This window comes from Megascapheus bottae, chromosome 18 (assembly GCF_031878675.1).
Source record: "Megascapheus bottae isolate mThoBot1 chromosome 18, mThoBot2.hap1, whole genome shotgun sequence".
NCBI classification, from domain to species: Eukaryota; Metazoa; Chordata; class Mammalia; order Rodentia; family Geomyidae; genus Megascapheus; species Megascapheus bottae.
The window spans coordinates 33335688-33399748 of NC_143526.1; the positions used below are offsets into that span (position 1 = coordinate 33335688).

Genomic DNA, 64061 nt, shown 5'->3' on the forward strand with positions numbered 1-64061 from the left:
CTGTACTGGGCATCAGAGAGTATGAGCTCCCCAGGACTCTCCCTCCTCCTCCTCTGACCTTGCAGAGGGCAAGCCAACCCACCATCTGTTCCTCTGGGGTGCAGTGATTGGTCCAGCAATGAACATGTGATCAAGTCTGGCCAATCAGGATACTTCCTTGAGATTTTTGTTGCAATCTGCAGTTGCTTGGGAAGGATTCACTCTCCTTTTCAAAGCAGGGAGTAGTTCTACAGCTTCTTTGGACCCAGTCTTTGGGAAACCTGGCCTGGAACAATGCTGCCAGCAAACAGAGAGATAGAACTGGGTTTCCAGGATTCAGGTCTGGTCGAACTAAAGGTTCTATTAGTTATAGCCAACAAGTCTTGTCTAACACATTTTCCTCTCCACATGGCTTTAGAAAGAGCAAATCTGAACATGTGCGTTTGAAGGGCTGTCTGTGTTGAGTGTGAGAGTCCTGATGCTTCCACAGCTCCAGGTGGGCTCTGCGACATTCCCTGCTGTTTCCATGGAAGCCTTTCTACTGTGGCAGCCTGCTGATGCCCATAGGGTCAGTTCCTGAGCAGGATTCTGGAGCCTGGGAGCTCCAAGGACACCTCTCTCTGGAAGCCTTCCTTCCTGCCCGTGGAAATGCGAATATCATTGACCCGTATGGGTCAGCAGCCCAAGAGCCAGTTGATCTTCTTGTCCCATTTAAGAGGCGACACCTCCCTTTGGGCACACAGCAGCCCTTGGGAAATCACCCCATATCTTCATGATACACCTAGCCTGCCTCCTTCTCTGCTGGCCTCCAGCCCAGCTCTCTTCTGAGAGCTTGTCCCTCACCCTGCACCCTCTCCACTTACACAGGCTGCTTCTCGAACTTGCTCACACAGGCGCTTGGCAGGGATCAGGAAATCCAGGAGGAAGCTTAGCCCATCCCCCCTGAAGTCAGAGTCCAGGAGCCTGAACACCTGACCCAGGACAGTAGGCGCTGTGGCCTCAAAAGGTGGGTAGAGACCTGCCAAGGCATGCTGGATGGCTGTGTCCAGGGATGGCGGGTCCTGTGGGGGGACAGGAGAGGATACAAAGTGATAGTCATTGCAATAAAAGGGTACTGACCATTTCCTGTGGCTTTAATTCTCCTTTAAGACACCTGGCATCAAGCCAGGGGCCTGTGGCTCATGCCTGTAATCCCAGCTACTCAGGAGACTGAGATCTGAGGATTGAGGTTCAAAGCCAGCCCAGGGTAAAAAAGTCCATGAGACTCTTATCTCCAACTAACCACAGAAAAGCTGGAAGTGGAGCTGTGGGTCAAATGGAAGAGTTCCAGCCATGAGTGGAAAAGGTAAGGAACAGCACCCACGCCTTGAGTTCAAGCCCCAGAACAAGTGTATGTGTGTGTACACACACACTTCAGTTATACAAAAACTCGCCAGTCCCTGAGAGCCTTTGTGTAAGGCTTTGCTAACTCTGATCCCCATTCTTACCCCTCCCCGCCACCTCCACCCACTGAACTTGAGAATGCCCCCATCTCCGGCCCCCAGACATCCACTGGGCACTGCCCCAGCCTCACCCCGACCTCCCTGACTTTTCTTTTTCCCCCAGGATGACAATGGTATCCTGTCACTCCCCACCAGCACCAGCCTTTGCCAAGGCCGTTCCTTCCTCCTCAATTCTCTCATTCTCTCCTCACCTGGCCAGCTTCTTGCTCTTCAGACCGGGGTCAGCCCTCACCTTTCCCAAGCTCTCTGCCATCTCACACCTGCCTTCCGTGGGCTCAGGTGTCCCCTCTCTCCCATTCTATAGTGCTCACACCTGCAGCAGCCCCCCCACCCCTAACAGCAGCTGTAGCCTGGGCGCCCGGCTCCCCCACTGCAGCCTGTGGGTGGGTTTCCCTCAGGCAGATGGGGATGGAGCTTGCAGACCACACACCAACCACAGGATCCCAGGTCTATTCTACTGGTAGTAACAATAATTATATAAAAAATAACATATAAATACATAAGAACATAGGATTTTTTTTGCAGTGCTGGGGACAGAATGAGGCCCTGCTTCCTTGCTTTCCCTCTTCCTTTCTCTTTTTGTTTCTCTTTCCTTCTCTTTCTCTTTCTCCCTTCTCCCTCCATCTCTTTCTTTTCTTCCTTGCTCCTTCCTTCTTTCCTTCCTTCCTTCCTCCCTCCCTCCCTCCCTCCCTTCTCATTTGTTCTCTTTCTTTTAAAAATTTTATTGTAGGGTTACAGTTACATTGGTCAGGTAGTGGGTGCATACTTCTCGCACATTGATATTCTTTCTCATGTTTTTGTCTGCCTTTCTTTCTTTCTTTCTTTTTTTCTTTCTTTCTTTCTTTCGTTCGTTCGTTTGTTCATTCTTTCTCTGCCAGTACTAGGGCTTGAACTCAGATCCTGAGTATCGTCCCTTAACATATTTGCTTACAAAGGCTGATGTTTGCAGGGCTTGATAGCTCTCACTTATAATCCTAGCTACTCAAGAGCCTGAGATCTGTGGATCGCACTTCAAAGGCAGCCCAAACACTAAAGACTGTGGGACTCTTATCTTCAATTAACCACTAGAAAACCAGAAGTGGTGCTGTGGTTCAATGGTTAAGGCAGTAGCCTTGAGCAAGATCTCAGGGACAGTGCCCAGGCCGAGTTCAACCCCATGACAAAAAAAAAAGAAAAAAAGAAAAAAAAAAGGTCTGGTCTTCTACCACTGGGCCACAGCTTTGCTTCTAGCTGTGTGTGTGTGTGTGTGTGTGTGTGTGTGTGTGTGTGTGTGTGTGTGTGTGTGTGTAACTGGAGATAAGAGTCTCACCAATTTTTCTGCCTGGGCTAGCACCAAACCTTGAACCTAGATCTCAACCTCCTGAGTAGTTAGGATTACAAGAGATACATATGCCCCATTTGGCAGGTACATATTTGTTTATTTTATTCTATTTTCTTTTTTTTTTTTTTTTTTTTGCCAGTCCTGGGCTTGAGCTCAGGACCTGAGCACTGTCCTTGGACTTTCTCAAGGCTAGAGCTCTACCACTAGAGCCTCAGCACCACTTCTGGCTTTTTCTATATATGTGGTACCGAGGAATCAAACCTGGGTCTTCGTGCATGCTAGGCAAGCACTATAACCACTAGGCCAAATTCCCGACCCCTATTCTATTTTCTTTTTGCCAGTCCTGGGGCTTGAACTCAGGGCCTGGGCACTGTCCTTAGGCTTTCTCAAGGCTCTCACTCTACCACTTGAGCCACAACACCACTTCCAGCTTTTTCTGTGTATGTGGTACTGAGAAATCAGACCCAGGGCTTCTTGCATGCTAGACAAGCACTCTACCACTAGGCCACACTCCCAGCCCCAGCAAGTACCTAGTTATTCAATAAAATACATTTTTACTGCTCTAATTTTATCTTAAAAATACTTTTTAAAGTATTTTAAGTAATACTTTTTAAAATACATTTAAAAAGTATTTTTATACTTTAGATTTTAGTGCCATTTGACCTTCTCTCGAAGGCTCAGTCAATCCCTTCCTTCCTCCCGAAGCCAGCCAGCCACCATCAGCAGTGCCTTAAAGATTTGTTTGTCAAAGAAGCTTTCTGTTCTCTGTAGAAGTTGCAAGAACTCTAAGGGGCAGACTCTGTCACACGTGGTTCTGTATCACTCACAATGCATCTAACATCCTCATATGGCTGCTTCCAACCACTAGGGAATGGTAAGCTGACCTCTCTTCCTCGATGCGCCTCAGTTTCCTCATCTGTAAATGGATTTCGAATTCCTGTCCTGCATGGAGAGGATCTTGAGAAAGGAGGAAATTCTTGTTGCTATTCTCATCCTTCATGGCATTTGCTCTTATTCAGCGGCCAGTGCGCAGGCCCAGCCCTGTGTGAAGACCCACCCACAGTGCCTTCCTGAGTCTCCTCACCCCTTCCCCCACCCCAGCAACATCACCCTCCAGGCAGCCTGCCTTGTGCCAGCCCTCCATTTGTTAGCCCACGTGAGGAAGCCGGGGCATCTCAATTTGCAGGGAGAGGAACAGAGGCTGACTTTACCCAGAGACATAGAGAAGAGAAAGACAGAGCTGGAATCAAACCCAGGTCAGCCCTCTCTCCCTGCCTCCTGCTGCCTGGGGGGGGGGGGGTCACCAGCCCGGGGGAGAGTGCTGTTCCTCTATTAGTACCCAAAAAAACTAGCCCTGAAAGAGCAGGCCTGGTGGGCTGAGACACCTGCCTTAGAGGGCTCTGTTCCACACACTGACCATTTAAGGAGCAGCTAATGTAATAGGAGTTTGGAGCAAGACGCCTCTGCTCTTGGCCTCGCTCCTGGCCTGCACAGTACCTGCTACAGGCCAGGGTCCCCCAGGGACTCCAGCTGTCAGGGCCCTGGCAGCTACAGAAAGAGCACTGGCCACTCGCTGTCCTGGCCTGGGACCACCGAACTGAGTGCCACTGTTGGCCAGACATGGACCCCTCAAATAATTTCTGTGAAACTTGATAGACCTGTTTCCATTCCCGCACAGCAGGCTGGGCTTTCAGGGATCCTGGGTCTGGGCCAGGCAGAGTGTGACACAGGAAAGGGGGGCAGGGGAGGCAAGCCAGAGCTGTCACCGTGCTCTGACCCCTTCCTCTGCAACCCAGGGCAGGCAATGCAGACCAGGCACCAGCCCAACCGGCCGCTGCAGGCTCTGCACAGGGCCCAAGGTCTGGGGTGACCAGGGACCCTTGTGTGGGGTCAGCGGTTATAGAGAACCAGCTTCTCCCTGCCATTGAGTCCGGGTGGAAGAGGCGCAGGACAAGAGCTTCTTTACAAGAAGTCTTAATGTTGTATTGTATTTATGTATTTAAATTTAAACTGTAGTGAAATGGTTAACATTGTACTGGATTTAAAATTGTATATGTGACTATATACACTAAAATATACATGCTAAACATACTTAAATATATATACTAAAATACAAATAATACTAAAATATTAATCATACTTATATATACTTATATAGTTTTCCCTCCCTCTCTCCCTCCCTCCTTCCCTCCCTCCCTCCCTTCTCCCCTCCCCTCCCCCCTCTCTCTGTGTGTCCTGGGGCTTGAACTCAGATCTTGGATGCTGTCCCTGAGCTGCTTTTGCTCAAGGCTAACATTCTACCATTTAAGCCAAAGCTCTACTATTGGCTTTTTTTTTTTTTTTTGTAGTTTAGTGGAGGTGAGTCTCACACTTTCCTACTAGAGGTGACCTTGAACTTCCATCCTCCATCTGAGCCTCCTGAGCAGTTAGGATTACAGGCCTGAGCCACCCCAGCCAGTCCTAAGTGTTATTTTTATCAAACAACAGCATCCCACTGAGAGGTTCCCCCTCCCAGACTACTACCTTACCCCAAACTCCACTCTGGCTGTGGAAGTACATTTAAAGATCATTTTCCATACATTAAGATCTATAGAACATGTGTAAGGCTCAAGTCTATGTGGGTCTCAAATACAATGTTAACTGCCAGTGCTCCCTACCCCCTACACCCCAGGCTGCACGCGCCAGGCTTCGTAGGGCAGTGGTTATTTTCTTTCTAATTTGCTGGATTTTCCAAATGTTGGGGAACTGGCTTGCAGAACTGTTATAATCAGAGGGAAACATAAAAGTGTGATTGTGTGTTTTTAAGGTTAGTTCCCTTTCCAAATGATCTTGCCAGATGTTACTAGCTGGGTCTCCGAGCTGTGGGCTGAACTTCCTTAAAGGTCTATATCTGTCCATTGACCTTAATGGGAGAAAATTCTGGGGAAGAGCAAAGACCAAGAGGGATTGGGGGTGTGGCTCAGTCGGCAGGATGCTAGCCAATGAGGGGAAATGGCCGGTATCAAGTTTGAGTTCCTATCTCAAAGAAAGAAAACAGAGAGAGAGAGAGAGAGAGAGAGAGAGAGAGAGAGAGAGAGAGAGAGAGAGGGAGGGAGGGAGGGAGGGAGGGAGGGAGGGAGGGAGGGAGGGAGGGAGGGAGGGAGGGAGGGAGGGACCATGAATAGCCTTTGACCCCTGTGGCTGAGACCCTGGGGAAGGCTGGGGGTAGAGCTTGGTAGAGTGCCTCCTAACTGTGCCAGGCCCTAGGTGCCACCTCCAGTACCACCCAGGAGAGGCAAGATTCTGCATCTTCTTCCCTGGGTGACCTTGGCCTGTAGAAGGAGCATATTGGCATATCTATCTTCAGGGGCCTTTCCAAGTGGGCATTGTAGAATTGCAGGTATAATCAAACTCAGGAAAGATCTGAGCTGGGATGTAGTTTCTAAATGGAGTTCTTTCCTCCTCCATGGGTAAGAAAGTTTCAAAGACCTGCCTCTGTCATTTTTCCTGTCCAGGGGCTCAGAGAGCACTTGAACAGGGAAGCACAGATACAAAGACCTCCAGTGACTTCCCAAGTGACATAGGAGACAGAAGTGTGAGACAGTGACTCCTCCAGCCCCTTGGCCTCAGGGAAGCAACAGGAAGTCATGCGCCTGACCCACCCCCATCCCAACACCAGCCTAATGGGATGAGGCTCAGAGCTGCCTGTCTGCTGACTCTTTTTTTTAGTAAAATCTCCTGATACTTTGAAGGTGGTCCAAACCAAATACATCTGTGAGCCAGATGCAGCCCAGCAGGTGTCAGCTTGTGACCTCCAGCCTCAACTACCTGGGACCCTTCCCCTTTGAACTTGTCTAGATTTTAAAGCCAGCATCCTGGCTGTCTAGAAGTTTCAAAGTTCTTGTTTGTGTCCAACTAAAACATCTTGAGTTCTAAGTTCTTTTTATTTGCATGTGGGTGGAGGACTGACTAAGAATTGGCTCTTCTTTGAAAAAAGAAATCATTCAAAACTGGAAAAACAGTCCAGATGCAATGAACAGAGAAACAAGTAGGCATCAAAAAGCCCATGTTAAAGTTTAAGACCAGCCTAACAGAGGGCAAGGGAAGGGTGGCATTGTCTGAAAAAAAAACATAGTCGTTACCTGACTTAGGTATATTACCTTTATAATAACAATTTAAAAAGAGGGAAAAAAAGAGTATTTGGTTCCCATTTTACAGGCTAAGAAAGTGAGGCCAAGACTATCTTGCTAGCCAATGGTCTAGCTAGGGTATGAACATAGGGCATCTACCTTGGCTTTGGCCATGCAATGGCCAGTCTCTCGTACATAGAGATGCATTGGCAAGGCCCTGCTGCTCAGCATCAGGTGGCTCTCTAGGACCTGAGCAACTTGTCCTGGCAGGCCCTTTGGGCCAGCCTAATTATTAGTCAGCTCTCAGCCTGCTTTTTCTACTTCTAAATATGCTTTACGCCCTAGCCCAAGGCTTCACAATCGTCTATATGCCCTGTGAGCCAGGTTTTCTTGTAATGGTCACATATCCAATTTCTTAGTTATATCATATTGTTTATGTAATATTGTGTTAAATTATTATTTACTTCATGTGTGTCTTTTAGGTTCATCCATTTTCATTTCTTTTTCTCCACCACTTGAACTATGTCCCCAACTTTTTGTTCTCATTTTTGTCTTTGGCACTGCATCACATAGCTACCTTGGCTTAAGCAAGCATCAAACTTGTGATTTTCCTGCCTCTTCCTCCTCCTGAGTAGCTGTGATTACAGGCTTGTACCACCATGCCTGACTGGTCATTCATCTTTCTTTCTTTTTCTCTCCCTTCCTTCTTCCTTTTTCTTCCTTTTTCCCTCTCGTGGTGGTATTAGGGATTGAATTTAAAGCCTTGGGCTTGGAAACCCAGTTCCCTTGGTAAATTTTCTAACATATATCAGCCTATGATATATATATCAGATCCTTTCTATTTATAGCAACAGACACTAAATTTCCATAGTGATGATATAAAACCTCCTATTCAAATATATTTTAAGTTTATGAAGTTGATTTAGGGAAAAACATTGTGCAAATAATAAGTAGATTTTCTATCCCTGTGATATTTTATCCAGTATGTGGATATATAAAAGCTGTTCCCCCAGATGTGAGAGCTCAAGCCTGTAATCCTAACTACTTGGGGGGTGGAGATCAGAGGATCGGGGTTTGCAGCCAGCCTAGGCCAAAACAAGGAAAGAAAAAGAAAGAAAGAAAGAAAGAAAGAAAAGTTTGCAATGTAGCAGATTCCTGTCATCTCAGCCACATGACAAGCATAAATAGGAGGATCTCATTCCAGACCAGGAATAAAGCAAGACCCTACCTCAAAACACACACACCCAGCCAGGCACAGTGGCCTACACTGTAATCCTAGCTACTTAGAGGATAAGATCTGAAGATCAGGGTGTTCAAAGCCAGCCCCGGCACTAAAAAGTCTGTAAGATTCTTATCTCCAATTAGCCACCAGAAAACAGGAAGTGGCATTGTGGCTCAAAGGATAGGGCAGTAGTAGCCTTGAGCTGAAGAGCTCAGGGACAGCCCAGAGTTCAAGTCGCATGACTGACAAAACACACGGGCACACACACACACACACACACACACACACACACACACACACACACACACACACACACAATAAAGAAAAAGTTATTCCAGCACTACTAAAATCTGGGAAATGTGGGAATAGGCCTTACACTGTTTCACTGTAAGATTCCCTCTAATAGAAGCATTAATCATCCCACAAAAATGAAGAGGGACACATGACATGCTAGTGCAAGACATGGGGATATGGAGGAGGTATTCTTGGGATGAAAATTTCCAGAATGGGCAAGAATGCCCCAGGTAAAGGCGTCACAACGTCCTGGCAGAACTAGCATAACCAATGGCTGTGTACTAGAAGAAGTACGCACACACTTGATACAGGCCACCGCTCTGGGTGACAAATGGCTGAGGGCACATTTGGGGTGAACCCTGCCCCACCGTGTACTTCCCGAGGGGGTGGCTTTGGGCAGTGGTTCAGCCTCCCCGAGCATCTGCCTGTGAGCTCGACATGAGCTGCTGTTACAGCACCCAGCACGGGACCCCGAGTGGAGGTGGCGGTGAGTCGCCATCAGCTAGTTACTCTCACGTAGCTCCAAGAGCAATCTGTGTGCCAATGTTTTGCCGGTGTGTGGACTTGGGCGCCTGGCTCTGCTCCACGCCTGTTGTGTCCATGTACAACCACACTCTGACAGTGAGGAAGAGCCGGTGGGCCAGGCTTGGGGGTGTGAGAAGGTTCATCCATGTAGGCTGGTGCAGGTGTGTGTGTGTGTGTGAGAGAGAGGGGGGGGAGGGAACCTCTGTGTCAAATTCTGCGTGTGGAGACACACGGAGTGAACCTCCACCCAGACCCAGTGTGCAGTCCAGTGGATCCCGGTCAAGGCGCTAAAGCCCTGGCCTGGCCTCCCCTCCTGGTTCCCAAATCCTGCGCTTTGATTTGCAGGCCTGCAAATCTGGGTGTGTGTGGAGCCGGGCTGGATCGGGGTAGAAAGGCCCGGAAAGCTCCCCAGGACGCAGCCCTGCCTTCCCAAGCACCAGTGCGGAAAGCCCAGGTTCTGAGGTAGTGGGGTACGCTGCCCTGCTTTCCCACCACACTCCTGGGGGAGCACCCCGCTGGCTGTAAGAGGCATGCCCGACATGCCAGCCCGGCCTCCCCCAGGCCCACACCCCATCCGAACCCCACGTGGACGGGACAATGCGCCTAGCTGACCCCCAGCCCCGAGTCTAAAAGGCAAAAGCACCCCAAGTTCTGCCCACAGTGGCAGGGTGGAAAGCGCAAAGTTTCCATTTGATCCCAGACCGGACGCACGCAGCCCGCAGCCCGGTGGGTCCTGTGCCCCTCCGACGCCCCCTCGCCCCCCGGGATGGGGACAGTCCAGCAGACCCGGGACGCAGGGTGGGGGGCTCCTCCCCGAAAAAGACCCCGCCCCCGCTGTCAGCGTTACCATGGCAACGGTGTGGCTGCCCCCTCCACTCGGGTCTGTGCATCCGCGAGGCCTTCTGTCCTGTCCCGCCGAGGCGGCCCCGCCTAGCCCTGCAGCAGCCACGGGGTGGCCTGGGGCGCAAGGTCCAGCTGCATCTCAGAGGGGATGAGGAGAGGCACCCGGGACCAGACCGCAGAGGGCGGATGGATGGGGTTCCCGGAGTCCCAGACGCCGAAAGAGGAGCCCAGGGCGGGGCGGGGCGGGGAGCCCGCTGGCCTCTCCCCACGTGAGGTGGGCCAGAGGGGGACAGCGGCCCCTTTGTGCGACGCCTGCCCCTCCCACTGCCCCCTTCTCCCCGCCCTGCCTGAAGTGATGAGAACCAGGCGCCCCTGCTGCCTGCTGCACGCCTAAACGGGGTTCCCCAGCCCAGCTCCAGTCCTCAGCCCAGCTCCGGGTCCCCAGAACAACTCCGGGTCCCCAGCCCAGCTCCGGGTCCCCAGAACAACTCCGGGTCCCCAGCCCAACTCCGGGTCCCCAGCCCAGCTCCGGGTCCCCAGCCCAGCTCCGGGTCCCCAGCCCAGCTCCAGTCCCCAATCCCAATCCCAGATCCCCAGTCCCAACCCCAGGTCCCCAACCCAGCTCCAGGTCCCCAGCCCAGCTCCAGTCCCCAATCCCAACCCCAGGTCCCCAGCCCAGCCCCAGGTCCCCAGCCCAGCCCCAGGTCCCCAGCCCAGCTCCAGGTCCCCAGCCCAGCTCCAGTCCCCAATCCCAACCTCAGGTCCCCAGCCCAGCCCCAGTCCCCAGCCCAGCCCCAGGTCCCCAGCCCAGCCCCAGGTCCCCAGCCCAGCTCCAGTCCCCAGCCCAGCTCCAGGTCCACAGGTGCCTGCAACAGCTGGGTGAGAGCTGGCTGCCCGTCCCTAAAGTGGACTCTCAGAAGGCTCGTTTTCCCCATCTTCCAGATGGGTAAGGAGGTGGAGATGACTCCGTAGCTGAGACAGCTTCTGTCCACACACAGGGGACAGCTCCTTCCGCACGCCCATCCTCCGCCAATCCTCCCTCCTCACGACCCCCGAGCTGAGGGAGCTGCCTGCGTGCTGGCTGTTGTGGGCTCAGCTCTGCTCTCTGACCATGACTAGCTGTGTGATCTCGGGTAAGCCCTGGTTCCCTCCGTTCTGAAGAGACACTGAGAAAGGACATGATGCTGTAGACCATCTGACGGTGAGCAGACCCCAGGGTAGTAGCCCCAGCCTGGGGTGATTAGCACAGCAAGGCAGAGCCCTCAGGAGCCTCAGACCCGCCGACCTCATGGGAAGGGCATGGAATGGAATAATGCTCAGACAGTGGAATGCCTTCCGCCCAGTGAGGAGTCACCAGGGAGGTGACATCTGTGAATGTGTAGAGGACCTGCAGCACACGCCCAGCCTGGGGGCCTGGAACTTGGACTTCTAGTCTGCAGAGCAGTGCCACGTGAGCTTCTCGGGTCTAAGAGTTCCCTGGCCTAATGTGCTTGCAGCAGTTCCGGGACTAAGATGGTTAAGGATTTGTCCACCTGCTTACCAAACACTCACCCAGTACTGAGCCAACACAGGACAAAGTGCCCTGATCCCAGTCAATATGGATCCCAGTGAGACCACAGACAAAGCAAACCCAAGAGGCTGAGACACTGCTAGAAAGGAAGACAAGCGATGCCGACAGTTAAGCTGGTGGTGCAGGATGGGGATGAAGCCCCTGGATCTGGTGGAGGGGGAGGAATTGAGTGAAGCACATAGGGGACATTGAGAATGGCAGAGGAAAAGTGTTCCAAGCAGTGGAACATGTGCAAAGGCACTGAGGTAGCTTTAAGCATAAAGAAATAGGAAGGGATGAAAAAGCTAATTTTATTTTCAAAGCCTTAACCATAGCCCCCCAGGTTAATCAGTCTGTAGCAGAGGGAATTGAGCTGAGGAACATCCTGGCTTGCTATATCGGTTCCTCCACATCCTTTAGGATGGAGCCCCAGTTGTTTAGCACTAATTTGGGGCTAATTATCTCCCAAATAGTTTCACAATCTACAGCACCCCAAAGATCCCCTTGGTGAAACAATAGACACTTCCCAACCTGCAAGGAGATAACTGGGGGCCCCTAAGGTCCTAGCACTGTTCCTAGCATGCAGCAGAATCAGTGTGAAAAATAGACCACACTGTCAAGCCCGATACCAGCACACAAAGACACAGAGACACTGAGAAATCACAGAATCCATCCCAATCTGCCGTTTGGTGGAGGGAAAAACATGGGGAATGATGTAGAAATAGGCTGTGGCTGCTTGTTTTTCTGGATATCTTGGGTGTATTTCACCCCTCTTGAGCCACAGTTTCCGCTGTCTGCAAAGGCTGGACAATCCCACCTTGTGAGAGAATCTGAGAATCCAGTGAAATGATGCACCAAAAAGGGCTGGAGGCAGTGTCTGGGCTGTTCCAGACCTTGCCCTGCAATGGCAGAATGAATGGAAGTTCTACCTGAGGTTTTTGAGATTCCTCTAACCTGGTACCAGGACATTACATCAGGGGACAGGCTCACTGGGGAGAAGGGAGTTGCCTAATTTGATTAGAATGTTGTAGGACTCAGAATTCGTTCCTCATTGTTTGTCTCTACTATAAGAAGGCCAAGTACTTGGCACACACGTAAGCATCCCTCCACGACCTATGACAGACATCACAAATCCATCCCAGAACTCCCCAGGGAGCCTAGAAGCAAGCTCAGGATCTTCCTCAATTCAGAGTGCTGCCACCAGTCAGTATGAGTTGTCATGGAGACAATGTTTATGTGTTGTCTGTGGTCTGAAATGTGTAAGGCCAGTTGAAATTGAAGTAGACACAGACTCCCGAGGCAAAAGTCTCTGGTCTGAGTCTTGCCTTAAAGCTCCCTGTGGAAGGTTCTGGTAATGAGCTGGAGCTGAGACTGTGTGTCAGCCATAGAGCCTCTCTCAAGACCGCCCAGCCAACGAGCTGTGGAAATCTTCAGCATATTCTTCAGAGTTTGAGATGGTGTATCCCCCAGAGAGATAGCTTGTGAACAAGCTGTCTTAGTCCTGCTTGTGCTGATGTAATAAAATACCTGAGACTGCACAGCTTATAAAGAGATTGATTCCACTGGAGGTTCTTGAGGCTGGCAAGTCCCAAGGTCAGGCAGCAGCATCTGGTGAGTCCTGCAGGTGTGTTTTGGTAGGGATGACCTACAAACAGACCACAGATGAAGGGCTCGTAGTTTCCATTGAATACAGAAGAATCTGCTTGGCAGAGCTGAACAGGGGCTCAGGGGCTCTTCTGAGGTTCCCCCCCTCTCCCCGCTAGAAAAACTAACAGTCTCCACTAAGGGCTGTCTGGTCACAAGTCAGAAACTCAATCTTGCTTAAGTAAAAAGGGACTTTAAGGGTCTTCTAAGTGAGAAGCGATGGGTCTGTGTGGTTAGTTCTTCCAATGGCTTCTTCCCTCTGGTAGAAGGACAATGTCTTGGCCTCTGAGGTCTCAGCTGGGAAACTCTAGTACAGAGACAACATCTTTTCCTGATGCCAAAATTCGAGGAACAACTTCAATTGGTCTTGCTTGGGTTACATGTCCATCGTGGCCCAATCACATTAGCCAGGGTCAGGATAATCTGATTGGCTGGAGTAGTTTCTATTTGTTGTTGTTGGTGGTGGTGGTGGTGGAAAAGGACTTGAATTCAGGGTTAGAGCATGAAGACCACATCTTTGTGTGATCTTGGATCAGTAGAGGTTTCTAGTCTTCATTAAGGATTGCCACAATGCAAGTTGTGATTTTTTTTTTATCAACTGCTATAGCTTTCTTGTATGTGTATATGTCTACACCAGTTCTGGGGCCTGAGTGTTGCCATGAGCTTTTGTGCTCAAGGCTAGCACTCTACCACTTGAGCCACAGCTCCATTTCCAGTTATTTTTGGTGGTTAATTGGAGATAACAGTCTCACGGACTTTCCAACCCAGGCTGGCTTTGAACCACAATCCTCAGCTCAGCCTCCTGACTAGCTAGGATTGTAGGCATGAGCCACTGGCACCTGCTGTAGCTTTTACAGCCAAGCTTCCTTACCCTAAGTGGAGAAGCATTCTGTACCCAGTGTCCTGAGGATTGAACTTGATGTTTGACATACTTAGTTAAGCCCCTCCAATCCAGGGGCAAGAAAATACACCACAACTCTGACATGACCCAATTTTATCTCTGTGAGATCACCAACTGAAAGGAAAGGAGATTGAAATGTCCACTAAAATCTTGTCCCCATAGAGATACATCCCAGTGAAATTCACTAAGTTCATGTATTAACAAGGCAACACAACTTCCCAATAGTGAACTTAAGTCAAGATTGGAAGCCTGGCTCAGTTGGTAAAGAGCTAGCCCATGAGCAAAAGTACAGGTACCTAAAGGGAAAAAGAAAACAAAAAGAAAAAAGAAAAAACTTAAGTGAGAATGAAGAGGAAGGACTATCAAATGACAAATTCAAAAACAAGTCAATGAAAAGAATGGACAAAGAAATTAAAGAGGTGCTATATAAACACTAGAACAAATTCAGAGAGGATACAAACAGCTAGCAAAGCTCAAAGAAAATTTAAACCAATGACAGAATGAAATGCAGGCAATGCAGGATATGAAAGAGGAATTTAATAAAGATACAGCTATCTTTTTCAAAAATCAAATTAAAATCTTGGATATGAAGAGCTCCATAAACCAAATAAAAAAAAAACTAGACCAAATTGAAAAGCCTAGCTCCTAGGACAGAATAAATTGAAACTAAGGCATTAGAGATCGAAGATAAAGCAAAAGAATAAGATCAATCAGTCAAAGACATTGAAAAAAAAACACTAAGAAAACATGAATGGAACCAGACACTGCTGGCTCACGCCTGTAATCCTAGCTACTCGGGGAGGCTGAGATCTGAGAATCCTGGTTCAAAGCCAGCCCAGGCAGGAAAGCCCATGAAACTCATCTCCAATTAACCACCAGGAAACTGGAAGTGGCACTGTGACTCAGCGCGCTAGAGCGCAATTTACCTTGTCAACTGTCCTGATCCATTGTATAATTCCATTGGAGAAGAGACACGCATGTCCGGCCGCCCTGGCTATATCCACAGACCCCCGCCTGCTAACCAACTCCAGGGAAGCCTTGGAGGTGTGCTTAAATTCTCTGGGCACTGAGACGCTTTCCTTTCATTTCTTCTTGGAGATCGGATATCTCTACACAGCTCGAACTGGCATCAAACTCACCATCCTCCCAGCTCAGCCTGCCATGTGCTGGGATTGCAGGAGTTCACTGCCACTCCTGGCATGAGATCGATTGTTGAGTGCCCACTCTGGCAGAGTATGCCCAGTACTGGGCTGTCAGAGTGGATGTTATGGTCTCAGAAGGAGTTGGATCTTAACAATAAATGCACCATACAAATTGTAGTAACATCTTAAAAGAGAGAAAGGAGCACAATGGGGTGCCCAGAAGGCTTAAGCTGCATTCAGAGACAGCAGAAGCATTGACTAATGACCCACACCAAGAGAAGCATGCCTGTCCTCAGGAACAGCACACGCAAAACGTCTGTAGCCAGAAATCAAGAGAGAAAGAGAAGGCCAGAGACCAGGACAACCAGGGGCAGGCGACGAGCAGGGCAAAGGCTCTTAAAAGGAAAATCTGAATTTTCCATTGAGAGCCATGTGAGGCCAGTGGAGGGAAGGAAAGAGGGGGTAACATGATCAGGTTAAATTCTCCTCACACACAAAAATTCCTCTGTGGGCTGGCTGGAGTGGGAGGGGCTGCAGGGAGCTCAACCAGCCAGGAGCAGCCGTGGGGCTGAGGAAGTGCTGGAAGCCAAGATTTAGAGCCCCAGAGAGGCTGGAGGCCTCGGTGCAAGGGGTTCTGTGTGCACCTGGTGGACCCCAGCCCATCCTCTGCCTCCACCCTGTGGGTCCAGGGCCCCTGGGCCCTTGGAGTTTCCCTTTTCCTCCCACACCAGCTCCATCCTGTTATTCTGGGCCAAGTTCCATCATGATTCATCAGGACTCAGCTTTCTTTTTCTGGGGTCCTCTCCCTGGCAGGCCTGGGGCTCCTGAGGCCTACGGGCCACACCCCTCATCATGGGGGAGCCAGTCACCAAGCCTGCCAGCTGGAGGAGGTCTGTGGAGAAGGAGCTGTGGATGGATGGATCCCACACCACCCACACTGTCCTGCCTCCGGGTCTCCTTACCCCCAGATCCCCACAATGCTCTGCACATCCTGTCCATTGCCTCCCTCTGGAAAGTCCTGTCCAGTGGCCTGAGATGGTCTTTCTCTCTCTACTCCTGTCTTGCGTCCACCCTTCAAGGTCCCACTTTCTGGGGAGGGGAAATAGTGGTGCATGGATGGAACTGTGGACATTAATACAATGGTAGACTAGAGGACAAAACCCAAGAGCATTCTGAGAGGTCAAGCCAGCGGTTTCCCAGAGAAAGGGACATTTGTGTTAGGGTTTTAAAAGGACACTAGGAGTTCACTATAGGATGAAGGGTAAAAAGACATTCCGAAGTCCAGTACTGGTAGCTCACATCTGTAATCCTAATTACTCAGGAGGCTGAGATATGAGGATCACAGTTCAAAGCTAGCCTGGGCAGGAAAATCTGTGTGACTCATCTCCAATAAGCAATTAGAAAACAGAACATTAGCCCCACAACTAACAAGAGGAAGAAGATGAAGAAGAAGAAGGAAGAAGAGGAGGAGAAGAAGAAGGAGAAGAGGGAGAAGAAGGAGAAGAGGGAGAAGAAGGAGAAGGAAGAAGAAGAAGAAGAAGAAGAAGAAGAAGAAGAAGAAGAAGAAGAAGAAGAAGAAGAAGAAGAAGAGAGGAGGAGGAGGAGGAGGAGGAGGAGGAGGGGGGGGGGGAGGGGGAGGAGGAGGAGGAGATTCCAAGCCAAAGAAACAGGCTTCCCAGGCCCTGCCTTACAAGACCTGCCCTTGAGGTTCTGGACTAGGATGAACTGCTCATTGGACCAGGCCCACACCAGGTGCTTAATAGATAGGTATCATCTAGGTGGATGGATAGGGGAGGGAGTTTGAAATGGGTCCACAAATTTCTTCCAAAGAAGGAGCCTTCTTCAGTATGGGCTGGGGATGATGTCTGAGATGAGGTCATAAAGATCACACTGTGGCTGTCTTGCCGCTTTGTGGATGGCTAACCTGGAGGAAGGTGGTAGCCAGGTTTGTAAGATGTTCAAGTAGCCTTTGGAAAGCCCCAGATGCAGAGGACCCAGGATTCGTCCCCTCAGCCTGTGACCAAGTCAGTATGAGTCATGTGAAGGCTGACAGGACACACACACTCAGCCCAGTCAAGCCTCCCTGTGGTTGCAGCCCTAGCTGACACCCTGGCCCAGAACCACTCAGCAATAAATGCTAGCTGTTGTTTCAGGCTCTGATGTGTAAGATAACTTGTTATGTAACAACAGATAATCAGGCCAAATGAGCAGATTGGAGGGTGGATGGATGAATGGATAGATGGATGAGGGATGAAGGGTTGATGGTTAATGCTGAATGGAGGATTGATGGATGGGGATGGATGAATGGATGAATGGATGATGAATGAATGAATGAATGGGTGGGTGGTTTGATAGATGAATGGATGGATGACTGATAAATGGAGAATGGATAGATGGGTGGATGGATGGTGTGTGGATGGGTGGAGGATGAATGAATGGTGGGTGGGTAGAAGTATGGATGGGTGAGTGGGTAGGTGGGTAGATAATTGATGGATGGATCTAATAAATGGAGAGTTGAATGGATGAGTGGATGGTGATGATGGATGGAGATAAGGTGCATTAGGTAGAATTAGAAATTCCACTGGGAAAGAAAGGGGTATCAAATGGCCTTGCACCACTGAAGAATTGGAAGAAGTTTGAAACGGGGAGTGCCAAGGGTTGGGGGTCGCTCAGAGAGCCAGGCTGGGAGAATATAGCTCATGAGTCTTGAGCTGAGAGTTCAACAAGGGGTTACACCAGCCACCCTTGGGAGACAGAGCCCCTCTGTCCCAGCTCAGCTTCTCCTGCAGCAGTGCCCCATCCTTCCCACTCTGAGGTCCCAGCTCAGCCGCCCTCGGCCCACTGACCCTGCGAACCAGGCAGGAGGTCAAGAACAGCATTTCTCAGGGGCCAAGTCATCGTCTGGTTCAGAGCCTTCTTTGTGTGAGGGAAGAATTTCCTCCCTCAGCTGTTGAGGGCCTCAAATCAGGTCCAGTGGCCTCAGGGACCAGACAGGCAAGCAAGAATTTGTAACCGACCCTCAACCAGACCTCACTAGCCAAAGGCATGGCAGTCACCAGAGCCACCAACCTCCAAAGAGTTAAGGCTACACTAAGACCCAGTGTATCAGGATTTTCCTGGGAACACAGACAGACAGCTGGGCTAGGCACACAGCATCAGTATAAATCCAACTGCTCTGAATTGCCATTTTCCATCTGCCAATTGACAACACACAGGGAGGCTTCAATGGGCACTGTCCCCCAAAGGGCTGCATGTTAATCATTTGGTACTCAACATTGTGCTATGTGGAACCTTCGAGAAGGTGGAGCCTAGTGGGAGGTCAGAAGTCATGGGTGCCCACCAACAGAACGGTGGGAAGCCAGTCTTTCCCTCTGTCTCTGTCTGTCTGTCTGTCTGTCTGTCTCTCTCTCTCTCTCTCTCTCTGTCTCTCTCTCTTTCTCTGTCTCTCTGTCTGTCTCTCCCTCTCTCTCTGTCTCTCTCTTTCTCACATGTGTTGTGGGCCTTGAACTTGGGGCCTGGGCACTGTCCCTGAGCTCTCTTTGCTCAACATTTGGAGCCACAGCACCACTTCTGGCTTTCTTGTGGTTCACCAGTGGCTCATGTATTTCACTGTCCTGACTGACTTTGAACCCTGATCCTCAGATAGCCTCCTGAGTAGCTGGGATTATAGACATGAGCCACTGATGGCCAGACACAAGGCTTTCTATCAAGACATTACTTGAAACAGCAGCTATACTGGAAATGCCCAAATATCCATCCAGAGAACTGGATGAATAAGTCATAGTAGCACATGAGAGGCTGTGACACAGCCATAGCAAGCATTCTGAAAGGTATCTGTGAATTCTATGGAGTGACTTCTAGCAATGAGTGCACAGAGAATGCAGCTCAGATGTCTAAACTCCACTCTCAAATAAGTGAAAACAAGACTGCTTAGAGCTTGTCTGAGTAACCCCCCCCCCACACACACACCCTGAGGTAGAAAATGTAGCAGCCTAGAACAATGTAGAGTCAGTGCTAAAACTACAAACAAATCCCACCATGACAGAGCTCAATCAAGAGACTCCAAGTAACAGTGGAAGCATTCCTGATGACCAATGCTGAAACAATTCAAGCCACAGCATAAAGCATTATCCTGAAACAAATAAAAAAGTGAATGGATAGGGGCCAGGAGTTTAGCCTAGTGGTAGAGTGCTTGCCTGGCATGCACGAAGACCCAGGTTCAATTTCCTCGGCACCACATACATAGAAAAAAAGGCAGATGTGGTGCTGCAGCTCAAGTGGTAGAGCTCTAGCCTTGAGAAAGTCCAAGAACAGTGCTCAGGTGCTGAGCTCAAGCCCAGGACTGGCAAAAAATAATTTAAAAAAAAAAAAAAGGAATGGAGGAATGGATAAACATAAGGGAGAGCAGAGAACATAGACAAACGTACTCTGGAGAAGAATCCCAAATAACCTTAATGGCTACATCCCTCTCAAAGAGATAAACATAGCTCCTAAAGTATGGACAGAATTTAGAGACTTCTTTCCCAAAGACTAGTATGAAAAGAAGACAAATTTTGCAGTGGAGATGACTAATGCCTCTTATCTTTGTAGGAGGTCAAGGTCAAAGAAACAATCAGTGATGTTGACAGAATGGACTCTGATCTGTCATGCAAAGATCAGGTACTAGAATTACAGGCTATCTTAGAGATACTCCATGCTCACCCATTCTTTCTTGCAAAGATACCTGGGGGCCTTGGCACTTTCTGAGGAGGAGGAAAGGTGTCAGGAAGCCACTGGTAGGAACCAGGTCTACTTCTTAAAGGCAAATGCTCAACAATGAACAGGATCTGGGTACCAGTGGTTCTTGATTGTAATCCTAGTTACACAGGAAGCAGTGTTCTAAAGATCAAGGTTTGAAGCTGGCCCATGAGATACTTATCTCCAATTAACCACCAAACAGCCAGAAGTGGAACTAGGGCTAAAATGGCAGAGGACCAGCCTTAAAAAATAAAGCCAAGCCAAGGGCAAGGCCTTGAGTTCAAGCTCCAGTGCCAGCACACACACACACACACACACACACACACACACACACACACACACACACACACACAAATATCTATTGGATTTTGCCAGGCAATAAATAGATGTATCAATGTAGAGCTATCTTCCAGGTTCTTTTGGTTACTTTTTTCAAAGGACTCAAAAGTTTCTCACTAAGCAGCTTAAATCAGCAATGACTGAAAGCAACTGCTTTCAGTTGCTCTGGATCAACAGTTTTGAAATGGCTTGGCTGGGTGCTTCTGGCTCAGTCTCTCATGAGGTTGTTGTTAAGATGTTGGCTGGGGCTGCCCTGGTCTGCAGGCTTGGTGGGATGACAGATGCGGTGCCAAGATGGCTCACTAATATGGTTATAGGACTAGGGCTAGTTGTGGGAGAAGGCCTTGGAGCCTTACAGTGTGGGCCTAATCCTGGGCTGTGTCAATATCTTTACAACATGGTGACTGTTTTCCCTTCCCCAGGGCAAGTGATCACAGAGAGGATAAAAGCAGAAGCCATGGTGTCTCCAGGACCTGACTTTTAAAGTCACAACCTTTCCATAATAACCCACCAGAGTCACCATTTCGGTGGCAGAGAGACTGTGTAAGGGGGGATGGGAGGACAGAGGGGCTCTAGGGGGAACAGGAGAAATTGAGGTCATCTTGCAGACTGGTTCCCACAAGTGGGAGAGAGAGCAAAACAGCCAGCAGTCTGTTAGCACAGAGTGATTTGGAAGCGTTTTGTAAAAGGCCACCCATCCACATAACATCTGACAGCTATTTGTTTGTACTCTTACAGAATGTGTCTGGAACATACTTCTTTTCATGGCTTCCTTCTTTGTATCTTTGGCATTTTTTCCCTTTGCTTTGATACACATTTAAAAAAAAAAGATTTTTTTTTAAATCAGATGACCAAAAGCTGTATCCACTAAGCTTAAAAAAAGGTTCTTTTGTTTATTCAAACCACCAATATTTACTGGGCTTCTTTGTGAGCCAAGTATTGTTTTTGGCAGTAGAAACATGGAAATGAGGAAAGCAATGCTTAGCCACCCCTGTGGACTGGATCGTGTGCTAGGGCTGCAGGAAGAAACTGTCATAGACCCAGGGCTTAAACAACAGAAGCAAACCTTTCTCACATCTCAGAAGTCTGATGTTGAGCCATCAGCAGAGCTGGTCCCTTCTGAATGAAAATCTGCTCCAGGCCTCTCTCTCTTGGGCCTGGGCATGACTGCCATCTTGTTCTCCCTATGTCTGAGTGTGTCTGGATTTGCCTCTTTGTAAAGACTAGTCATATTGACTTAGGACCTAGCTTAATGATTTTGCTTTATTTTTAATGTTTTTGTGTATGTGCCAACATTGGGGCTTGAACTCAGGTACTCTACTACCACAAACTATCTATATTTGTTGTCTTTCTCCTTGCTACCTCATTACCTAAAAAAAAGTAAAAATAATAAAAATTAAGGAGAGGACATTATTATTATTATTTTGTACTAGTCCTGGGCTTGAACTCTGGACCTGGGACATTGTCCCTGAGCTTTTTGTGTCAAGGCTAACACTCTACTGCTTGAGTCACAGCACCAGGTGTGGCTTTTTGGTGGTTAATTAGAGAAAAAAATCTTATGAACTTTCCTTCCCTGGCTGGCTTCAAACCATGATTCTCAGATCTCAACTTTCTAAGTAGCTAGGATTATAGCCTTGAGCGACCAGCACTTGGCTCCATTTAAAATCATTTCTATAATCAATCTTCACATCGTGGTTTGAATAAGGAATCCCAATGCCCGTCCCCCCCCCCCCCACTCCAGGCTCATGCGCTGAATTCTGAGTCCCCAGCTGGTGGTGCCATTTTGGAAGGTTCTGGGAACAGCTGGAGATGAAGCCTAGCTAGAGAAAGTTGTCTCTGGGGATGTGACTTAGAAGGTTATACCTGGTCTTCAGGCCCTACCTCTCTACTTCCTGTCTACCATGAGGTGAACAGCCTCCCCGCCACACTCTCCAGCAGCCGTAGTATTCACTCTCCTCATCGTGGGCCAGGACCAATGAAACCAAAGACGGTGGACAGTAATCTCTGAAACTGTGTGTTAAATAATTGTTAAGCCAGGCAATGGTGACTGCAATCCTAGCTTCTCAGGAGGCTGAGATCTAACAATGGCAGTTCAAAGCCATCTCTGGAAGGAAAGTCTGTAAGACTCTTATCTCCAAATAACCACCAGAAAGCCAAAAGTAGAGCTGTGGTTCAAGTGGTGGAGCTCTAGCCTTGAGAAAAATGGCTCAGGGACAGTGCCCTGAATTCAAGCTCTAGGACCAGCATGAAATAATGATGATGATGATGATCATGATGATAACAATAACAACAACAATTCCTCCCTTTAAGTGTTTTTTTTTTAAGGTATTGGTCACAGCAGGAGAAAGACAATAAATACAGACACATTTTGTGGTACTGGAACTAGAGTTTAACATAGAATTTTTTGGGGGGGTTAGGCAGTGAAACCCCCTCACCCCTAGCCTTACAGTGTGGAGAGGAACACTGATGATGTACAAATCCATCTGTCATACCTCAGGATGAGGTGGTCTGGGGAGGAGCCAGCAGGGGACAAGTGCTGTGGGCAAAAAGTGGCAGAGGAGGACTTGCTGAGCTGGGGAGACCTGAGATGAAAAGAAGGTTTTGTCTGACTTTATGACAGAGAATCTTGTGAGCTGAGAAGACTCATGTTTCAGAAAGGAAGAGCAAGGTGGCACCTTGGAGGCTAGGACTCCTGTGGGCAAGGAGGAAAGAGTAGGAGGAAGAAGAGGCAGATGTAGTGTGTGCATGTGGATCAGAGCTAGCAGATGCTGGGAGTGAGGTACAGGCGTGAAATTGGGGGTGGGGCTCACAGCTGCCCAGCCTTCCTCCTGCAGCTTCCACCCTTCCTGAGTCCCATCTCCCAGGGCCTCCTGTGACTGTTTGTTACCCACCCCCCATCACTCCCACTGCCAACTGTCCTGCCCATCACTGGCTGCTCTGTTCTTTCCAGTCCCCTTATGTGTCCCCCACCCCACCAGGATCTCACCCTGGTCAGTCCGTGGTCAAAGCTGTCTTCATCTGGCTGAGGGAAGCTCTGCCCCCAGCTCTGGGACAATATTTGAGATTGTTTAGAAGCTGTGTTGTCATATCACATCCTCAGTCCCTGCACCACCTTCTGGAGCTGCAGCCGGAGACATCTCAGAGTTCAGAACAGAATCCAAACACCTCAGAGAGGCCCCTGTGGCACCGCCAGGCCCAGCTTCCTTCTTATTGTTTCAGTTGTTTAACATATTTTTTATTAATGTGCATTAAGTATACAAAGTCATGGTTTTTGTTGTGACAGTCTCACCGGTCCCTTGGTGCCTTGCTCTACCACTATGCCCCACCCCATACTGTTTTATCTTACAAGCTTTTCAGACAGGGTCTCATTGTGCAGCCTAAGCTAGCCTGGATCTCATGATACTCCTGTCTCAGCCTCTTGAGGGTTGGTATTAGGGGCATGCACTACCATGCCCAGCTGTACTTTTTCCAAAAAACATGTATCTTGATATTATTTTAGATGGACACGAGCTGTAGGGACAGTCTGAAGAAGTCCAATGCATTTAAGAAATGGAACATTCCAGCCGAGCGCCGTGGCTCGAGCCTATAATCCTAGCTACTCAGGAGGTGAGATCTGAGGATCAAGGTTCAAAGCCAGGTCGGGCACAAAGGGACCTGAGACTCTTATCTCCAATTAACCTCTAGAAAAAGGAAGTGGGACTTTGCTCAAGGGTAGGGAAGTAGCCTTAAGTTGAAGAGCTCAGGGACAGTGCCTAGGCTCAGTTCAAGCCCCATGATCCACAAAAAAAAGAAAGAAAGAAGAAAAGAAAGAAGGAGAGGAAGGAAGGAAGGAAGGAAGGAAGGAAGGAAGGAAGGAAGGAAGGAAGGAAGGAAGGAAGGGAACATTCCTGATACCCTCAGAGCTCTTCATATGGCAGCCCCCCTCCCCCCACAAAGACTATTCTATTCATTGACTGAGAGAGTTGACTGAGTGGAGCCTTGGAGATACTAGGGCACTGAAGAAAGTTTTGTTTCTGGCATTTCCCAACAGAATAGATATGCCAAGTCATTCAGCAACCCCCCTCTCCCCTAACCCCTTCCCCCCACCCGGCCAGGGAAGACAGGTGTTCAGGAGGCAGAGCAGGTGAGGGCTTGTTTTGCTTAGGGTGTCTGTGCAGGGCAAACATCTTAGCCAGGCAAGCTTCAGTAATCCTGCAGGTTTAGAACTCTGAGGAGAGACTATTTGTCTGGGAGTTGGCCAGGCATGGGATAGGACAGAAGAAATACCGGTGCGGTATATGAGTGTGGGGAAGGGGAGGGTTTGGGGTATAGACCTGGGATTTCTTGGCTTGGCAGTGAAAGACCTGCTTCTGCCAGGCCTTTTGCTCTCTCTAAGAATTGGCTGGAAGTTGGGCATCGGTGGCTCAGACCTGTAATCCTAGCTACTCAGGAGGCTGAGATTTGAGGATTGTGATTTGAAGCCAGCCTGCATGGGAAAGTCTGTGAGACTCTTATCTCCAATAAGTACCAAAAAGCCAGAAGTGGAGATGTGGCTCAAGTGGTAGAATGCCAGCCTCAAATGAACAAGGGTGTGAGGTTCTGAGTTTTAAGCTCCAGTGCCAGTACAGAAAGAAAGAGAGGGAGAAAGGAAGGAAGGGAAAAAAGGAAACTATCTCTGTAAACAAAACTAAACTTGCTGTGCAAACGCTCCAGATAAACAATGTTTTAAAAGGACACTTAACGACATGACAAAATACTCAGTGTTGTCAAATCAGTACTCATTTTGTACAAACACACACCCACATGCACATACAATAGAGAGAAAACCAGCTAGACAAACACCCCAGATGTCCACAATTCCCTTTGGGCAAAGGCTAGCCACTGGTCTTTATTTTCTTTTCCTTCCTGTGATTTCTGAGCTTCCCATAATTAATCCTGGCTCTTTGGAATGTCTGGAGGCTGAGGTTGGTGCGGGTATGCCAGGAGAAGATGACCACTCCGCAGCTGGGAAAACAACTGGCCCCTGATGAACCCTGTGTGCTCTTCTGTCCAGATGTTTCATTTTCCTTCCTGGGCAGATACAGCTGGAGACTGGAAGAGAAACTCCAGGCTCTGGAGCCCCCTCAGATGCCTCCAGGCAGCCTGGCTATCTCTAAAGCTGTGACCCACGCTAATCATCCCTCCCCACTGCCAACACTCTGGTGAAATGAGTTCAAGTCCCACTGAATCACTGAGCTGTCAACCTTTTTGTGCCCATGTCCCTTTCTGTCACATGAGAGTGAAGATTGGTGTGCAATGTCATTGCACGCATGTGCGAGGAGCCTTGAACAGTGCCTGGGCTCTCACCGTTCATTGGAGAACAAAGCAGATTGAGTCTCCACTGTTTCCATGGGGATTTCGGTCTCCCTCCTCGATGGCCTCCCCCACCCCCTTGATCTCCCTTCCTTTCCCTCCTGCCCCACGGAAACCCTCCTTAGACTGGTGTGGTTCACGGCTGTAGATGTGGGGAGGGAGGGAACAGAATGGAGAAGGGGGGTTGTATAGATCATCAATCTGGGTCAAAATGTAGTCCAATGGATCATGATCTCAGGACTGGCTTTCCAAAGCTCTGGGAAAGTAGTCAGATCAATTTCTGCTGGGGTGGGGGGAAGGGGTCAGTTCCCATCATGGGCGTGGTAGTCTTATCAGGCCTTGATCTGCCTTGTAAGACTCCACTCAGAGCTATGGTTGGAAGTTTCTAAGCCTTGGTGTTGGGGAGGGAGGGAGTATGTCTAGAACAGGAAGTTATAAAACATTGCAGATGACAATTTGTTGACTATGATGTCTCTACAAATCTTGAAAATACCTTAACTATTCTTAACTTGGTGCCTTTAGCCTTGCTTCTCTGGGCACCAGAAGCATTAGATAAATTTAGAGCTAATCTACCCCATCTTGCCAGGTCTCAGATAGACATTCCTTAAGAGACAGATATGGCAAGCTGAGCAGAAATCATATTCAACATTTTAAGGCAGCAGAGGAGACAGATAGAAAAGGAAGGAAGAGATACCACATATTATCTGCTTTTAGTCACCCATCAGTCTCTGCAGGCCCCAGTGAAGAGTCCACCCTCTTTTGGGGACCTTCTGGCTAGAATTTTCCTTGAGGCATTTAGCATTTCTTGAGATAGATGTCTCCATCATGTTCAATGACTCTCACATCTCAATTATATTGACTGTTTTCACATTAGCAGATTTCTATTCTCCTTGAGCAATAGTCCCTGTCAACAAAAGGGACTATTGGGCACTGGTGGCTCACGCCTGTAATCGCAGCTACTGCCCAGGAGGCTGAGATCTGCCAATTCTGGTTTACAGCTAGCCTAGACAGGAAACTGCACAAGACTCTTATATCCAATGAACCACCAAAACAGGTAGAAGCAGAACTGTGGCTCAAGGGCAGGGAGTTTGGCCTAGTGGTAGAGTGCTTGCCTAGCATGCACAAAGACCCAAGTTCGATTCTTCAGTATCACATACATAGAAAAAAGCCTGAAGTGGTGCCAAGGCTCAAGTGGTAGAGCTCTAGCCCTGAAAAAGTCCAAGGACAGTGCTCAGGCCCTGAATGAAGGAAAAAGAAAACACAGGGATAGCATCCAGGCCCTAGGTTCAAGGACCAGGGAAGCTCCCCCTCCCTCCCCCTCCCCCCCCCCCCCCCCCCCCCGCCGCACATGCTCGCACGCACACACACTCACACATACACACACACACACACACACAAATAGAACTATCAGATACTCATTCCAAGACAGGTGTTCTTCTGTAAGGTAAATACTCTTCTTTTGTAGCAATCACTTATCCCCTCTAGGATAAGTGTCTTGCTGTCAGATTTGCTTGTTTCCTTTCCAGAGCATCCTGATTGTTTGAGTGAGAGAACCACTTTTCTTTTCCTTTAAAAAAAAAACAAAACAACAACAACTGTATCTTGCAGCTCAGGGAGGCAGTGTATGCCCAAGAGAAAGGCATCTGTGCTCTTAATCAAGTTATTCATTCATTTAATGTTTTCCTTGGTGTCTAGCTTTTAATTCCTGTGCCTATCCCCTCCCCTCACCTATCCTGCCTCAGTGTGACTTCTCAAAAAATCCTGTAATAATTCCAATTGTTCCACCCCATCCAGCCCAAGCAATTCTGTTCTCTGGATCCTAGACACATAGATAGGGGTGGAAGCTTGCATTCTTTGGAAGAAATGCACACTTGCCCTGAGCCCCACCGGAGATCCCTAGACCCTCCCTCCCATCCCCCTGTCCCCAGGATCCCTGCCTGCTGATCTGTTCTCCTGGCCCTCCTCCTTACCCCCCCACCCAGGAATTTAGGAACGCTAAGCTAAGGATTGTGTTTCGGTTTTTCAGTAGACAGGCGTCTCTGGCCAAAAGACTACAAGGCTAGATCCCCTCTCTCACTGTGTGTGTGTCCAGTAAATTAAAGCCCAGACTCAACTGTGGCTGGCTTCTTGCCACGCCTTCCCTGCAACCAGAACAGGCATTGCTGAGATTTCTCTCCTCCTCCACCTCCTTGTCTCCCTCTGCTCCAGCAGAGGCTCAGCCATGGCTGCTGGTCCAGCTGCCAATGAAACAGCACTTTGTTTCTCTGTGGGTTCAGCAACCCAGGAAAGTGTGCAGGGGGCGGGGGAGGGGGAGTGATTCAGGGGATAGAAGGCCAGAGCATTCTTCTTTTGAGGTCCCCTCCACCAAATTATACAATGAACATTGGACTCTCTCTCTCTCTCTCTCTCTCTCTCTCTCTCTCTCTCTCTCTCTCTCTCTCTCTCTCTCTCTCTCTCCCTCCCTCTGTGTGTGTGTGTAAGATTGAGAGTCGAACTCTGGACATCATTGGCTGTCACTTTACCAACTGAGCCATAGGTCCAATCCCGTGTGCCTCATTTTAAATGTGTATAAACTGGGGACTAAAAATAACGCAAATTAATTTAAAAAATTCCATTGACTGCCTCAAACAGTGCTTTGAAAGTCTAACTGGTATCAGGGAGAAACTTCACATTAAAAAAAAAGTAATAAGCCTAGGATGAGGGGGTTTTTTTGCTCTTATTTCTTGTGCAGGGAGCAGAAATGTTTCTCTCATCTCTACTTTGTTTTACTTTGTTTTGCTAAAACATCTACCTGGTAACAATCTCTGTCTTTGGGGTGGGGGGGAGGGAGGGATGGATGGAGGGAGGGAAGAAGAGAGAGAGAGAGAGAAGGGGGTGGTGAGAGAGACCCTGAAATGCTTTCCATGAATGGCTTTCAAGGACCTGTGACTGCCTGGACATTTCAGTGACAGAATTGGCAAGCCTGAGTGATTGCTGAATCTCACAGGTTAAAGGAATAACTTCACATCTTCTGGTCCTGGTTATACAAGCTTGTAAACTGCACGCCCAGCTAGCTGAATTCCTCGTGCCACTTCTTAAATCCCCTTCGAGCCAACAGGGCCCTTCGTTGATGCGATGCGGATGAGATGGTGGGTGATGCATCAGGAATGCCGCGGGAAGTGGGGGAGCCATAGCAGGGTACCCACACATCACTACATTCTTGTGGGTTCAGAACTGTGCTCAGCATGAGTAAAATCCATGTTCTGCTCTTTGGAACTTTCTGGACTTTTTTAAAACAAATCCTGTTGCTCCACAATTGGTTGAAACTGCAGATATAGAACCTGGAATACAAAGGCTTTCTACTCAGTCTCCTGGGCACCTGAGAGCAGGGCCTAAGGAAGTCCACAGATAAACCAGCATGGGGGCACATTTAGGTACTTCTGCTACCTGACAGGAAATGAGGAACCATTGCCCTTCCCCTAGGAAAGCTGCTTGACTCTGTTTCCCCTCCCCAGCCTTCTGGGTTGTTTTTTTCCCCCAGACTCTGCCTTCTCTGTAGAGCCTGGACCCTGTGGTCCACAGAGCCCCCTCTTTCTACCAGCCTGGGCCTTTGGCCATCTCTAGAGTCAGGACCTGGGGCTTCCAACACTCCATCTTTTTTTTGGGGGGGGGCGGTCAGTTGTGGGGCTTGAACTCTGAGCCTGGCCTTTTCTCTGAGCTCTTCAGCTCAAGGCTAGCACCCTACCCCTTGAGCCACAATGCCATTTCCAGTTTTCTGGTGGTTAATTGGAGGCAAGAGTCTCATGGACTTTAGTGCCCAGGCTGGCTTTGAACCAACCAGTGCTCCATCTATTTGTAACCTCTTTTCTGCTGAAAAGTGAGGGGGCACTGGTGGGGTTCTTTGGTGGGGAGTTTGCATCTGGGGAAAACCAGCAGGGGTGGCATCCAGGTAAGATAGACTGGGACATGGGGTGTAAGAAAAAGAACTCAGGAATTCAGGCATGAAGGCTGCATGGCTAATTCAAAGCATACAACCACCATTTTCTTTTCTCTAAGCCTTCTTTTTCTCGGCTCCTCCATCAAGTGATAATAAAGAGTGAAAAAAAAAAAAACTCTCCTTGCTTCAACTGGTTATCAGAGCCAAGTGTACAAACATCCAGAAGAACAGCCTGCTATACTCCCTTCTTTTATTTGAAAGGTAGTTGTTAAAAGTTACAAGAAGCAGAAGTCTCTTGTATGAGAGTCTAGAACACAGTTTAACAAGATTACTAGTCCTCTCTTTTAAATACCCTGCTAAAGCAGCTCTTTTGCATCTTCCTTGTGTGTGTGTCTAGCCAAGAGACTCAACCTTTTTTTCTTTTGTCTTACTTGCTTAATAAATCTACTAGTCTCTTGCCTTGCATGACAGCCCAAAGTTCTTATTCCGTGTCTCAAGACAAGAACCTCTGAGTCAAATTGGTCCCTTTTCCATCTTCTTGGGGTTACTCAATAACCCCTAAGGATGATTTACTCAGAAGCCGGCCAGCTACTCTTAAGATTCCAGTGTTAACGATGAGCCCAGTGGCTCATGCCTGTCATCCTGGCTCCTCTGGAGACTGAGATCTGAGGATCACAGTTTGAATGGCACCACCCTGAGCAGGGAAGTCCATGAAACTCTTCTCTCAGTGAACCTCCAAAATCCCTAAGTGAGGCTGGGGGTTCAAATGATAGAGGAAAAAGCAAAAAGCTTCAGGGACAGGGACAGTGCTGAGGCCCCGGGTTCAAAAGATTCCAGCATTCTAGCCACGTACATAGTCCTCTTGTGACTTCATCTCAATGCCCTTTTGTTAACAGAAGCAGTAGCTGCCTGGGCGCCCAGGGACAATGTGAGACTTTGGGTGGATACAAAACTGGAGATGTTCAAGAATAGACAAGATGATATTTCAGACACCTCATTTTCTGACAAGCCATCTGTCCTCACTGTCACCTGGAGCTCTCTTCCTCGCACAGGAAGGCAGAGCTGGGGTGAGGACCTAGGTATGAGGCCCGAGGTGGAGAGAAAATCTCTCCTTGAAAGGCAAAGTGACCACAACAGTGACCTCACCCTTCTGCAACTCAGTTCCCTCCAGAAGCCGGGAGTAAGTGGCCCTCCCTGGGGGTGGGGGAGGGTGTCAGCCCTCCCTTGTGGACCATCATGAAAAACATCTGGCACTTGTTCCACCCTGTTCATTCTCTGCCAGGTCCTGAGGTTTTCCAGCTGTGGCACAGCGATCAGGAAAGGAGGCTCTAGACCTTTGGGAAATAAAGAGAAAGGGAAAATGTCAGAATGGGAGAGACTGAGGTCCAGGAGCTGAGGGTAGCCCCCTCCCACAACCCCTTCAGCCTCCTCTCATCACCATGGAGAAGGCTGGGGTGGGACTTCCTGCCTTCCAGGCAGTGGGAGGGATGGGCAGCTCAGAGCTGGGTGGGGAGTGGAGAGGGATGGATGCAGAAGGCCGCCAGCTCTGCCCAGCTCTCCAGACAGTGGGGAGAGCATTTTCTCTGCAGAACCTCACATGCTGCCTGTCAAAGGAGAAGCTGCAGAAGCCAAGAAATATCTAATGTTGGAAGAGAATGTTTGCCAAGTACTATCTTATTGATAAAATGGAACTTCATGAAATTGGCCAATGGCTGGGCCCCAGTGGCTCATTTCTGTAACCCTGGCTATTCAGCAGGATGAGATCTGAGGATCAATTGTGATTTGAAGCCAGCCTGGGCAGAAAAGTCTCTGGGAGACTCTCATCTCCAATTAACTACTCAAAACACAGAAGTGGTGCTGTGGCTCAAGTAGTAGAGTACTAGCCTTGTACACATAGAGGCTCAGGGACAGTGCCCAGGCCCTGAGTTGAAGCCCCACACCCAACCAACCAAAGAAGAAGAAGAAGAAGAAGAAGAAGAAGAAGAAGAAGAAGAAGAAGAAGAAGAGAAGAGGAGGAGGAGGAGGAGGAGGAGGAGGAGGAGGAGGAGGAGGAGGAGGAGAAGGAGGAGGAGAAGGAGGAGGAGAAGGAGGAGGAGAAGGAGGAGGAGAAGGAGGAGGAGGAGGAAAAGCCAGGGACAGTGCCCAGGCCCTGAGTTGAAGCCCCACACCCAACCAACAGAAGAAGAACAAGAACAAGAACAAGAGGAGGAGGAGGAGGAGGAGGAGGAGGAGGAGGAGGAAAAGCCAGGCAAGGGGAGTAAGCACTATTGCAAATTATGCTTCAACTAGTTTCCATTTAATGTCAATTCTTTTTTTTTAATTTTTTTAAAATTTTATCAGTCCTGGGCTTGGGCTCAGGGCCTGAGCACTGTCATTGGGTTTTTTTTTTCCTCAAGGCTACAGCTCTACCACTTGAGCCACAGCACCACTTCTGCCTTTTTCTATGTATGTGGTACCGAGGAATCGAACCCGAGTCTTTGTGCATCCTAAGCAAACACTCTACCACTAGGCCAAACTCCTGGCCCTTAATGTTAATTCTTATTTCTTTGTTTTTTCTTCTCTTTTCTTTTTTCTTCTCTTTTGTGCTGGTCCTGGGGCTTGAACTCAGAGCCTAGGTGCTGTCCCTGAGCTTTTGTGCTCAAGAACATAGATCTGCTTCTGACTTTCTGCTGATTCATTGGAGATAAGAGTCTCATAGGCTTTCCTGCCCAGTCTGGCTTTGAACTCCATCCTTACATCTCAGCCTCCTACGTAAGCAAGATTACAGGTTGAGCACAGGTACCTGGCTTAATTCTCATTCAATTAAGTTTGAGCAGTGAACTTGAATGCCTTCTGAACTCAGAGTCTTGTGAACCGCTCCCCCAAACAGGGAACTTGTGCTGCCAGCTTCCTTGGACATCCTCATCCTCACAGAGGACCATGCTGGGTTCAGAGAGGCTCGGAGTCCCAGCTAAGATCAGTTCTCTGGGAGTAGCCCAGCTAGGATTTAAAACCACAGCTGTGTGTGTGTGTGTGTGTGTGTGTGTGTGTGTGTGTTCCACTACTCCTCTCTGGACAAGAATACACACATTACTATGGAAACTACCAGAAAAAGCACAAGTGGACAGAAGAGTACAATGCCCTGGAATGGCCCCACTGCTGGCTTCATGGAAGTCCTTATGTGGGGGGATTTGGTGGGAATTTGGCTCGGGTAGGGGAGTGGGAAGGAAGGGATGTATGGGAAGGAGTGGGGGTCCCCACCTCCATACTCACTCAGGCATGTGTTCTCTCGTGCTCACAGGTCCAGGCTGCACCTAGGGCCTTAGAAGCCTCCCCCCTCCTCTCCCCTGCCTCCCCCCTCCCCCTGCCACCTGCTCCTTCCCCTCTCCACATTCTCCTCACTCACCTTTCTCCAGCTGATCCTCTAGTTCTGCTCGGCAGCCCTGGAGGACAGGGAGGTCATGACCAGATGCCCCCAGAATGTTCTAAACTTGGCAACCCTGGTACTGCTGGCCACCACGGGCCCACCACGGGGACGGTGGCCACCAACCCTGGCTCTGTGGCTGGGATCTCTGGGGTCATTGGCTGCTTCTCTCCCTTCCTCCCCCCTCCTTGAGAATCACTTATTGGACACCTATTATGTGCAGCCCTTTTCGTGCCAGTGTCTGGCATGCTGCTAACTCTGCAGGGCAGCCCTGCCCCCTCCCCGCACTCATCTGCAGCATGAACTGCTCAAGGTCACAGGGCTGGGAAGAGGTGGTGCTGGAATTTGGGCCGTTTAGACTTCAAGGTCAATGCCCAGGCCCCCGAGGGTCCTCACGATCCCCTCCCCCTCTTTCCAGCCCCCACTTCAGCCTTCCAGGCGTCTGCTTCCCCAGTCTCTTCTCAGGCTGGCCCTTACTTAGCCTGTGGGTTCCGAGTCAGTGAGGAATGCTGGGAGTGTGTGTCATGGGTGGTGTTGAGGGGAGAGCATGCTCCCATTTCCCCAGTATAGAGTAGGCAGCCATATTGTATACATAGCCCTCTTGGTGACCCAGAGACAGTGCTCCAGGCCTGTGGGTAGGGAGGGGTGGATGGGGAGGTCCCCTACCACTGCCCGCATCCACAGGTGAGCACATCTGGACGGGGAGGGGGGGCACATATACTTGCACTAGTGCCTTCCTCATCTGGGGTCCATGTGGGAATCTGCCTGCACTGTCCAACATGCAGCCTCTGCATTCAGTGTGGCAACCTGGTGCCCTCAGAAGTGGCCCAGGATCTCTGGCTTGGCATTTGAAACCCTGCAGGCCCTTGGGGACATCCAGGCCCTAGCTAGTCCACATTTTCTTTCCCTTCTGGGTAGGGAGCATGAGTCGTGATTTGTATCCCCGAACCCCCAGAAGGCCTACCCCAGAGCATGGACTGCAGTTCAGCAGGTTTGAGCTCAGATCCTGCCTCTAGCACTTATCAGCTGTGTGGTCTAGAACCAAGCATCTGACTTCTCTGTGCCTCGGTTTCCTCATCTGTGAAATGGGGCCTTCATTCCTAGAATTGTTAAGACACAATCATTTATTCTTAGTAACTAACTGCCCAGTATGGAGCAGGATCCCAATAAACTTTACGATTAATATCGTTAGTATTTAAAACCCGGGTTCCTGGAAAACACAAAGCCAGAGTGGTAAGTGGCCTTCACCTTGCTGCTCACTGGTAGGGTGATGTATTTGCCCATTAATTGGTTCTTGGATGCTCTCAGCCACTTACTAAACCCATGGCAGAATTCCTGCCTCTGGGGCACTCATTTATTTATCCAGCAAATATTAAGCACCAGGCACTGTGGTAAATGTCAGAGATACATTAATAAATAAAACTGACATTGCCTCCAACTCGGGGTGGGGGAATCTCTAGGGAGGCTTTCATTTAGCAAGGGAGAGACACATTCATCAGAGCCACAAGAACAGATGCATAATTACAAATGCTAATAAAGCATGGCTGAAATAGTAACAAGAGCTTCACTCATCTACTGGATAGCTGAAGGAAGTGTTTTCAGAAGGAATCTTAAAGGAGCTGCCTAGCGGCTGGCCGAGTGAATATGGGAGAAATGCAACAGAACTAGCATGTGCAAAGGTCCTGTGCAATAAGTGCAGCCACCAGAAAAGTAAACTACATATGGGGTAGAGTGCAAAGTGAGGCATGGAGTAGATATATAACCAACACTCTCCAATTCACCACTTTATCTCTATTTTTCTTTTACGTCAGTGTAGATACCATTCCTAAGTTGCACCTAGAGGGAGCCACAAAAACTACCACGAGGTTAGAGAATGGAGATGCTGGGTGGAACCCCACAGAGCAGGCTTCCCAGGACTCTCAACCCTGGGTGCAATCTTCCATTGTTGAGGCATGCTGGAGCCCGCAGGACTGGACTCAGGGACACCTATTTGCAATTCTGCTTTGCTAAGTGATCACTGGATGGCCCTGGGTCGGGGCGGGGTGGGGGGGTGACCTCTCTGAGTGTCAGTTTTCTGATCTGTCAGGAGAGTGCAACCTCTATTACTTCCTGAGATGAAACACCCAATGTGGTAGGTTCGGTCAAGAGCCCTGTTTTCCTCTTCCTCTAAGACCAAGGTTCAGCCAAAAAGAATGGGGTGGGGGTAGAGGGATGTAAGTCCAAACATGCCAGGTAGGAGTGGACTCAGGTGTCTGAATGAGACCCTTGGGAATCTGCCATCTGCACCTCCTGGCTCTCTGTCCCCTGGGCTGGCTTCATTCCCCAGAAGGCCATCCCTCACTGGGATCTGGGGACCTGTGGTCACCAAGCTGTGCTGGTGTACCCAGTCTAGGGAGCAGAGACCAGCGGGGGCAGAGGAAGGTAGGCTGAGTCCTATATTCCCACTCCATAAGTCTCAGGCATTGCTTTGGAGGCCACTGGGTTATTTGCATATGATTTGATTATGCATTGATGGTGGAGGAGCTTTGTGGGCACGGAGACCAGAGTAGGACCCCTGCTCCTTCTTCACTGGGGTGGAGGCCCAGAGAGGTCCTTCCCTTCTGTCAGCCACAGACACACTTGTCTGCCAGACTTGGTTTTCAGCAGGACCAATGGATCGCAGTGGGAATGAACAGATCAGCTACTCTGCTCAGCACTATGTGCCTGATACAGCTGTGCATTCAAGCTCCATCACCAGTGCGAGTGCACGCGCACACGCACGCACACACGCACACAAGACCTAGAGCACAATTTCATTCCTCCACTAGCAAAAACTAAAGATGTAAAAAGGAGCAATGTTGCAGCCCTGATTGGAGCTGCCACTAGGCAGGGATGACAAATGAAGGCCTCTCAGGCCCTGGGGTCTTGGAGACAGTGAAGGAGTAGCTGCCAAGAAAGCTGCAGACAGAGCCTCACAGTGGCACACGGTGCCAGTGTGTCAACCCAGGCGCCCCATTCACTGAACACACAGGAACCCTCTGCTCTGCACCCTCCACCCCATCTCTGCTCCCAAGTTTCATCTTTAAAAATCCAGGTGTGGGCTGGGAGTTTGGCCTAGTGGTAGAGTGTTTGCCTAGCATGCATGAAGCCCAGGTTCAATTCTTCGGTACCACATACATAGAAAAAAAAAAGCCAGAAGTGGTGTTGTGGCTCACGTGGCAGAGTGCTAGCCTTGAGCAAAAAGTATCCAAGGACCAGTGCCCAAGCCCTGAATTCAAGCCTCAGGACTGGCAAAAAGAAAAAAGAAAAAAAAATCCATGTGTTCATACTCAGGAGACTGAGATCCAAGGATTGCAGTTCAAAGCCAGCCCAGGCGGTAACATCCGTGAGACTCTGATCTCTGATAAACTACTTAAAAAAAACCAAAGAGTGGAAAGTGGCTCAAGTAGAAGAGCACTAGCCTTGAACAAAAGAAACTCAGGAATAGTACCCAGGCCCGGAATTCAAGCCCTAGGACAGACACACACACACACACACACACACACCACAGCTGCTGTCTGACACTCAGGAATAAGTAACTGCTTCTAACTGAGGACACTTCTATCTCTCCTAAGTATTCCCTGTTGCTGGGGGCACATGCTCCTCTCAAATGAGGTCCCAGCCTGTGCCAGGGAGCAGAGCTCTCTGTACCTCAGGAGCCATGGAAGAATCCCCCTTACTCCAGGAAATCATTGCTAGACCTTGCCTGAGTGCCCTTCGCAGACATCCCTAAGGTCAGATCCAGAAATTATCCAAGCATAGGAATGCATTCCTTGGGAAAGTATGTGGTGTGTCTTCTCAGATCCCTGAGCCCCTTTCAAAGTGAAAGTTTGCACAAGGGATCCCTCCAGGAATTGCATCTCAGTTGTCACTATGATTTCCTCCTGTTTTTCTTTGGCTTCTGTGGGCTGGCATTGTTTCTGGTTCTATGATCATTCATTTATTTGCTCATTGGCTGAAATCACAAGTTCCAGTCAGCAGTGCAGTGTTCAGTGTGGACACCAGCCAGCCTTTTCCCGTCTGCAACTAGTTTCCAGGCTACATGAGCAGAAATTCCCGTTGTTCCACCTGTAGTTCAGGGTTTTCCTGAGACCAGGGAGACTTTCTACTTTCTCCTGTTGGGTTGAGAGAACAATTCACCTTCTAGGATGTTGTTCCTGACACTGCCACAAGGTGTCACTGTTGACCAGCTGCCCTGTGCAGCCCTTGTGCCCATACTTGGGTGTTGGAAATGCTGAGAAATCAGATTGGGACATTGGGCACCTCATCCTGCGCATACTAAGAAACCCTGACTATGGGCTTCAAGTAGGTGAATGTTACACAGTGTAAAATACAGGCCAATCAAATTGTAACAGATTCATAAGGAAGGAGGATTGGCCACTGTAGATGGCCAGATTGCTCAGTGCAGAGCAGGCTCCCTGCCAGGGGAGGCATTGCTCAAGGTTCTTGCTGGAAATGCTGGCTTATTACATTGGTGGGATGTCCCTGTCACTCTCCAAAGGTACACAGGAGACCCCTCCTCTTCCAGAAGAGTCAATAGAGGCTCTGTGGCCTACCCAGAGGAACTTGGTTCAGCGCTCAGAGCCTTGACTACAGCACTCTAACCAATCCAGCCTCTGCCTCCATGGCTATGTGACCTCACAAATGTCACTTGGTCTCTCTGGTTCTCTTTTAGCCTCTGAAAAGAAGAAAGTCTTGCCTTCCTCTTGGAGATCAACTCCTCAGTGGAGCTGATGAATGTGCACCTGCACAGAGGACAAAGGAAGGAGCACTGGTCTCTATCATCCTGGGTTCAAATCCCAACTCTGCCATTTAACAGCTGGGTGACCTGAGGTTATTTACTTGATTCTCTGGTCTTCATATTCTCAGCTGGAAAGTGAGGGTGAAGGGTGATAAGGAAGGACAATAAGGGCACCCCAGAGAAGAGAACAGGGACAAATGCCTTGACCTCTGACCTCATATCACACTGTCCTCTGACAGTGCCCAATGACAAATAAGGAAACTGAGGTAGAGTCCTCATCATCAACCAGTGGGGTCCTGGGATTCAAATTAAGATTATCAGCCTCAGGGTCCCTAAAGCTAAAGATAAAAGTCCCTCTCTCCCTTCCTCATAGCTCGGGATTTCACACACTGGGGGTTACTTTGGAGCTGTTTTCTCTCTCTCTCTCTCTCTCTCTCTCTCTCTCTCTCTCTCTCTCTCTCTCTCTCTCTCTCCATTTTTTTATTTTATTTTGTTTTTGTTACTGTTTTTGCCAGTCCTGGGGCTTGAACTCAGGGCCTGAGCACTGTCCTTGAGCTTTCCTCGAGGCTAGAGCTCTACCACTTGAGCCATAGCATCACTTCTGGCTTTTTCCTTGGTATGTGGTACCAAGGAATCGAATCCTGGTCTTTGGGGCATGCTAGGCAAGCACTCTACCACTAGGCCAAACACCCAGCCTTTTTTATCTCTTTTAAAAAAAAAATTGCCAGTGGCCGGGAGTTTGGCCTAGTGGTTAAAGTGCCTGCCTAGCATGCATGAAGACCCGGGTTCGATTCCTCGGTACCACATACATAGAAAAAAGCCAGAAGTGGTGCTGAGGCTCAAGTGGTAGAGCTCTAGCCTTGAGAAAGTCCAAGGACAGTGCTCAGGACCTGAGCTCAAGCCCAGGACTGGCAAAAAAAAAAATTGCCAGGTGTGGTGGCTCATGCCTGAAATCCTAACTACTCAGGAGGTTGAGATCTGAGGCTCACAGTTCAAAGCCAGCCCAGGCAATAAAGTCCGTGGGACTCTTATCTCAGTTTTCCACTAGAAAACAGGAAGTGGTACAGCACCAACCTTGAGCTGAAGAGCTCAGGGACAATACCCAGGCCCAGAATTCAAGTCCCACAACCAACAAAAAAAATTATGTATTGTTATTATAAAGGTGATATGCAGAGGGATCACAGTTACATAAGTTCGGTAAAGAATACATTTCTTTGTGGACAATGTCTCCCTATCATTCACTCTCTCCCCATTTTCTCCTCCCATCCCCACATTTTGGGTGAGTTGTTGTTTTCAAACAAGCACTTTTTACAGTCAGACAGGACATGAGTGAGAATCACTGCCCATGGTGCAAACAGGGTCCTTTACCTAGTAAAGAGGATGGAGCCCAGGGCCACACACTCCTGGGGATCTTGGTGGCCAGCCTGGTGGAGGATCAGCTGCCCAGGGGCTATCAAGCATGGCTGAAGCATCAGCAGTGACCTCAGCCAGAGCGGTGGCCTGCAGGTGTGGAGGCCAAGCCTGGGAGCCCGGGGTGGCACCGGGCCAGCGCTGGGGCTTGGAGGTCACTGCTGTGGGAAATCCCCAGCCCTGCAAATGGCCCTGCCCCTCCCACTCCCACCCCCATCCTCAGAGTGCCACCAGAGAGTGACGTGTCCCTTGAGGTCCACCTAGCCCTCTGCCTTCCCTCGGCTGCTTTCCCAGCCTGAGGGCCCTGCTCGGCCCCACCTCTCCACAGAGGAAGAGCAGAAGCCTGGCTTGGCTTATGAGGCAGGCACAGGGCACAGCCATCCCTCTGGACACCCCTTCCCCCCCAAGACCCCTCCCCCCAAACGCTCAAAGAAACTGCTTCACTCAGAGGACAATGGCAGGGACGAAGGGCTTGAGCGACTAAACCCACCCAGTATCCTAGCACAGGGCAGGTGGTCAGTCCACACTCCCCGTGGCCCCAGCTTGCCCAGCTCAGTGCCACCTAGAGTCACCAGACCCAGGGGTGGGAGTCAGGGGCTGGACAGAGGGACCACAAACCTCAGCCAATGTGGAGAACTGCATGACCCAGATGGGCAGAGGGGCCTGGACTGCACAGCCACCTGTGCTGAGAACATAGGCAAGATGACTGCACAGTCAGTGCTCACTAACAGCTTTAGCAGCTAAGGTCTCCATTTGGAGTGTAATCTCCTGGAGCCAGAGGCAGGAGGAGCTAGGAGTGTGAGGCCACCTCCAGCCACACCGATTCTGCCTCAAAACCCACACACAATGCAGAACCTACAAAGTTGCGCCAAGAGAGAGGAAGGAAGTAGCTGTGGCAAGAACAGCTCCAAAGGCTTGGCCCTGGTCTGGTCCCTTCAGGTGGCTGTGTCACAATCAGCACCACCAAGGCCCTTCTGGGGGCCCCGGGCACCCTGGGTAGCCCTTATTCCTCCCTCACTCCTCCCCGCCTCACGCACACAGCCACAGGTCTCAGCACCATGACGGGTTTGCACATTTATATACCGAGGGGCAAGTTCCATGTGTAGAGCCAGTGGGCATAGGGCAGGTGGCTGTTCCAAGAGCTTTGTGTGTGTGTGTGTGTGTGTGTGTGTGTGTGTGTGTGTGTGTGTTGTGTGTGTGTGTGTGGTTGCTAGTTGCTTAGTATTTTTGTTTTGTTTGGGGACTAAGTGTTTAAAGATTTGCCAGGCTGCCCTGTAGAAAATTAGACCACCAGCAAGGCTTAGGACAGCCTGCTTTTTCCCCTTGGGAGAAAGAGAGGGGTGGAGGAGAGTCAGTTCAGCATAAAGAAGGGACAGTGGTGGGTTTTCCTCTTAGGTCTGCCATGTGCTGGTTTGTGATCTTGACAGAGCCTCAGTTTCCCCATCTGCCTTCCCAGATGAACCCCCAGAGTCTGAGCTGAGGTGACTGGGGTCTCCAGGGTAGAGGCAGGTGTCAGGACAGGGTGGGGGGCACAGCCCCTCCTAAGCCTGCCAGGAGTCAGTGAGCTGTTTTCTTGCCCTCCCCCTGCCTGTCATTCTAAATTCCTTCTGGGACACTGTCTCCCACTTTTCAGCCCTGGCTGGCCTAGACCCTGGCCAATGGTGTTTCCATGTTGCCCAGTTCCTGTTCCTGGGGCCTCCCCTTCCCGCTATCCCCCTCCCTCCCCCCACTTGGTTATTTAAAGGAGCCAGGTCAGCCCAAGATAGGGCAGTTTCTCTCCAGTTCACTGACAGCCCAGGATGGCAGCCTTGATGACCACCCTGCTGCCCCTTCTGCTGGGGCTGCTGCTGGCCGTCGCCCCGGGGACTCTGGGCGCCAATCCCGGCCTGGTTGCCAGGATCACCAGCAAGGGTCTGGAGTATGGTAAGAAGCCTTGTGGGTAGCTGGACCGGCAGGTCTGACACCAGGCCCCTCTGGGCACCGATGGGCACAGCAAGACTCCACCCACCCTTCACTAGGAGCCTGTCCAGATTCTGACCAGGTCCCCCCACATTGCCTGAGGTAGCTGGGGTCCCCCAGGAAGAGATGCAGGAAGTAGCTTCAGGAAGCCAGGCAGGGAGGGAGCAGGTAAGGAGGAAAAGAAAAGGAGGAAGATGAGGAAGAGGAGGAAGAGGAGGAGGAGGAAGAGGAGGAGGAGGAGGAGGAGGAGGAAAAGGCCATGGCAGCAGATGAGGTGGCCAGTGCGGGGTGGAGTTTGGAAACACACTGTAAAGCCAGGAGGCAGGAGGCAGGGGAGGCCCAGGGGACTGAGCAGAGTCTGCAAGTGCTGGGGGCTGCTATATGCAGGCCTGCAAGAGGCTTACGTGGGTTTATGAAAAACTTTCAGCTTGATACAGTCAGTTCATGCCTGTAATCCTAGCTTGTCAGGAGGCTGAGACCTGAAGATCAAGGTTCAAAGCCAGCCAGAGCAGAGAGACTCTTACCTCCAATGAAACAGCAAAAAGCTGGACACGGAAGCCTGACTCAAGTAGTAGACTACTTAAAAAAAAAAAAAAAGCCAACTGAGAGTTCCAGAGCCTGAGTTTAAGCCTCAATATTCGTGTGTGTGCATGCACACACAGATACACATTTTTTAATTACTTGGCTACAAAATATTTATTAGGTGCTTCATGTATGGGACTTCTCAGTTATAAAGAACAGAAGGTGCTTCATGTATGAGACTTCTCAGTTATAAAGAATGGATCCAAGCTGGGCACCATGGCTCAGGCCTATAATCCTAGCTTCTCAGAAGGCTGAGATTTAAGGATCAAGGTTCAAAGTCAGCCCCGGCACAAAAAGACCTGAGACTCTTACCTCCAATTAACCTCTAAAAACTAGGAAGTGGGGCTGTGGCAGGAGGTATAAAATGGGAAAGGAACCAGAGTGAAAGGGACTCCAGGTGGGGCTCAGGGGGGGGATGCTCTTGATTTCAAACTCCGTTACTCCTCCCACCCCACCCCCCCAAAAAAAAGCTGGCAAAGAAAAGTAGCACTGTTGTTTTACAAGAGATTCACACAAAGCCTCTCAATCCTCCTGTCCAGGGGACAAGGGAAGGAAAGGGGAGTAGTTGTACCCCCAAACATGACACATGTGCGAAACTCCTACTGCTTTTCTAGATGAAAGCAATCATACTCTTTGGTTAGGTAAAGCTGTGAGATTCCCAGACAGGCGAGGGACAGCAAGGGAAGGAAATCAGGAATGGCATCCAAGAGGAGATAAGGTTACAAAAATTAAAGCAAACAACAAGAACAACAACAACAAAAACCAGCTGTGGGAATTAGCCAGGGCAAAGGATGACATTCCAGTGCATCCATGTCGGGCTCATTTGCTAGAGAGAAGAAGGAAACCTGAAAGAGGCAAAAGGAGAGGCCTGTGGTCATTTGAGTACAAACACCGTGCGTGTGGCAGGTTCCTGAGCCCCCTCTCATCGCAGGAGAAGCAATAGCACCCACTAATACTGTCTGTATCCAAGCCCTAAAGCCGGAATACTTGTCTTCTGCTCCTTTCCCGTGGGGCACCTGTGACACAATCACATAACCGATCACCTGAAGTTGGCCATCTTGGTCCTGTCCCATATTCTGCATGGCACGAACCCTGCTCTGTGCGTTTCCTGCGTGTCAGCTTCATGCCAGGCCTGAGAGAAGAGCTTGCTCTTTTCCTCATTGCCAAAAGCCAGGATCCTAGCTCCCCAGAGCCTTCTGGAGACCAGCTGCAGAGAGGACAGAGGTGAGGGACATGCATCCGGGCGCACAGCCCTTCTCTGCCCTCTGTGGGGCTCACAAAGGCCGGCCATCTATCAAATGGACGCAGAGCAGCAGAGCACAGAGCAGAGGGGCACAGAGCATGCTGGCCTGCTCCTGCAATGGATGCTGATTCAGGAAGTGACCTTGGCCTGGGGCAGGTGGGAGCCCTGGAGAGTTGAGAGCAGGAGGGAGGGGCCAGGCAAGGAGGCCAAGCTGATTTGCACCTTCTCCCTGCCCACAGCGGCCAAGGAGGGGCTGCTGGGCCTGCAAAGGAACCTGCGCAAGATCACCCTGCCGGACTTCACTGGGGACTACAAAATCCGCCACATTGGCCGAGGGAACTACAACTTCCACAGGTGGCCAGGGCCCAGTGGGGAGGGTGGCAAGCAAAACAGAGCCTGGGACTGGGTTAGGATCCATTTGGAACAGACATCAGCAATTCAGAAGGGAAATTTCCTGGGAGGGCACCCAGCTCCTGCCTTTATCATCCAGCAAAGGTTACTTAGTCATGTCTGTGCCCTGAGCCTCAGTTTCCTCCTGTACACAGTGGAACTAGTTACTGCTTCCTCCTTTCTGAGTGACAATCCAGCAGCCACTGCTGTGCATAGCCCCAAAGGAAAGATAGATAGGCCTGAAACGCTAGCTCAATTATTAGTGTTGTATTTTCTGGGTGGGAAAGATCAGGAAAGGCTTCCCAGAGGAGGTGGCAACTTTGCCATCTTAAAGGAATTGCTAGATATAAGTGGCTCGAATTTTTTAAAAAGAAAAAGGCCAGGTACAGTGGCTCACGCCTGTAATCCTAGCTGCCCAGAAGGCTGCAATCTGAGGACTGCAGTTCCAAGTCAGCCGGGGCACTGAAGAACATGATATTCTTATCTCCAACTAACCTCTAGAAAGTGGGGCCATGGCTCTAGGGGTAGGGGTTTTGGCAAGACAGGGTGCAGGCCCAGGCCTGACGCTTCCCTCTACCTCTGTACCCTCAGCCTGGATATCCACAGCTGTGAACTGCGGCACTCGACCCTGAAACCTCTCCCAGGCCAGAGCCTGAGTCTCTCCATCTCTGATTCCTCCATTCGGGTCCAGGGCAGGTGGAAGGTGCGAAAATCATTCGTGTAAGTCTGCCCTGCTCCCTGGGGACCTGATCTTGGCCTCCCTTCTTCTTGGTTATAAATAAAGTATTCCTAGCTCATCAGAAAGGTGGCAAAGCTCAAAATCAGCCTACAGTTCAATAGAATTAGATCAGACCAGAGACCTCCCAGGGGAGGGGAGGGTGAGAAAGGATAAGAGTCAGCTGGAGATTGAGCCTAGAATCCCAGCTACTCAGGAGGCTGAGATCTGAGGATTCGTTTCAAAGCCAGCCAAGGCAGGAAAGTCCTTGAGACTTGAATCACCAATGAACCACCAGAAAAACCAGAAATGGTGTTGTGTCTCAAAGTGGTAGAGCACTAGCCTTAAGCAGAAAAAAGAGGTTCAGGGACTGTGCCCAGGCTTGGAGTTCAAGTCCCACAACCACCACCAACAACAAAGAGTCAGCCTGATAGAGGAAGGGCTGAGAGCCAGGTGAGACCAAACCACTCAGCTCAGTTGAGGCACCCCATCTCCCTCTGGCTGGGTTTTTGTTGTATTTTCTTCTGTTTTTTTTCCTTATCAAATATTTGTTTGTTAAGAGTTTTAATGTATGGCTGGTGAGCTATGAATCTGGCTCTGCCCACCCCTGACTGTAAATACTGGCCCTGAGCTCTCGTCTACATCTTTAATCTTAGATCTTTGTTTAGTTCTGTTATTTTTTTTTAGTTGTTTGTACTCTTGAGCTTTTCTTCAAGGCTAGCACTCTGCCTCTTTGAACCACAACTCTATTTCTGTTTTTCTGGTGGTTCATTGGAGATAAGAATCTCACGGACTTTCTTGCCTAGGCTGGCTTTGAACCTTGATCCTCACAACTCAGCCTCCTCAGTAGCTAGGATTGCAGGTGTGAGCCACTGGTGCCTGGCTTCATTTTTCTGAGATGAGAGTTGACTTCTGGTCTCTCCCCATGACTGCCAAGGGGAGGGTGGAGGGGTCACGCTGCCTGCCCGGCCTCCCCCAGGAAATTCCAGGGCTCCTTTGACTTGGACATCCGAGGTCTCACCATCTCCGTTGACCTCCTGCTGGGTGCCGACCCCTCAGGGAGACCCATGGTCACTGCCTCCCGCTGCAGCAGCCACATCAGTGATGTAGACGTGCACATATCTGGCAGTCTAGGGTAAGTCACCATTGGGAGAAACCCTCCACCCAGCTCGACCCCCCCAGTGCAGCCCGCACCTCCACCACGAGGGCCTGTGCTGGCGCCCCTCGTCCCCTGCCAGCTCTGGAATAGGAGGCACTCCACTCACAGGGACCCTGTGCATATGCACAGAGGCAAATTGAAGCAGGAGAGTGGGTGTGTCAACTTTAAAGGACCTTGATCAAAGACTCAAGATTGGATTTTGACTGAAGGAGAGTGTGTAAGAGCAGAAAATAGACAAGACTGTGGTGGATTCGTGACATCTCTGAGTTTCTACATCCTCGATTTTAAAAAAACGTGGAATCTCTAGGCTCTCCCTCAACCCTGCTGACCTTGATAGGTGGTGGGCTCTGAGCCCAGAGAGACACTGAGACACTGAGCACAAAGGGGTGCAGGATGGGGTGCCCCTTCCCCCAGCGCCCCCCTGTCCAGTGACAGTTCATCCACCATGCTCTGCTCCCTGCCAGGTGGCTGTTGAATCTCTTCCACAACAAGATCGAGTTCAGGTTGCGAGACGTGCTGGAGAGCAAGGTAAGAAGCGCAAGGCTGGTCAGGCCCTGTAGGCCACACTGGACACCCCAGCTCTTCAAGGGGCTAAGATCTGAGGATCACAGTTCAAAGCCAGCCAGGGGCAGGAAAGTTTCTAAGTCTCTTAGGTGCAATTAACCACTTAACCACGGGGGGGGGGGGGGGGGAAGGCTGGAAGTGGAGATGTGGTTCAGAAGCTCAGGGCCTCAGTTCAAGATCCAGTACTGGGCTGGGGGCGTGGCCTAGTGGTAGAGTGCTTGGCTAGCATACATGAAGCCCTATCTATTCCTTAAGTACCACATACACAGAAAGGCCAGAAGTGGTGCTGAGGCTCAAGTGGTAGAGCTCTAGCCTTGAGAAAGTCCAAGGACAGTGCTCAGGCCCTGAGCTCAAGCCCCAGGACTGGCAAAAAAATAAAAATAAAAATAAAAATCCAGTAGTGGCATGGAGGAGGAGGAGGAGGAGGAGGAGGAGGAGGAGGAGGAGGAGGAAGAGGAAGACGAGGACAACAACGAGGAGGAGGTGGTGCTGGTCAAGACCCTTCTGTGGCTGTATCATGCCAGGAAAGACCAAGCATGGCCAGGTGGCTGTCTTCCTGGGCCCCTGGCCCTAGACAGATGATCGCAGCTGTTTTGGACACACGAGTCCACAGTCTGGAGACAACAGTCCACTTACCAGACCCATGGAGCTGGTGTGTGTGACTGAGCTCGGAGCCTCACTCAGGTCTCTGGACTCTACATCCATCTAATTACGGAAGATATTGGCTGCTTGGCCATGGGTAAAACAGAGGCAGAGGGAGGGGAGAAAAGAGACCCCCATCTCCACACAACCACTCAGTTGTCCTGGGAGACTGGGAGGGTGTAGGGCCTCAGTGGCATTGGGCAAGCAAGGGGGAGGGAAAGAGAGGCACCAGGTCAGATGTACTTGTTCTAAAGTATTGTGAAACAGCCAGACTTTGTACATTTTGGCTTATGCAAAGAGCTATCCCGTTCACTTCCACCCCAACACAGGGGGTGTGTCTATGCCAGAGACTGTGGAAAGGGAAAAAGTGAAAAGGTCAGCTCTCTCTCCCTCCCACTCCCCCTCTCTCTCCCCCTCCCCCTCTCCCCCTCCCCTTCTCCCCCTCTCTCCCTCTCCCCCTCTCTCCCTCCCCCTCCCCCCTCTCCCTCACCATCTCTGTCCCTCTCCCTCTCTCCCTCTCTCCCTCTCCCCCTCCTCCCTCCCCATCTCTGTCCTTCTCGCTCCCTCTCTCCCTCTCTCTCCCCCCTCCCCCTCACTGTCTCTGTCCCTCCCACTACCCCTCTCTCTCCCCCTCTCCCTCTCCCCCTCCCAACTCTGATTTGGCTTTGTGTGCCCCCTTGTGGTTGAATCAGGAACAACACACACTGCTCTGTTACCACACCTCACCCCACCCCCTCCACACACTGCTTCCTTTCTGATTCTGGTGTAGTAGGATCTAAATGAACTTGGAAAACACTCACCCTCCAGTTCCAGCACCCTGTGTGCTGCCTTATCCCTTTATGGACAATGGTGATAGCAGTGATTAGTAATAGTAGGTAACAACAATAATAAGACATTGCAATTAAGTGTGGTAATTATCACAGGACTAAAACACTGTGATCATTACTGTTTTGAGAAAATACTACAAAACATATTATTGTTCAGCTCTTTTTTGTGTATTGGTCCTAGGGCTTGAACCCAGCCCCTGGGTGCTGTGCTTTAACTTTTTTTTTTTTAACTCAAGGCTAGTGTTCTACCACTTGAGCCTTATCTCTACCTCTGGCTCTGCTGGTGAATTGGAGATAGTCTCACTCTCACTGACTTTCCAGACTGAGCTGGCTTCACCTGCGATCCTCAGATCCCGGTCTCCTAAGTAGCTAGGATGACAGATCGGAGCCCCTGGCACCTTTTTTGGTGGCCTCTCCAACCTACCATCTTTTTTTGGTGGGGGGCTCTCCAGCCCATGCCTTCTGCCTTGCTCAGATGCATGACTTTAGGGTACATCTGAGCTGTCCAGTTGGATTCTCTTGGAGACCACAGGGGATCGCCATGGTTTTTAATCATTTCCATCTCCTTGTGCCCGGCATGTGAGGAGTTCTTAGAGATGTCTGAGCAATCGGTGCTCACTAGGCCAACTTGGAAAGAAGGGGTCTACAGAGCCAGCCTGGGGCTGCCCCAAAGCGGGGAAGACCGCTCAGCCCCCCCCCCCCTCTCTCTCTCATCAGATGTGTGAAATGATCCAGAAATCAGTGGCCTCCGACCTGCAGCCCTATCTCCAGACCCTGCCAGGTAACAGGTGCTCAGCCCACCCCAAGGACTCCTGATTTCTGTTTCCCTAAGAGCCTCTCAAACAGAAATGGGACAGAAGTGTAGAAGAGAACAGTTGAATATGCCTTACTACCTCAGCTTTTCTTCCAATAGGTGACTTCTATTTGGGGGTCTGCCTTTTAAGGTATTTGAGGTCTTTTCTTTGTGTCATCATGGAATATAGCTCTTGTATGCATCCTCATCTGTGATGATATAGGCATGTGTGGGATTGTGGTACATATCCACTAATGCATACAAGACCCACATTATTGTACATCCACTACATTTTTTTCCCAGTCATGAAGCTTGAACACTGAGCCTGTAAACTGTCCCTGAGCTCTTTTGCTCAAGACTAGTGCTCTACCACTTTGAGCCACACCACCACGTCCCAGCTTTTGAGTGTTTAGTTGGAGAGAGCAATCCCACGGGACTTTCCTGCCTGGGTTGGCTTCAAACCTCAATCCTCAAATCTCAGCCTCCTGAATAGCTAGGACTGATTACAGGCATGAGCCAACACCCAGCTACCCTCTTCTTTTAAAATCTCTAACCTTAGAGATTTTTGTGGGGGGGGGTCATGGAACTTGAACTTGGCCTGGGCACTGTCCCTGAGCTCTTCAGTTCAAGGCTACCCCCCTACCCCTGGAGCCTCAGCCCTACTTCTGGTTTTCTAGTGATTAATTGGAGATGAGTCTCATGTTCTATAGTGCCCAGGCTGGCTTTGAACCTTGATTCTCAGATCTCAGCCTCCTGAGTAGCTCAGATTACAGGCGTGAGTCACCTTGCCTGGCTAAAACTTGTCTTTTTTTAAATACTGGGATTGGAACATCGGGTTTGAGCTTGAAGATGCAGGTTCTCTACCACTGAGCCATTCCTCTCACCCATTTTGCTTTGTTATTTTTTTAGATAGGACCTCATTTTTTGCCTGAGCACATGCCCGGACTTTGATCCATTTATTCTTCCTGTCATAGCAGGGAAGACAGGAATACACCACTGCACCGGCTTTCATAGATTGAGATGGGGGTGGGGTGTCCCCACTAAGTTTTTGCCACGGGGGGTCTCAAATCTCCATCTTCCTGATCGACACCTCCAGAGTTGTCTGGATTACAGGCATGAGCCACCTGTGCTCACCCCATTCTACTGTAACTGTGGGTCCCTGGCTCTTTGCGCCCATGAGAAGTGTGGAAGGGCGGCCCCTGAGGACTGAGACATTCTTTAATGCTAATGCCCCATCCATAATCCTATCCCTGGCTGCTTCACAGTCACTGCAGAGATTGACAGCCTAGCAGGCATCGACTACCATCTAGTGGAGGCACCTCGGGCCTCAGCCCAGGCACTGGACGTGATGTTTAAGGTAAAGCCTTGCGGGGGGGAGGGGGGGGGAGTCTGAGTTCCCTCAGACCCAGCCCAACCCCATCAGCATAACTCCAGATCTGCCCCCCCCCCCCCGCCTCAGTCTCTCCAGCCATTCCTGCTGTGCCAGGAATAGGACAGAATGGAGAGCCACCCACCCTTAGGTGTTAAATCCTGCTCTGCCCATCCTCCTTCCACAGTAGAGATGCTCTCACAGGGAAAGGCTGGGCATCCTGGGAGTTTCCTAAACCCATGCTGGTCCAAAGTAAAAGTGGATTTCCCAGGGGAGGCTCCGGGCAGTGTCCCCCTGAGACAGGCTGTGAAAAAATCTCATCAGATCTGTGTTCTCTCTCCAGGCTGAAATCTTCAATCTCCATAATCGCACTGAGGCTGCTCCTGCTCCAGTCATGAGCCTTCCCGAGGATCACGAAAAAATGGTCTACTTTGCCATCTCTGGCCACGTCTTCAACATCGCCAGCCAGGTTTATCACCAGGCGGGGTACCTGAACTTCTTCATTACAGATGACATGGTGAGAAGAAAAGCAGAACAAGGGCTCTCTCTGACACTGTAAAACTGTTCTGTTTACACTGAGAAAAAGAGCAGTACCAGGGGGAAAAATACAAGTTAAGCCAGCTTTCCTTGATTACTTTGGCTGCCAAGGAGCTCAAAGCCCAAGTTCTTTCTCCTTTATAACAACTACTGAAGACAATGCAGTTTGCATATCTATATTTCACTTTTCTCTTAGTCTATACTTATGAGTAGTTGTAGTGGTAGTGGCAATACTAAGTACTAAGTACTTCAATTCAGGACCTCCAGTTTGATTAGACAAGCTCCACCTCTTATTTATTTATTTTTTTTTTTCCCAGAGCTGAGGACCAAACTCAGGGCCTTGCACTCACCAGGCAAGGGCTCTTCTGCTGAACTAAATCCCCAACTCCGGAGCTCCACCTCTTGAGCCACACCTCCAGCCTTGTGTTTGGCTGGTTATTTTCCAGTTTAGTGTTGATCTGGAGCCTCAATCCTCAATTCTCAGCCTTCTGAGTGGCTAGAGTGCCAAGTGTGAGTCTCTAACTCACGTTAGATCTATTATTTGAATTCACATTTTTTTTTGCCAGTCCTAGTGACTGAACTCAGGGCCTGAGCACTGTCCTTGGGTTTTCCTCAAGGCTAGAGTTCTACCACTTGAGCCACAGCACTACTTCCAGCTTTTTTTTCTATGTATGTGGTACCGAGGAATAGAACCCGGGTCTTTATACATGCTAGGCAAGCACTCTACCACTAGGCCAAACTCCCTGCTCACACTTTTTTTAAATCTTAATGATTGTGGAAGTTCATTGAAAATGTTTTAGTGAGTGAGGCAAGATTATCTATACCTGGGTAAATGCATAAACTTATATAGAAAAGAAAACAAAGACCAAATAGAAAGTAAACCATCATGAGGATGCTGGACCTACAAATAGATTGTTTTTTAATTAAAAAAAAAATCTGACTAGTCAAAGTGAAAAGTGCACATGGTTTAATTCACAGTGTCAAGTCACCCGTCTCCAGCAAAGTCTGGGGACGATGAGTGACTCATGCCTGCTCTACATCTTCCATTTCTTTAGTGTTTCTGGGGTTTCAATGGTGATTCCTTGCAGCACCTCTTAAAAGTTGAGGTCCCGGGACTGGGAGTTTGGCCTAGTGGTAGAGTGATTGCCTAGCAAGCACGAAGACCCGGGTTCAATTCCTCGGCACCACATACATAGAAAAAAGCCGGAAGTGGTGTTGAGGCTCAAGTGGTAGAGCTCTAGCCTTGAGAAAGTCCAAGGACAGTGCTCAGGCCCTGAGCTCAAGCCCAGGACTGGCAAAAAAAAAAAAAAGTTGAGGTCCCACCAACATGCCAAGCTGTTAAGGTGCACTTAAATGGTCCCCCTTGCCCCCAGTACATTCTGGGAGGCTCTGGGTGAATGAATGACTTTGTCCTGTGGGTAGCTGCCTTGAGGTCACCCAGTGTGATAGTCAGAGCCACGGCTTGTACACGTGACAGCATACCTGAGTCCCGGAGATTCTGTGTGGGGCCCAGGCCTCACCTAGACACACAGACCATCAACAAGCCCTGAGGACGCAGGGTGTCACACAGGCTGATACCTCCTCTCATGCACCGTCTCACCCTGCAGGGAGATGCTGTGGTCTCTGCCCCCCTCCAACATCCCTTTAGACCTTCCCTTGGAACCCCCCTAAACCTTCTTGGTGCCTCTTTGCTACAGATTCCGTCTGACTCGGCCATCCGGCTAACTACCAAGTCCTTCCGAGCATTCGCACCCCGGGTAAGGATTCCATCACCCTCTGTGGGGGCCAGCTGATGTCCCCCCACCCCTGCCTCCAGGCTTATTTGACTCCTCTGCACCCCTCTCCACTTGACCAGGGTCAGGGGTCAAAAGGAAGACCAGGGTCAGGAGAAGGCTGAGAAGCTGCAGGTTTGCGGGTCCCTTGCAAGCCCCAGTAGCAGAAGCCTGAGTGCTCCCTCCAGTGTCTCCCCATGGGTTGTCCCATCTGTTCATAAGGCCACTTAACTATCTCCAAGAATTCTGGCATGTTCCATAAATGAGACCCAGGGTTTACTGGGGGTAAGGGGACAAGTATATGTGGGGTACTGTTTTTTTGGCCAGTCATGGAGCTTGAACTCAGCGCCTGAGCACTGTCCTTGGGTTTTCTCAAGGCTGGAGCTCTACCACTTGAGCCACAGCACTTCTGGCTTTTTTTCAATGTATGTGGTACCAAGGAGTCAAACCCAGGTCTACATGCATGCTAGGCAAGCACTCTACCACTAGACCAAACTCCCAGCCTCTATTTGTGGTACCTTTTACATTTATTTATTTATTACTTTATTTATTTATTTTGCCATTCCTGGGCCTTGAGCTCAGGGTCTGAGCACTATCCTTGAGCTTTCTCAAAGCTATAACTCTACCACTTAAGTCACAGCACCACTTCTGGCTTTTTTCTATGTATGTGGTACCAAAGAATCGAACCCCGCTCTTCGTGCATGCTAAGCAAGAACTCTACCACTAGGCCAAACATTTTTTTTTAAGCTAGGCACCAATAGCTCACACCTAAAATCCTGGCTACTCAGGAGGCTGAGATCTGAGGATTGCAATTTGAAGCCAACCAGAGCAAGAAAATCCATGAGACTCTTATGTCCAATGAATGACTCAAAAAAGGCCAGGAGTGGAGCTGGGGCTCAAGTGGTAAAGGACTAGCCTTTAGCACAAAAGCTGAGGGAGAGTTTTCAAGCCCTTGAGCGTTCAAGCCCCACCCCTGTCCCCATTCCCCCATACACAAACCATTCCTGCCTTTTGACCCAGAACTTCTGTCCCCAGGAATGCCTTCCTAAAAATAATAGGGTAGAGGTGTAAGTCTCATACTGGCAAGAACTTGAGACCACCTTCTGCTCGATATGGCTGTAGTAGAGTAAAATACCATGCAGTCTTGAAACATGACACGGATTCTGTCCACACAGGCAGATGTCCTGTGAGTATTTAGTGGAAAACATAACCCCAAAACTTCTTAGCTCTACAAGAGACTCCCTGTAGGCTCTTCACCCCATCTTCTCTTCATATCATCACCTACTTCACCACCCCCACCCGCAGATAGCCAAGCTGTACCCCAACATGAACTTGGAGCTCCAAGGAGCGGTGATTGCTGCTCCACTCCTCAACTTCAGTCCTGGGAATCTGTCCTTGGCGCCCCAGATGGATATCCAGGCCTTTGTGCTGCTGCCCAGCTCTGTGCAAGAGCCTGTTTTCCGGCTGGCTGTGGTAAGGTTCATCTGGACTCTGTGAGCCCCCTGGGGTTTCTCCGCTCGCTGTTTACTATCTACAAGGATTTAGGTAGCTATTTTCCGATTTCTTTTTTCTTTTCTTTATGTATCTCCCTCTGAAGAAGTGAAAGAAGTAATGTGGGGGTTTGTCCTCTTAGCTCTGCTGGGTCATTTTAGCTGATCTTTGAAGACTACATATCCCAGAGACCATTGCAGTCTGACTTCATACTTCGTCAGCCAATAGGAGGCTCTTTAAGAAGGAAGGGCTGCAGCAAGGAAGAAGCCAATGCAGTGTTTCCTCTCCGTCTTGGGCAGTCACTGGCCAGGACTTTGATGGTTGTCAAAATATCAATCCTAGCTGGGTGAGGTGGCTCACGCCTGTAATCCTAGCTACTCAGGAGGCTGAGATCTGAGGATCAAGGCAGCCTGGGCACAAAAGGACCTGAGACTCTTCTCTCTTCAATTAACCTCTAAAAAATGGGAAGTGGGGCTTGGCTCAAAGGTAGGGCTATAGCCTTGAGCTGAAGAGCTCAGGGACAGCGCATATGCCCAGTTCAAGCCCCAACACACACACGCACACATACACACAACATACACACACACACACACACACACACACACACACACACACACACATATCCATCCTTTTACTCCTCTATTCCTAGGGGTACACAGCTTCCTGGCTCTGCTAATTCCTGATCTGCTTACCAGTTCCTTTTGATGAATCCTAATTCTCAAAAATATTGTCACCGACTCAGAAAAACAGAGCAAAGTGTCCTTTGTTTACCTTGGGTCTACACCCAACTAGTCAGATAGCAGAGTATAGCACCAATCTTTCACTAAGTAGGGTTTTTAAAGGCCAATGGGATGTCTGGATTTTGAAGTCCCCAAAGACCACCAAGGAGCTGAATCCGAGGTAAGTGCATAAAGAGTCTTTTATTGCAAGCTCGAGCCTGGACTCACAACCATCACCGACGCAGCGGGTCAGAGTTAAGAGCCCTGACTCCTTTGTTCCCAGGGTTTTTATAACACACTGACCGTATGATGCTAGTTGACCACATACAGGGGCCAATAGGATTGTAACAGTCATATAGAACTGTACAATCTTGTTACGTCACAGTGAGGGACCACTCAAATCCTAACCTGTTTCTGGGGAGTCATTTGAACTACCCTATCTTTTTCTACCTGAAGTTGGCGGGCAGTCTTGGTGGGCAAGAGGAGGGGTCAGCAACTGTGGCACGAAGTGGGAGGGGGGCCGCCCATATTGCCTCTTCCTGTTTGGACTGTCTACTTAGTTCCTTGCCTTTTGTTCCTGAGTGCTGTTAATGGGAGTTTACGGTTAGCTTGTTTGGGAATTTCCTGAGTTAATTGAGTTTCTATGGGGTCTGGGTTAGTTTTAGGTAACATAAGATTAATGTTTCACAAGTTACGTACTCAATTGTCTTCATCGTGGGAATGGGAGATGCCTATAGGATGGGAAAGGGGTCTTACAGGAGGTTTTAGGGGAGGGGGCGTCGATACATTTCCAGTCATTGTGTCTTTAGCAGAATGAGATCTAAGCCTGAAATGGCTGTATTTTGTTCTGGCTTCACACCAAGAGCCACAGACAGGTGGTGTGTATGTGCAAGAATGCACAAATGTGGGAGTTAGCAAGTACAGATAGGTAAATGCAGATAACAGATGGTGAATGTTAGCACAATTACAGATAGATAAATAGCCGCTTTTGATCATGTTACTTTTGGGTTCCGACTTCCTTTTTGGTCCATTTGCTTTTATGTTATTGTGGGGCTTTTACTCCCTTTGTGCCCATCTGCCTTTAGTCTTTGAAGGCTAATCAGCTGGCCTGAGAACTGCCTTCCCAGCAGCCCTCACACGTAAACAAAGATAGTGTCTAGGCCTCAGCCAGGAGTTAGGTGTCCTGCCAGGAGCAGGGCTTCCCTGCCCCTAAATAAACACAACGCATCTTGGATTTCCCTGTTTAGCCAAGTATTTGTAATTTAATGGATGCCTCATCTCTCCTTTTAGGCCTGGGAACTGGATAGACAGTTTTTCTTAAAATATTGCCAAGTCCTGGCTCAGTATCTCATGCCTGTAATCCTAGCTACTCAGGAGGCTGAGATCTGAGGATCAGGGTTCAAAGCCAGCACAGGCACAGAAGGACCTAAGCCTCATCTCCAGTTAACCTGTAGAAAACAGGAAGTGGGGCTTAGCTCAAGGGTAAGGTGATAGCCTTGAGCTGAAGAGCTCAGGGACAGAGCCCAGGCTAAGTTCAAGCCCCATGACCCACCAAAAAAATAAAAATTGCCAAGTGTCAGGGACTTAGTTATCTTATTTATTGTCCCCAGCATCTGGCTAGGAGCTGAGATAGCTGTGACTGTTATTTATTATAATTTTCTTATGGACTATATCACAGTTTCCTAGGTTGTTATACTTTCGTGGCTTTTCAAAATTCCATCACTTGCATAAATAATTCCCTTCATTAAATTCCCTCTGCATTAAATATTGAGAGTGGGTTTTTTTTCTTCTTGATGAGCCCTATTTGATAAAAGTTCCTGAGTCCTTTGGGTGTTTGGATGGAGAATACGGGGCTGTCTTATTTTAGATTTGTAATTCAACAAGCTCCATGGTGGGGAGTGGGGGGAGAGGGCTCTTTGAGCAGAGCCACAATTCAGTAGCGTTGTTGTGGATAGCAAATATTGTTCTCCATGTTCACATAGTTTTAAATAAAATAGGATTGATTTCTATGGCTAGAGCTGAATCTGGGCCCTAAGATAGCTAGCAGTGATCCTTCTGAGAGTTCTCCAGGGATAGGTTAAGCTAAGCCTCCTCTCCCTTGCCTGTTCAACATTTAATGGCAGTCACAGGAGAACATTTTTACTTGAAGCTGTTGCAAGTCCAAGCTGAAACATGTATGGACCATCTACAGTGAGAACTCTGGGAGTCTGCAACCCAGTGGGCAAATTGCTTGCCTTAATTAATCCAGCTGTTTGTTGACAGCCAGCAGATAGCTGGTCATCAAGCCTGACATGATACCGGCTGTCACTTAAACTTGTTTTCTGCTCATTTTTCTAGACCACTAATATCTCCGCCACGCTGACCTTCAACACCAACAAGGTCACTGGGTTCCTGAATCCAGGAAAGTAAGTCGTCAACCCTCCAGCTATGTGGGTGGTTGGTGGGGCGGGGAAGGGGAGTAAAATCCTCTTGTCAAATAGAGGGGAAGGGGGACAACCATTTGAGACTTTTTTTTTTTTGCCAGTCCTGGGAATGAGCTCAGGGCCTGAGCACTGTCCTTGGGCTTTCTCAAGGCTAGAGCTCTACCACTCGAGCCTCAGCACCACTTCCAGCTTTGTTCTATGTATGTGGTACTGAGGAATCGAACCCGGGTCTTTGTGCATGCTAGGCAAGCACTCTACCACTAGGCCAAACTCCCGGCCCCTAGGGGCTACCATTTGAGAAGAGAACAAATGACATCATAATTGGCTCAATTCCTCTGTCCCATAAGTCTTGCCCCACAAATTTCTAAATAATTCACTAATAGTGATTTTTCTTTGAGTCAGCTGTATTAACTTGTGTGTTTCTGTTACTCTCTCTTTTTTGGCCATACCTCACCTTATCTCAAGCCAGTGCCTCCTCCTTTCTGGGGACCCCACATACCAGTACCTCCTCCTTTCTGGGGACCCCACATATCTTAGGCTTCCTGGGGATACAGCACTCACTCTGAATTTCCTCTGTTTGGTCATAGGATGCACGTAGAACTGAAAGAATCCAGAGTTGGAATATTCAATGTAAGTCCCTCGTGTTTGTATTGATGACACCAGACAAGCGAGTGTGTTTCCTAAGCAGTTGCTACTGCTCAGAGAATGGGAGAATCAAAGCTAGGGAAGAAGAGTCTCTCCCCCGAGAGAATGGAGGAATGCTCAGGAACACAAGATATAGAACCAAGAAAATGTTACCTCCCTGCCAGCGCCCAAGTCTGTGGGACTCTTATCTCCAGTTAAGCATCAACCACAAAAGCACCTTACAGACTTTATTGCCCAGGATGGCTTTGAAGCAAGATCCTCATATCTCAGCCTCTTGAGTAGCTAGGACTACAGTAGTGAGCCACCAGCACCAGGATTAAAATAGTTGTGACTTATAAAATGGCAGCATGATGTAGTTAAGCCTGTATGACTATATGGGGGGAGAGGGACAAAGTGACCCCATGTCACATTACACTTCTCCATTTTTCCACCAGGTGGAGCTATTCGAAGTACTCCTCAACTACTACCTTCTCAACACCCTGTACAGTGAGCTCAATGGTAAGAATCGCCACTGATTTCCCAGATCTCCAAGGGTGACAGGGCTCCTGAGGGGAAGGAGAGGGAGTTAGACTTGGAGCCCGGCGTGGTGGCTCGGGCCTGTAATCCTAGCTACTCCGGAGGCTGAGATCTGAGGATCAAGGTTCAAAGCCAGCTCGGGCACAAAAGGACCTGAGACTCTTATCTCCAATTAACTTCTAGAAAACAGGAGGTGGTGCTTGGCTCAAGGGTAAGGTGGTAGCCTTGAGCTGAAGAGCTCAGAGACAGTGCCCAGGCCAAGCTCAAACCCCATTACACATAAGAGAGTGGGGGGTGGGGGGAGAGGGTTGGACTTGGGGCTGGGAGCAGGGTATCCCAAAGACTGAGGAACCTGGCAGGGTCAGAAACTCCTGAGATATTGCTGTTGGCCTCCTGTTCCTGCTAGACACTAGGGAGGGTTGAGGCTGAGACAGCTCTTTATGGCACAATAACCTCTTTGTAAGGGAGAGGTGGAAACCCATGGGCCAGCTCAGTAGAAGGGGCACAAAGCAGCTGCCTTGAATTCACATTTCTCAGGAGTCCAGCTCCTTATGCCCAAAATAAAGCACTGTTGGCATGGTGGTAGTATACCTCTGTAATGGCAGCACTTGGGAGGCAAAAGTAGGAGGAAGAAGAGTTCATGGCAAGAAAGAGTAGGAGGAAGGGAAAGAAGGAAGAAAGGGAGGGAGGGATTGAAGGAAAGAAAAGAAAAAGAGGAAGAGCTGAGCCCCCATTCCCTGAGCATGACTTCACTGGGCTGCAAAGGAAAGCAGGTGGTGGAGGGCAGAGAGAAGTAGTGATTCTGAGCATACCTGACTCCATACTTGCCTCCTCCTCATCCCCCTTCATCTGCCCCCATGAGTCATAGCTTAGTCTCCCTGCCAACCTTCAAAGGTTCAAATTTTAGCTCTGCTACTTTCTTCTAGCTATGGACAAGTGATTTGGCCATTCCTGCTTCCATTTCCCTATCTGTGTCATGGGAACTATGCCTACCTCATAGTCTTTGGTGATGGCTCAGCAGCAGCATGCTTGCCTAGAGTTTTGTAGAAAGCAGAATTCTTTGGGGAAACGTGCCTGTATTTATGAACTCTCAATGCCATTGTGCCCTGCAGATAAGCTGGCTGAAGGCTTCCCTTTGCCTCTGCTAACCCGCATCCAGCTCTACGACCTTGTTCTCCAGATCCACAAGGTAATGGGAGCTCAGGGAAGCTCCTCAGCCAGCCAGGCCTGGAGACCTCATGCTGTGGGTGGGGCCTAGAAGCTGGGAAGGCCAGACTGGAGCTGTCCCCTCTTAAAAGCGGAATGCAACTTTGGATTCTACCATGGCGTCCCCTGAGTTAGGCTGTAATTGACTACCTCCGTACCAATAAGGATGTCTGGCTTTTCACCAGCTTAACAACTGTTCTGACTAAACCCTTGGTAGCCTACTGGTGCCCCAGGCTTTAAGCTATCTTTCTAGACAGCATCTCCAGGGTGAGATGACCAGGCTGGTAGAAGCAGGAGCTGTCCTGTTGGACTGGTCCATGGTTCATGTCAGTAAATGAGCGTAATGAATGGGAATAATGGAGGGGGAGTGGCTACCAAAATGGAAATACTGACCAGCTGTTAGATTTGGAGAACAAATGTCTAAGGCCAGCCGGGAGTTTGGCCTAGTGGTAGAGTGCCTGCCTACCATGCACAAAAGACCTGGGTTCAAGTCCTTGGTACCACATACATAGAAAAAGCTAGAAGTCGTGTTCTAGCCTTCAGAAAGCCCAAGGACAGTGCTCAGGCCCTGAGTTTAAGCCCTAGGACTGGCAAAAAAAAAAATGTCTAAGGCCCTTTGGGGTCTTCACATAACACTCAGGTGCAGCTGAATGGTTAGAGATAGAATTGGGTCCTCATACACACTTGGTCCCCATTTTCTCCTCTGAAAACTGGGGTACAGCCCAGACCTCCCACAGTTGTTAATGAATGTTAGGAGCCAAATAGGAAAGCATTAGCTCAACGTTTGGCAACCGGGCAGTGACTAGAAGAGTCATTATATTATCATATTTGATAGAATTTTGAGGTCCATTGTGTCTCTATATTGGAGGCAAAAGCCCCGGAAGTCTTGAACTTTGTCTGAATTGTCACACGATACACACACACACACACACACACACACACACACACACACACACACACACACGGGTGATGCAAACTTAAGATGCACAGCCATGTGCACTCAGGATTTCATGGTCTTTGCCAAGAAAGGAGAATTTAGGTGACCCTGAGGACATGGATGGAGAAGCCAGATGGGTGTCTACCTGAGAGAAGGTAGCTGGCAGCAACTGTGCTTTATAGAGATTGTGAGGCCTGGGACTCTGGATATTTACAGAGACCTGGTGTCTGGCAGCCCTGGGGTTTGCTAGATGGATGGGAGAGGACGCTGCCTTCACATGGAAGCACATTATTCTTCCAACATCTTTGCTTTTGAAATAGAATCTCATTGTGTGGCCCAGGCTGGCCTCAAATTCGTGACCCTCCAGCCTCAGCCCCAGCCTCAGGCTAGGATCATAGCTGGGCCCCAGCTTAAAGTGTATTCTTTACTATCCCATCCTGTCTCCTTTCTCTTAGGACTTTCTGTTCTTGGGTGCCAATGTCCAGTACACAAGAGTTTGAGAATCAGAAACAAAAACAGGCCTCCAGGCCACACCTGGATGTACCAGTTCATTTCCAGCTGTGTGGCACGTCTCCGGAGCATCTTACAAGATGAGGGCATTTCTTCTGTTCTTGCCTCTGAGGAACTCTGCCCTCTTCTTCCTCTTTATTGCGTTTGCCGGCTCACCCATCACCTCCTTGGTCCAGGACTCCACCTTCTCCTCCAGCTTCTCTGAACTGACTTGTGAAGTTGCTAATATCAGGCATTATACATTTTGCATGCTTGTGTACCAATAGCAGGACTTGAACTCAGGACCTGATCACTGTCTTTTAGCTTTTTTGTTCAGTGTTGCCACTCAACCACTTCAGTCATAGCTCTACTTCCAGCTTTTTAGTGGTTAAGTGGAGATGAGAATTTGTTGAGCCGGACACTGGTAGCTCACACCTGGAATCCTAGCTACTCAGGAGGCTGAGATCTAAGGATCACAGTTCAAAGCCAGCCCAGGCACTAAAGTCCATGAGACCTTTATGTCCAATTAACCACCAGAAAACTGCAAATGGTGCTCTGGCTCAACATGGTAGAGCACTAGCTTTGAGCTGAAATGCTCAGGGATATTTTTATATATTTTTTTAAATATTTTTACTTATTCTTTCTGTGATTCCCCCATGTCTGGCAGAGCACTAACAATAAGTCCTTAATAAATATTTATGGATTGATCTGATGAAGAAATCGTAGGTGTTCTTGCTCAATCTCACCCCCATCTGGACTCTGGGGTCTGTGCCTGATCAGCCCCAGTTGTGACCTCCAAAGGCCAACATTGGCCAAAGTAACCTGGTATTGGCCACTGTGGCAGGGGATTCCATGAGATCCAGACAGTTCACATGCTGCTCAGCCAGCAAACTGATGCCTTTGTCTGTGCTGAAGCCCCGCCCTTCCACAGCTGCTGTGCCTCTGCTTCTTGTCTGCTGCAGACCACCAAAGCCAAAAGCAGAAGTGGGGCCTCCTGCTGCTTTCTCCATGGAGGCTGGTGCAGGCCAGGAGGGAGGAGATTCAACCAGGGCTCCGCTCTGACCCAAATAAAAAGCTCATCCAACTGTTGTTTATGAGCCCCGAGCCTGGGGGGCAAGGACAAGATTTCTAATTACTGAACAACGAGGCCTTGATCAGACTTCATAAAGAGTCATTTCTAAGTTATGTGGTGAGGCCCCCCCCAGGGGCTGGGAGTCAGAAGGCTCATTTGATTTTTTTTTCTTTAATTTCCTTAATGAACAGATGGATAGAGCTGCTAGCTAGCAAATAATTCACTGTGAATAGACCCTTTTTACTCTGAATGTGACAGAGATGCGTTCCAGAATAGGACAATGTTGTTGTCACCAAGCATGTATCAGGATAAGCGATAAGCGTGGCTCTGCTTCCTGTCGGCTCTTCCATTCCTGTGGGGGAAAAAAGAAAGATAGGAGGTCCACCCCTGCAGCCTCCCCCAGGTAAGGATGGCAGGTAAGGCTGACAGCAATGGTGGCCACATCCGGTGCTGTTGCAGTAATAGTATTCGGACATAGATGAACAAAGATTTGTTTAGCCATCGTGGGGTTCAGGGGCTCAGACTGTACTCATAGAGCCTCTTGTCTGCCGGATACCAGGCACTTTGGCACGGGAAGAAATAAGAGGCCCAGATCCAGCTTTGGTCTCTACTGCTGAAGTCTTGTGTCTCAGGTCTGGTGAAACAGCTGTGTTAGGTCTGCCCAGAACAGCCCTCTCTTCCTGAGAGACAGTACATGTACCCTTACCAGACATCACCTGACTGTCAACAAGCTGACTGAATCAGCAAAGGAACTCAGACTCTGAGATCACTTTTCCATCCATTGAGGTCACTTCCTGAGCCACCTGTCATGCCTCCCTTCCACAGTAAGGGGTTCAACCTGTGCTGTGGTCCCGCCTCCCTGCCTTTCCCTATATAATCCCAGTCAATCATAAGTCCTGCTGCCACCCTCTCTTCCTCTCTCCTTTTTTCTTCTCTCTCTCTTTTTTTTATTCTCTCTCTGCATTCCCAGCAGTTTCACTCCCTCCTCCACCCCCAATGAGCTCTGTTCTACCTGAACCATGTGGTGGTCTCCTTTTGGTGAATCTTACAAGCTAGACTAGATCCAGCTCACCTGCTCTGGGCCCCTGGGCAAAGCTTCTCTGAACTCTGCCCTCCCATCTCAGATGAGGCTGGGTCACTGCATTGGGTGAGGAGAAACCAGTAAGATGATTACTAAGCTTCTGTAAGCACCTAGGGGTACAGCCAGGGTCTGTAACTGGCAAGCACCATGCTCATCTATTGTGGTCCACCAACTTATGTGTTGACAGTGGCCTGCTTTCAGCCACCTTGTCCCCTGTCTACCACCCAGTTACCATCCATACAGGGCTTTTGTTAATGTTACAAAACCCACATGTGTCAGACACACTGCCTGCTGGCTGCAGGATCCACATTGCATGAGCCACATTCTCCTATGGCTGGCAGGATAGAGACTCACAAGTGACCATGAAGCCACACACCAGGACACCAGGGCTTGTGCATTAGTCCCATTCCTGTTTCCCGGGAGCACAGCCAGCTCTCTACTCTGCACCTGTGGATTCACCTGACTGAGGATCAATAGTGTTCAGGGAAAAAGTTATGTTGGTTCAGAACTGTATGGACTTCATTTTCCTGTCATTGTTTCCTCAACAATATGGTAAGAGCAACTGCTGGCACAGTAGATAACCTAAAGATTATGTAAAGTAGATGGCGGGATGCTGGAAAGTTCTATGCAAATATTATTTCATAGAGAGGACTTAAGTGACCTCAAGTTTGGGTATTGGCAGAGACCTGGAACCATTCCTCTGCAGATAGTGAAGGACAACTTTACATATCAGAACCAATGTGTACTTACAACTCTTTCATCCTGACCAGAGAAGATTGCAGCATTATTTAGGGCTCAGTTGTCTTCTTGTCAAAGGCCTCAAACCCAGTGCCTCTCACACTGCCTGTGCCCATGAGAATCTTATTAGGATGGAGATTCTGATGTAGGTAGCCTACGTTAAGCTGAGACTCTGCATTCCTAGACCCTGCCTCTGGTCTTTGAAGCAGTCTTTGTTGTGCAGTCCAGCTTCACAGGAGTAAATTGTCTCAGTGCTGCCATCTCCTGGAACAGTGGATGCACACCAGGTATTTGGCACATAAGTGGATTTGGCTATGGATCAAGGACTTGATCTAGGTCTCATCAACTGAGAAACTCAAACAAGACTACATTATTCCATTAACCAAGCCAGGGGCTGGTGGCTCATATCTGTACTTCTAACTATTTAGGAAGCTGAGATCTGAGGATCATGGTCCAAAACCAACCTAGGCAGGCAAATTCCAGAGACTCTTTATCTCCAATTAGCCACTCAAAAAAACCCAAAAAACAAAAACAAACAACAACAAAAAAACCCCTGCAAGTGGAGCTGTGGCTCAAAGTGGTAGAGCACCACCCGTAAGCAAAAGAGCTGAGGGACCATGTGCAGGCCCTGAGTTCAAACTTCACAACCAGGAAAAAAGAAAGAATTTGACTATTTATCACCTGATGCAGGTAAAGGTTTGTGAAGCTTCCCTCTAAAGACAGAGACTCTTCACTTAGGGTCCTTGACTTTAATCACCGAATAAGAATTTCTGGACAAGTCATAATGGTTAAGAAAACTTGATGGAGCTTTATTGAGTAAGAAAACAGGCAAGCAGACAAAAACCAGACAAAGGCAGGGCACACTGTAACAGAATGTGGGTACTCTCAAAGGGAGAGACACACAGCTCTTTGGTTGTCAGAAGTATTTATACGATAAAGCCAAATGGTCTGACTTCAAAGTTATGCAAAGATATAGGTTTCAGCTGGGCGTGGTGCCTCGAGCCTGTAATCCTAGCTACTCGGGAGGCTGAGATCTGAGGATCAAGATTCAAAGCCAGCTCAGGCACAAAAGGACCTGAGAAAACAGAAAGTGGGGCTTGACTCAAGGATAGAGTGGTAGCCTTGAGCTGAAGAGCTCAGGTACAGCACCCAGGCCGAGTTCAAGCCCCATGACCCCATATATATATATGTGTGTGTGTGTGTGTATATATACATATATATATATATATGTGTGTGTGTTTCATCTTTGCTCTAATCACTCTGGTG

At 49.3% G+C, this 64061-nt stretch overlaps 2 protein-coding genes across 2 annotated transcripts in view; one reads left to right on the forward strand and one right to left on the reverse strand.

The window, feature by feature from the left end:
* The window catches only part of Kiaa1755 (KIAA1755 ortholog), a 22432-nt gene extending 20698 nt beyond the window's left edge, over positions 1-1734 (reverse strand). The window contains exons 1-2 of the mRNA XM_090352714.1: positions 1714-1734; positions 843-1040 (exon numbers count right to left, since the gene is read on the reverse strand). Coding sequence (XP_090208840.1) covers positions 843-1040; positions 1714-1734 — 219 coding nt within the window. The remainder of the gene's footprint in view (positions 1-842; positions 1041-1713) is intronic.
* Positions 1735-40683: 38949 nt separating this feature from the next.
* Positions 40684-60616, forward strand: LOC150050458 (lipopolysaccharide-binding protein-like). Its single transcript, XM_090352345.1, has 15 exons — positions 40684-40849; positions 42950-43064; positions 43692-43820; positions 44795-44950; positions 45439-45502; positions 47725-47788; positions 49066-49157; positions 49513-49686; positions 51404-51463; positions 52784-52951; positions 56026-56093; positions 56699-56741; positions 57191-57254; positions 58385-58461; positions 59871-60616. The coding sequence occupies exons 1-15, from the start codon at positions 40726-40728 to the stop codon at positions 59913-59915; spliced, it is 1443 nt and encodes a 480-aa protein (XP_090208471.1). The 5' UTR covers positions 40684-40725; the 3' UTR covers positions 59916-60616.
* Positions 60617-64061: the final 3445 nt, after the last annotated feature.

Excerpts from the sequence above, each read along its gene's own strand:
- LOC150050458 (XM_090352345.1), top strand. The coding sequence starts at position 40,726 with ATGGCAGCCTTGATGACCACCCTGCTGCCCCTTCTGCTGGGGCTGCTG. Across the intron at positions 44,951-45,438 it reads CACATATCTGGCAGTCTAGG|GTGGCTGTTGAATCTCTTCC; the intron begins GTAAGTCACCAT and ends GCTCCCTGCCAG. Across the intron at positions 57,255-58,384 it reads CCTGTACAGTGAGCTCAATG|ATAAGCTGGCTGAAGGCTTC; the intron begins GTAAGAATCGCC and ends TGTGCCCTGCAG.